Source organism: Coptis chinensis, chromosome 5 (genome assembly GCF_015680905.1).
Source record: "Coptis chinensis isolate HL-2020 chromosome 5, ASM1568090v1, whole genome shotgun sequence".
In the NCBI taxonomy this organism is placed as follows: Eukaryota; Viridiplantae; Streptophyta; class Magnoliopsida; order Ranunculales; family Ranunculaceae; genus Coptis; species Coptis chinensis.
In genome coordinates, this window is record NC_141460.1 from 88906134 (window position 1) to 88976280 (window position 70147).

At 35.7% G+C, this 70147-nt stretch overlaps 8 protein-coding genes and 2 pseudogenes across 14 annotated transcripts; 9 read left to right on the plus strand and 1 right to left on the minus strand.

Moving 5' to 3' along the window:
* The first annotated feature begins 8315 nt into the window (after positions 1–8315).
* Positions 8316–16283, plus strand: LOC147499838 (uncharacterized). Of its 4 annotated transcripts, none has more exons than XM_086561601.1 (9): positions 8316–8597; positions 8692–8763; positions 8845–8961; positions 11489–11526; positions 11614–11729; positions 12609–12754; positions 14317–14431; positions 14955–15232; positions 15957–16283. In XM_086561601.1, exons 1-7 carry the CDS (start codon positions 8541–8543, stop codon positions 14356–14358), a joined length of 588 nt encoding a protein of 195 aa, XP_086417727.1. In that variant the 5' UTR covers positions 8316–8540; the 3' UTR covers positions 14359–14431; positions 14955–15232; positions 15957–16283. The 4 variants fall into 4 exon arrangements, with proteins under 4 accessions (XP_086417727.1, XP_086417728.1, XP_086417726.1 ...); XM_086561602.1 differs by having other exon boundaries at positions 15990–16283; XM_086561600.1 differs by having other exon boundaries at positions 14955–16283.
* A 1939-nt stretch (positions 16284–18222) lies between these two features.
* Positions 18223–27373, minus strand: LOC147499839 (O-fucosyltransferase 20-like; annotated as a pseudogene). The gene is made up of 4 exons (XR_015197036.1): positions 27211–27373; positions 21097–21190; positions 20782–20969; positions 18223–20383 (listed from the first exon to the last, which is right to left on the minus strand). The product of XR_015197036.1 is annotated as an O-fucosyltransferase 20-like (transcript).
* Positions 27374–29192: 1819 nt separating this feature from the next.
* Positions 29193–31742, plus strand: LOC147499840 (acireductone dioxygenase 2-like). Its single transcript, XM_086561604.1, has 7 exons — positions 29193–29569; positions 29651–29762; positions 29828–29922; positions 30022–30136; positions 30241–30365; positions 31281–31351; positions 31452–31742. Exons 1-7 carry the CDS (start codon positions 29543–29545, stop codon positions 31516–31518), a joined length of 612 nt encoding a protein of 203 aa, XP_086417730.1. The 5' UTR covers positions 29193–29542; the 3' UTR covers positions 31519–31742.
* Positions 31743–31884: 142 nt separating this feature from the next.
* On the plus strand, positions 31885–35107 carry LOC147499841 (agamous-like MADS-box protein AGL80 pseudogene; annotated as a pseudogene). The gene has a single exon (XR_015196099.1). The product of XR_015196099.1 is annotated as an agamous-like MADS-box protein AGL80 pseudogene (transcript).
* A 2257-nt stretch (positions 35108–37364) lies between these two features.
* On the plus strand, positions 37365–38345 carry LOC147499842 (protein MAINTENANCE OF MERISTEMS-like). The gene is made up of 3 exons (XM_086563545.1): positions 37365–37557; positions 37758–37927; positions 38031–38345. Exons 1-3 carry the CDS (start codon positions 37365–37367, stop codon positions 38343–38345), a joined length of 678 nt encoding a protein of 225 aa, XP_086419671.1.
* A 3313-nt stretch (positions 38346–41658) lies between these two features.
* On the plus strand, positions 41659–45940 carry LOC147499843 (protein indeterminate-domain 12-like). Its single transcript, XM_086561605.1, has 3 exons — positions 41659–42370; positions 42460–42856; positions 44853–45940. The coding sequence occupies exons 1-3, from the start codon at positions 42199–42201 to the stop codon at positions 45670–45672; spliced, it is 1389 nt and encodes a 462-aa protein (XP_086417731.1). The 5' UTR covers positions 41659–42198; the 3' UTR covers positions 45673–45940.
* A 4302-nt stretch (positions 45941–50242) lies between these two features.
* LOC147499844 (perakine reductase-like) lies at positions 50243–54823 on the plus strand. Its single transcript, XM_086561608.1, has 7 exons — positions 50243–50597; positions 51879–52046; positions 52171–52374; positions 52520–52692; positions 53593–53689; positions 53798–53951; positions 54451–54823. The coding sequence occupies exons 1-7, from the start codon at positions 50538–50540 to the stop codon at positions 54645–54647; spliced, it is 1053 nt and encodes a 350-aa protein (XP_086417734.1). The 5' UTR covers positions 50243–50537; the 3' UTR covers positions 54648–54823.
* Positions 54802–57483, plus strand: LOC147499845 (Pentatricopeptide repeat (PPR) superfamily protein). 2 transcript variants are annotated; one of them, XM_086561607.1, is made up of 3 exons: positions 55221–55407; positions 55641–56894; positions 57012–57483. In XM_086561607.1, the coding sequence occupies exons 1-2, from the start codon at positions 55360–55362 to the stop codon at positions 56703–56705; spliced, it is 1113 nt and encodes a 370-aa protein (XP_086417733.1). In that variant the 5' UTR covers positions 55221–55359; the 3' UTR covers positions 56706–56894; positions 57012–57483. The 2 variants fall into 2 exon arrangements, with proteins under 2 accessions (XP_086417732.1, XP_086417733.1); XM_086561606.1 differs by having other exon boundaries at positions 54802–56894.
* A 400-nt stretch (positions 57484–57883) lies between these two features.
* On the plus strand, positions 57884–60447 carry LOC147499846 (emp24/gp25L/p24 family/GOLD family protein). The gene is made up of 4 exons (XM_086561609.1): positions 57884–58209; positions 59238–59424; positions 59537–59644; positions 60191–60447. Exons 1-4 carry the CDS (start codon positions 57985–57987, stop codon positions 60328–60330), a joined length of 660 nt encoding a protein of 219 aa, XP_086417735.1. The 5' UTR covers positions 57884–57984; the 3' UTR covers positions 60331–60447.
* Positions 60448–61344: 897 nt separating this feature from the next.
* Positions 61345–65177, plus strand: OTP86 (Tetratricopeptide repeat (TPR)-like superfamily protein). Its single transcript, XM_086561610.1, has one exon. It carries the CDS (start codon positions 61599–61601, stop codon positions 64515–64517), a length of 2919 nt encoding a protein of 972 aa, XP_086417736.1. The 5' UTR covers positions 61345–61598; the 3' UTR covers positions 64518–65177.
* Positions 65178–70147: the final 4970 nt, after the last annotated feature.

Below are 70147 nucleotides of genomic sequence, written 5' to 3' on the forward strand. Positions count from 1 at the left end.
ATTCTATGGAAGTCGTTGATTGAGAGCTGGTAGGAGTGATGACTTCAGCTTTGTGGGAGAGGTGGTAGATTTCTTAGCAGTGCTCCTACACGTCTGCGCTTTTCACGACCTGAAGTCTCGTTGATGGAGATGTTTGTAATCATGTTGATTACTTTTTTCTCATCGTGGTCGGAGGAGTGTTGTCTCCTGTTGTGCCTAGACCGACCTAGAGATTTAGATCGTTGGGTTGTTTTCCCTCTTTGACTAAGTCTTGCCTTGCTCCAACTCATACGTGTTTGTAGGTCATTCATGGCTTGCTATGACTCCTTAAAGTATGGTTCTTCTATGGCGATTAGCATTCAGCTTATACCTGAGGTCGCTTTCTGGCAGAACTCTTTCAGTTTTCCCTCTTCGACTAAGTCTTGGAGGTAGTGCTTGAGGCTCCAACACTCATCTGTGTCGTGGTGTTGGAGTTTGTGGAAGTGGCAGTATGAACGTCCTTGGATTGCTATGACTTTGTTGATGTTGGGCTTAAAGTATGGTTTAGCATATATCTTCTTCAGGAGATGGCTTGGCGTCCTGGAGAAGTTGGGGAATTCCTTTTTGGTGTATGAGGGCTTATGGGAGCTGGAGCCTTTGCTGTTGTTGTTGTTATTGTTGCCTAAGTAGTGATTGCTTTCTTTAGGTCCTCACTTGCCGCTTACTGTGAGGATCTCTTTGCCCTTGCGCTGGGCCATCCATTCTTCGTACTTGATGTACTTGTTGATTTTATGGTACAGGTCGTCTAAGCGTTCTAGCTTGTTACGCATTAGAGATCCTGCTAGGTCGGAGTCGTCTAAGAGGGCGTTGGTGAATGCAGAAGTTGCAAAGCTGTCTTTGAGGCCTGGCTCCATTTATAGGAGCTCCTTCTTGAAACGTCCTAGGAATGACGGGGATCGTCTCACCGTGTGAGCTTGCTTAAGTTGAAACAAGGAGTCCAGGTCGGCTTATTTTTTCCTGTTGTGGACGAACTCCACTGCGAACGACTCAACCAGCTTGTCAAAGTTGTTGATTGAATCGGGGGTGAGCGTGTAAAACCAGTCTAGTGCTCCGTCCTTCAAGTTGGTTGGAAAGAGTTTGCACTTCATGTAATCATAGTCTGGAGCGCTGTAGAGTGCGAGGATCTGGCTGAAACTAGCTACATGCTGGCCTGGACACAAGTTACCGTCATACAGCGGGAACTTTGTAGATATGAATTCTGAGGGGGTTGTTTGTCCCTGATTTCAATGGTGAAAGGTGATGATGCCTTGTATGACTGGAGCATCTTCTGAGCGATCTGGATTGCGCTTGCTTTGTCGTTGGACTTCTCCAATCTCTAGGCGAAGTCTTCAAGTCGTTGATTGGTGGTGGTGGTGAGGGTTGTGACGGCATTGTTCTCCACTGCGTCTGGAATGCCGTTGTTGGTGTTAGAAGTTGTTTGCTCACGCATTGTTTGGTTTTCTTGTTGGAGGCAATGAACGAATCTTGGAGAGTCTTCATTTGGTCTGCTAAGGCTTGTAGCTGTGCTTCCATGGTGGTTTTTTATGACCAGCTTTGTGGGCTTGAGAAAGTAGTTTGTGTGTTTTCTCAAGAAATGAACCGGCAGACGGCGCCAATGTAGAGGTTTGGTATTATTGGACTTACGACCTGAGGTTGGGATTGATAGGAAGTGGTTGCACTCTTTCTTGGGGATAAGAGTTGCATACGTATCAAGTTTCTCGGGCTAAACTTGAATCCAGCCTTACGTAGTTCATCTCTCTCTACTTATAGATGTTTGAGCTGACCTTCCTTATTTGCTCCAGGCAGTTGTCAAAGGTAGATCCACATTGTGTGCTATCTTGATGATTCGCCATTACTCCTGATGTTACAAAGTAAATGTCTCCTTGATTGGTGCGTTGACCGAACTCCCGGATTACCCTAGATGATTTCCTTCCATATATGACTGTAGCTGAGATTTGGGACGGCCTTAGTTTGGGTCGTTATGACTTGCTGGTAAAGTGGTATGAGCTGGTGGAGATACGACCTGGTGTGGACACGTGTGCCATAGTGACATGAGCGCAGAACGGAGGGTACTTACATACACTTACCACACTCTATTTTGGGGGATATAGAGTTTGATTTGCTTTATCAAGTGACACTCCATACTAACTACCCAAGATGCCCCAACATGTCACATGTGCAAACAACCAATTTTATTAATTTCGTATCACTACACTCTATTTGAATAAAGATGTGGGGTGTTGACAAGTTGAGAGTGATCCAAATATTTTAGCATAAGTGTCTAATGGGTCTAGATAAATTTCATTATAAAAACAATGATATAGAAATGATAAAGAGTGTGTGGGTTAGTATGGATAATTTTCAAAACTTCAATTAATATCATCTTTTAACTTGATGATATCACTTTGGACTCTGAATAAAGTGTATACATTGAAGATGCTTCTAATAGTGTGTCTTAAAGAAAAAAAAAATCTACGAGTCCTACCATAACATACTAGGAAAGTTCATCTTGTTAGTATTTTTCTATTTTTCTTCTTGATAACGAAATGTATTACACCTTTGATCTGCACAAGGTTTTAGACCCCGGCCATATGGCCAGGCTCTTGTTGAGAGTTTTTCTACTAGTGTTGCATCTCCTAGTGTTTGCCTGGGCAGTCTTGAACTCTTGTAATTGTTCAAGCTCGATCTTTGAGGCCAATGTCAATATTTGTATTTTTTTTTAATTTATTTATTTTCATAACAATCAAACTTCATACAATATCACAAACTTGCAAATACAGTTTTGAAGGAAATGCAATTCGAGTTTGTACTTGACAAAGTATTATGTAAAACGTTGTAAGCTCCAATAGAGTTCACATATTTAAATAAGATAGAATTGAAAATTTGAAGGCATCGCCATGACTTCAAGTATTCTTCAACCTACTGAAACCGAAGAATAATATGGCTCCATCCTTCACGATGCCATTAAAGTTTCAAGAATTTGACATTTGGACATAAGAAGCAAAACCGTTGTGCATCAATAATATGCTCGAGGGCATGGGTTCCCTTTCGCCATCTCGTGACCATAATTCCTCCATTGACATCCATCAGAAATCGGAAAATACATTGGTGCTTCACACATGCTCTAATGGAGACTTGGAACCTTCCTAATTGTGGCTTGATTGACCCTCTCTACAACACTCTAGGAAATGCATTTGGAAGTCAACCTTGTGTGATCCATGATAGTAAGCACACATGCCGGTATGTGGACATTAGTAATTAACCTATAGCTTCATTTCCTCTTGAAATAATAAAGCTTTTCATAATTGTATGTGCTCTGGCCACTTTTTTTTTAACACATTAGGAATTATGAAGAGATTAGGAAACTACTCATTCATCATGTTCAATCTCAATTCAAATTAGCCAAAATCGTGACCTTCAATAGGTACGATACAATAAATTTGTTGCATGTACAAATAGCTTTCTGCACATCATCTAAGCCATAGCTTTACAATCTGCACATCATGCAGGTTGTAGAATAGTATTTAGGATCTGCTTCAATCAATGTGCTCCAACAATACATTGCCCCTAAACTAATCGATCTAACAACCCATTAAGAGATCAAGTTCAAGGTTTGACCTTCCATCCCCCAAATAAATAATTAAATTATATTGAAATTTATTTCTTGTAAAACTTTTCCAAGTTAATTATATCAAAACTTCACGTGTCAAAAGCGTGCGAGAGACATTCAAAATTGACCATCATCAAATAAGGTCCCATATTTTGGTAAAAGCAATACATACACGCTAGAAAATTGAACAACCCTACTCAATAGTAGTTTAAATTTAGAAAGTTGATAGTAATAGTTCATAATCGATCTGCTAATGCACCTATAGAAGAATGTTGGCATTCTTTTGATTTCAATATTATTTCTTGGTTATAGGTAAGGGGAAATCCAGTTCACTGGCTGGGGGCAGATCAACTAACAAATATAGACGAAGAGATTTTTGCACCTGACAAAGTTTTCCTCCTATAATAACAATTACAGAATAATGCACATTGACAAAATGTTCACAAATAGGCTTAGGAGACTTGCAGAAAGTGCACTTTGACAAAATGTTTATTATTGTAGTTAAGAATTATTTTGTCTTCCAAAAGGGGTCTTGCATACACAACGATAATAATGTTAATCCTTAGGAATCATCATGCTGCAAGTCCTTTTAAAATAACTAGATAGCTAACTAGCACGTTTACACCATGTGCGATCAGTTGGTTTGGGCCGGACAGCACAAAAATACAACTTTCGGTCAATGGCAATTTGGTAATTGTTCATAAAATTGAGGGCAGTGTGATAAATCAAGGGACATTTTTACCCCTCCCTCACATATGTTATTACAAACCTCAGTTCTAATATAACCGTAATAATCGAAACTAGATATGGATATAATCGGAAACATCTACTGTTCACCGAATCATTCTCTTTAAAGTAGTTAGATTGGCCAAAATTGAAGAATTTAAGCAAATTATCATTATTAATACAACAATGGAAATAATAACATATCAAAAGTAACCTAAAAGTGATATGATTGTGGGTGAGCTCTCCTTGTCTGAACTAATTAAGGTATGTGGATTCTATACAATAGAGGTTCCATTCAGCTTACACTATTAACTTAAAAGTCATTTAAAACCGCTTGGGTAATGAACGTACTTGTAATAAGATATTTAATTTTAACTTGTTTAATTTGCTTCCTTGTTGTCTTTAAGCTTATCTTGAAACCTGTCATTGATAAGCAATAGGCTTAACCTCTGTATGTCATTTTGACGATTTATATAGCATCATAGCTACTGAATATGCTACTACTTTGTCAATATCATTATGAACAAATGTCCATTTATTTGTTCAATATATATAGGTACACTTTCCCGTGGTTCTCAAATAGAATAATCAATCTCGAAGTACCTTGTCATCGTCTCACATGCACCTGATGCACTCGTTTTTTGGGAGAAGCAATTTTACTGGTTGTTTGTAAAGGAGTACAATACAAAATTAAGGGTTATATCTTTCGGATTTAGTTGCATCAATAAGCCATTATGATGAGGATGGAATCTTTAGGTGTATCAAATTTATTAGTTGTTAACAACATACTGGATCAAGTTAAAGTAGAAAATATCTTCCGCCTTATGTGATATGCAGCGAGATTTGTTGAATACGTATAAAGGTGCTAATGGAAAGGATATGATATGAGCATGGTAGTGTGATCAATCAAGGGTAGTACACTTTGAGATGAGAGAAATATTCATAGTTTTATACTTCACATCCATAGTTCTATACTTCATATAAGGTGATCCATCACCAAATACTTTTTTAGTACGAAGAAAATAGAGTATATATAGGCGAATTAATGACATGAACTAATGTATAAAGATTTCTCAATTGGAGTTGGTCATATGGGATTTCCTTATGATGTAGAATTAAGCCGTAGATCTTTGTAGAGATTATTTCTTGTAATTAATTGTTAGTAAAAGAAACAGAGTTTATAGGAAACACTCTCCCTAATTATAGGAAACTTTTTAATTTCAAAATTAAGCCGTAGATCTTTGTAGAGATTATTTCTTGTAATTAATTGTTATTAAGAGAAAAAAAAGTTTATAGGAAACACTCTCCCTGATTATAGGAAACTTTTTAATTTCTAACTTGAGTTGAGTTAGAAATATATGACTCTCTTATGAGTGTTCCAATTGAATTAGGAAAGTGTTTAACGGGGAAATATCTATTTATTTTTAAGTGTCCACGTGGCAGAACTCTCTATCAAGAATGTGCCATCTAGGAAAGAGATTGTCCACCTCAGCTGTACTATGCAATTATATAGCGCTTGAGGGAATATTTTATTTGAAAAGATAGAGAGCCGGAATGGTGCCATGAAAACTATGGCAATATGGAAATAAAATGTTTGAATCGAAAGATATAGAAAGAAAACAGAGCTACGAACATTGCATTGCAAATCAATTTGAATAATATTTTTATGGCGTAGCACGGCTAATTAAACAACTGGACAAAATCTATACATAATAATTTCATATATATGGGTTTATCTATTGAATTGGACTATGGAATTGTAACAGATATTACAAACTAAAATTTAGTTGCTAAGTTAGAGCAAAAAAGCAAGATAGAGTACCTAGAAGGACTCTATGTGAAGATCCGAAAAACCAACCTTAGAAAATTTGCTGACAAAAAAAAAAAAAAAAAAAAAAAAAAAATAGTAACTACTGTGATTGACCTTATGGTGAAAAAGATGATGAGCAAGCAAAAAAGTTGAGCAAGTAACACACAAAATAAGTTGACCCCACTACTCCAGACAGGTCAAGATCTATGAGAGGAGATGAATTGGTATAAGAAGTGCTTCAACATGAAACCAATTAAGTACAGTAAGAAACCAAACAACATTCTTCAACTTAATATATAACAATGTAAGAAACCAAAGCAATAGCAGTCCTTCACATAAACGATATATTATAAATTTCCCAATGGAAAAGAAGAACTGAAAACTTACTGGTTTAGACCTTACCAAGGTCTTCTATATATAATGTGACTTTTGGATTGACACCATAAACTCACAGCCAACTCATTAAGTCCTAAATCACTAAGTTTGGTGGAATGACTGAGTTTATAGCATAGGAACGTTGAATATATTAGCTTAGAATTATATATAGCTTAGGAACGTTGAATGTTATGGATAAGGATACATTAGTGCATAATATCTAAACTATTTTAAAAATCACGACCTTTATCTACAGTCCCACAACAGTAAAATATTATTTTTTTATGTAACTCTAAAACACTTCCCCACTTTTTTCTCAAGACTATTTTGCCCCCATTAAAAAAGTTAAACTCCAACTATTACATTACTTTATAAATGAGTAAATATTCTAAATTTTGAGGATACAAATGCTTCAGTGCTCCCACCATTTTGTTTCTTTTTGAAGTCTTTAGAACACACGTGCATGAGCACGTGCCACATACTAGTTTTAGTTAATTAGTTAACCACTAAAGTGCCTGGACCACCTAACAACTTAGACCTCACTCCTGACTATGATTGTACTTAATATTGATAGTGGTAGTCACTATATTTCTAGGAACAACACCTACCGTTGGCTCTGTTTGGCAGCAACAAATTATACAGTATAAGGTGGTACCTAATCAAGTTTGGAGTATCCAATTCTAGTAGTTCATGTCCTAGAGATAATTAGTACTAAAGGTGTTTGGTTCTCACCTAGCTCATTCTCAAAATTTATCACACCCCAATTATATATCAACAAAAAACAGTCATAAACTTATCCAAAATAATCCGAATTGCTTCAAATGGAAAACTCAATACAATTAAATTTGGAAGGGCATAGTTGTTCAGCAAGATCAAATTTTAATTTTCAATGAAAACAACTCTATACATATTTCTATTTTCTTGAAAAGAAATTTACGAACAAAAATTACATCAACTTCTTTGATAGCAACACCAACAATTCTGAAAGCACCAAATTCAAGTAGGTTTGATATTGTATCTTCAAATTTGAAATAATTCCATCTTTTAAATCTCTTAAAATAAAAGACTTGGAGTAATCAAGAGATGTTGTGAGGAGGGAGATGTTCAATTTTGAAAAATCAATGATTTTATTGTGAGATGAAAATGGTGGTTTTGTTTAAGGGTTGACTTAGAAGAAAAAGAAGAAGAAGAAGTGGGCCTCCATAGATACCGTTATCAAGATATAGATTGAAATCCTAGTTTTCCCCATAGATACCGTTATCAAGGTTTTCTCATGATTTTAGGCCTCCACTATACATTAAGTTACACCCGCAAACCACTATACAGTAGTAATTGACACATTCATCACTCCAAAACAAAAACAATCTAAAAAACATCATTTGTTGGAAGAGGTAGGAAGAAAAGATGAGTTATTTGTTTGGTAGGTTGTGCAAACCAACAAAACAGGGTATGAAATTAGTCTGACGAGTGTCTTCTGTTTTGTCTATTCTATGCATAAAATGAATGGAAGGTGAGGTTTTTAGGGATATCGATATTTTAGAGTTAATAAAATCAAAGACTAGATGGACATTTTACACTGGAAGAAAAGGGCAAAGTGGGCTATAAATTTGGGTCCGAAACTAGAAATGAAGTCCTAAACTGGTATAAAACATTAGAAAGTTGTTTTTTTGGAAAGTTTTACCAGACCGCTTGATATAAATACATAAAAAAAATTACCCTCACGACACAAGCATAACAATAGTTCAAAACATTTGGATTCTGAACATGTTACTAGTGGTTCTTCTAAGAGGATGAGAGAAAGGAATGATAATTTAAAACAAAGACTAAAACTTTAATAATATTAGGATTACTGATGTGTTTTCTGTTTGTTGTATTACGAAATCCCCAGTTAGACAAAGAACGTGAGAAAAGAGATGACTCTGATGTCAAGGACAAATATCCAGATGATGGAAGAAGATTGTTATCCAAGGATGAAAGACACAAGGAAGATACACACATCAGTGGAACTTACTGATAAGCAGAATGGATATAGAAGGAGACTCAGCTGATGGTGATGTTTATAAGGATTTATCTACTGAGGTAGAATTATGGAGATATCTGTAGGTTTCTGTTGCTAAATTTGCGTTAGTTTACGTCATTCGTTTATGTTTTCCTTTTTTTTTTCCTAATGCAGGAGAATGGAAATATCCTTAATACAAATTTTACTGCTCCACTTTTCCCTGCAATAAAGGATTCTATTTTACAGGTACCACTTCTAGTATAGATAAGACGGTTGCCCCAATATACTTGACTGATTTCTTTTAATATATTGTTGTCGGCGATGTAGAAGATGAATTTGATCAAAGAAGAGGAACAAGAAGAAATTATTCAAGATACTGAGATGGAGAAAACAGTTACTGGATCTGAAGATCCTATGCTGTCCAGTGGTGATGATATGCCGCTGGTGAGTTTGGAATTTGCTATGTTTCTCCCCTTTCTGTTTGTATAATGCTGAGTTGGACTAGTGTATCTATCTCTGTTACCGTTGTTACCCAGATAGACCAGGATATGGACCCGACTTGACATTTACTCCGTACAGGAATTTTACAGTTAAAAATATGTAGAAAGGTGACCAGTAAAATGTTCTGTTAGTTTGAGCTTTCCAGTTACTACAGTTATTAGCATAAATAATACATGTATTATTCTCATATTTGTTTTAGACATTTAAATCTGGAATTCTGTGCTTGCTTGTGTACAAGCATAACATTCTTTTTCGTTTTTATACATTTTTGCAAAGAAGCTCATTTGATAGAGAAGATATGATTGAATGCCTAGATACATAATCATTTTAAATCTATTAATTCCAGCTGGAATGCATATTTTAAATCTATGTTACATGGACACCGCCTCGTACATTTGGTTCAAACACCAAAGCAAACACCAAATTCCAGCCGATTTGGTGTTTGGTGTTTGGTTTGGTATCCAAGAGGTCTCACCATTAAAGATGAAAAACACTAAATTTTCAAAATTTGGTGTTTAGTGCTCAAGAGGTCTCACCATTAAAAATGTTCTTAGTATACATGTTTCTATAAGAAAGCATCAATTCCAATTTAAAACTTTGTTGAGTGTTTTTGGATTTTATGGGTGTTTAAATGACAAGAAAAATAGGGTTTATCGAAGGCAAGTGTGAAACCTTGGTGGTAAAGTTCATAGGATGATTTCTTGTGTTATAGCTATGAGGGATGCACAGACACGGGGATACAGATACGACTTTTTTTGAATTTAGGATACGGGTAGGGCTAATATATATTATTATTATTTTCAATATTACTCAAAATATAACAGGCTTGAAAGATACTAGTCTTGAGCACGTGGCTACCTGTGTTTTTTTCTTTTTCTTTTTTTTTAATTGGTGGGGGCCCAAGTAGAGTTGGAAAAAAAAAACGGAAAAAATGGGAAAAATTGTTGGACAATGCCCGAAACAGCTCATTTGGCTGGCTTGAGCACGCCTCTTTTTAAATCTATTAATTCTAGTTGGAATATATATTTTAATCTATGTTATATGGACACGCCATATTTTGAAAAAAATTCCGTGTCAGATATGTATCCACGTGTCCGTGTCGAACACATATCAGACACATATTTTATGTGATTTACCTCAGCTTTTAATATTTCACCGTGTTAGACACTTCGTATCCGTGTCCGATATACGGACACACCAATTCAATGTAACTTAGATTTTAATTGATTATGTTAGATGAGCCTAGTAGCATGTGTTCCCAATTCCTTCGTTGAATCTGGTTGTAGCCTACTTCTAGAATAAAACCAATGAAGTAGGGGTGTCTCTTTTTTTCTTAAATTTTTCCAAATCCGACCGAAATTGGTCCGCTCACGGGTGTAGTTTTCATGGGCGATTTTCCGATTTTCGGTTCAAAATAAAAAAATCGGATCGGTTTGGATATAATTCTAAATCCGATCCGATCCGAAAATTCAAATTTCCGATATTATTGCCAATTTATTCATAAATATATATTTCTCTCATTATCCACTGAAGATCTCGATTCATTCGTTTTATAGTTTTACTTCCCAAAACAAAACAAAACATAACCTAGCCACTACTTCCCCCACGTGTTAGATATGAAAAAAGTCATTGAGTCATCTGATGACCGCACCAATCCAAAAGCCAAATTCCAATAGATAGAATATTATGTAAAAGACTTGGAGTCCAAGACCATAATCCATTATTTATGAAGACACTTCACGCCTTCAATTTCCACCGATAAAAAGATTGAAACATTACAAATACCCATATTCAATGTTATCACTTGTTTGAATGAAAATTTTAATTGATTATGTTAGATGAGCCTAATTGTAAAGCATTTTTGTTTACCAAGATCCCAGTTATTCCTTTCGTTGAAATATATTTTGAATCGATTTGGCTAGCATATTAGGTTCCGAAATTTTTTTGGAAAAATTCCGAAAGAGGTTAATCCGATCCGATCCGATCCGATCCGAAGTCACCCCTACAATGAAGTAATATTCTTTTGATTTGGCAACCTAAAACTAGGGATAAATGGCAAAAAAACAACCAGTTTTACCACCGCACATATCTTTCTCTCACTCCCTCTCAACTTCTTTTTTTTTTGGTAGCACTCACTGTTTCTCTGAAGGTGGAGACCTCGTATCTTTAAGTTTTCATACCCTATTAGGGTTTATGTTGGAGATTTCTTCAGGATCAACTATGGGGTTTTCACTTTTCGTATCCATGCTGTATCCCATATCGGTATCGTACCCTACCGATACAGGTGTAAGGCCAAAACAGCCGTATCATAGGTAGAGAGTAAGGGTATTTGAGTAATTGGTATTAAACTGTTGTTTATGGTTCTCTCCCTTCTCATCTTGAATATCTTGAATAGTTAATTCACGAGTTCATCTGGTTTTAATATATCAACAATGTGTCTGTTTAATGTTTGGAATATGGAATTGGGCAGGAAGGCCACAGAATCAAGATTTTGAATTTGGATAGGTGGTCTTCTTAACACCCTTTTCTTGTGTGACGATGAATGCTATATTTGCTGCATTTATTATTATGCTGACAATTTTCATTTTTGTTTAGGCTTACCACCTATACTTTGTTCCTAAAGGAGGAGAGGTATTGTCTGTGGCAATCTATTCATCGGATGTTGAAGCAGCCAAAGCTCCTATTGAATCAATTCATAGTGATAATTCAAGGTTGTTTTATATGCGAGTTTTTCCTCTTTTTCAGTCTATTATGTTTTGAGTTTTTCATTTTTTTTTCCTGGGACCCTTGGAAGCTATGTAACATGGGCTCACCATAAACATAATCTGTGTCGGACACATTTGTATGTGATATACCTCAACTTTTGATATTTTTCTGTGGCACACTTTTATCCGTGTCGAATTCGGACACATCTATCCGTGTTAATGTAACTTAGCTTAGAAGTTAGGTCTTTATTGGGTGTTTGTAGAGAAAGCTTAAATATAACTTCATCATGCAATTCCTTATTCGGTATTGGTCTATAGTTTACCTAACAGATAATCTATACTCTTAATGTGACATATGGACCTTAAAACTCACACTTATTATGTATAGCTATGCATGCCGTCTTTACATGGCAAACAGGTAGATATTGCTTTACGTGAATCCCCCAAGCTCTTAGGGACTTTTTTAAATGCCATGAATATCATTATTCTTGTCGTTAGTATTGTTGTATTGGTACCCTAAACAAATAAGAAGAATCTGTACAACTTTCAGTATGTCTGTGAAATCTTATGAAGTTAGGTGTTCAACTTTCTGTATGTCTGAGCTTCGTATCCGTCCGAAACGAACTTTTCAGATGAACTTTTCGTAATCTGGAGTGTCGATGTTACATAGTTCATCATGATTTTCTAGTATTGGAAACAATATGTTTTTATTATTATTACTTTTTTAGAGTCTGGTCTGGTGGTATTTTTTGGTTCTCTAGATGGAAGGTTTTGTTCGATTCCAGTTTGTTAGTATGTTATGTAATAGTTATTCAGATGTGTGTGTTATAGTTCCCGTTTCTAAATTGTTGACAACTGCTCACATTGTTTTCTTTTGTGTATCAGATGTTACTTCGCAGTTGTGGAGTGCGACTCCTGTACTACTGCAGATTACATCTACGAAACTTGTGATAACACCGGATGTGTTGGATTTGTATCTTATCCCTGATTCTGTCAAATTTGAACATCCTCCTCATGATGTTGTGAGAAAGGTATTTCTCCAAAACCTTCTGAATGTATTCGCCTTAAATAAAAAAAGAAAAAGAAAACCTTGATAGTGACAGTGTTGATTATCTTTTCGTTAAGGCTATAGAGAGCTCCAGTAGCAATTGTGTTAGACTAATCCCTGTTGTAAAAGTAGTGATAGTCTGATAGCAAATCACTGAGAAGTAAGCTAAATCTGGTGTGGGGTACTTGTTGATGTGGGTGGAGTAGGTAGTACTCTTTATAGCTGCTTGAGAGAAGAGAGTGGAGTGACATCTTGACTGTGGGTTAGTGGGTCTTCTACCGTCTTTCCATTTCGATTCTTATTTTTTTTTTTCCTTTTGGCACTGATATTTAATTTCCGATTACCAAATTCTACGAAAGTATTGGATAGTCGTTGAATACGGTGTTGATATTCCAGTTTTTTTCATCCCACTATGCTGAAAATATACCCATCTTAAATGTCCGGGGTATTTTAATATGCACTACATAAACCTGGCAAAAATATGGACGTTATTGAACCGTGAGGAAGTAAAAACTTGGTTTCTTGTTTTTTGTGCAAGGGTATACGATTAACATTGATGTGTTTAATTAGAATTTTGAAATATGTACTCTAGATAATCTATTGGGATTTTGAGAATTTATAGTTGGTTTGCTGAAAACAAAGTTGTTTTAGTCTATAATAGAGCTGTGAATAATAGAACTTTGTGTGTTTACAGAAAAGTTTTCCATGTGAAATTTTTGTATGAGATTGTTTGATTTCTGGTGTGAGAGTTTGCGTTCGTCACAAACTGTCGAAACCTACAATCGACATAGAATTGGTTAGATGAAAAGCAGGTCTGTGTTTGGGTGTGCCAAAAATAGGTTAAATCAAAACCAGGTCTATGTTTCACTTGCAGGGAAGAAGATGACCAGTGACAAGGTCAAAATATTTCGATGAAAGTGTTGTGGATTTAGGTTTTTTTTTTTTTTTTTTTTTTTTTAATTATATTTTAATGACTAATCCCAGTCTTGGGACTTAGAACAGGCATTCGGCTTTCATAAGGGAGAGGTTTTAGCAATTTATGTTATGCGGACGCCTGCCTTCTATTTGAGAAAATTTCTTGAAGGCGTCCGTTGGCATACTGGTCAAACCTTGGGGGTTGGTCCTAAGATTTGAGGGCTTGAGGAATTAAATTTCTAACTTGCTTTCATGTGACATAAATCACGAAAAAGATTTGTAACTTTTTTTTTTAAATAAAACAATAGGCACCCATATTTTCTAATATGCTCTCTAGTATCTGTAGTTTTCATCACCACAATATGTGGATAGAATGGGTATGTTCTTTCTAACAGTATTAAAAAACTTCGAGACAAAGTTGCTGTCTGCAGTGATTGAGTTTTTTGTGCTGGTAATTGGATTGCTTTGTTCTTCTAGAACTGGTGTAGGGTTTAGTGTTCTGGACAGGTTTCTTTCGGTTTCAAGTTGCAAATTTTTATATTTGTGCAGCTGTGTGATCTTTGGATCTTAGTGCAACATGAGTATTAGTGGCTGAATGTAATTTTCATATTCGTTATGCTTTTCTTGCAGGGCGCAAAAATTATGGACTATGAAACCACCACAGGAAATTGAAGACGAACCTTATTATTGGAATGGGATTGAGAGTGAATGTGCCGTTCTAAGCTTTAAAGTCAATCTTGACAAGGTTGGTAAATTTACTAATAATAGTTGCTATAGGACATCCATTTCCTAAATAATTGTGTTTCTGTTATACTTAGTCATGTGCTATAATTCTTCTTTACGGTAATCCAAAAAATAGATATCCCCTTGTTTTTTCCTGGTGCGAGAGATATCCATTATTTTTGGTAAGCCAGAGAATAGATATCTCTTTTTTTGTTCCTAGTGAGTGAGAGATCTCCGTTTTTCACAGTAAGCAACTAAAGTTTTTGTTTATCTCTAGTTTTAGAATCTCTAGTTTATGCATTCACTGTACACTTTATTACTAGTGTAGATCTTCCCGCGAAAAAAAAACATTTTTCGTATTCATCGATATGAAATTTTTCCAAATCTGAAATTTGTTATATGAGTGTCATTCATGCAAAATATTTGCACATCTTGTTCCTAACTGTAATACTTTTTGGTCGTTTTTATTCATTGATAATTATTTTTATCATATGAAGTTACATCTGTACTTATATTTCTGTGGTTTATATATATGCCTTTTGCAGCTGGATGGGTTGGATTTAGATGAGCATTTTGCTTCTAATGATGATGATGATCATGTTGTTGAAGATGGTGTCATACCGGGGGCAAAAATGGATAAATATTTTTCCCTATTACAAGTTGATGATGGTAGGAATGATGACAAAGACATGGAGGTGACAATTAGTATAGGGGGAAGAACCAAATGCATTAATGGAAAGAATAAGAATGATTGGTATGATCTGATTTGGGACAAATATGTTGAATGTCGTAAGGGGATAGAAGTACCAGCTGGAGACCATTTGTAAGCCTGTTTATATCTTATTTTTTTTATCTGGGCTACCACGAGGATATCCCTATAGGGATGAGTGTTTCGAGACCGTTGGATCTCGGATCCAACGGTCCGAAAATCAAAAACAAAAAGAAAGAGAGAGAATATGGGTTTGTTTTTTATTTTCGGACCGTTAGATCTCGGATCCAACGGTCTCGGCTGGCGTCCCTATAGGGATATCCTCGTGGTAGACGAACTCTTTTTTTTATCTAAATTCTTTTTGCTGTACTGTTCTTTCACTGTTAAAAATGTAAACTGCACTGATCAGGAGATCCAAGTTATGCTACTGCACATGCCTATAATTTAGGTCATAGAGTTATAGTGGAAAATGAGATCTATGGACCTACCATAAAACTTAAAAGAACAATATGTACTATACCTCTCTCTTTCCTACGCATGAATATGACCGGTGCCTGGGGCGTGGGTGATATTATATTTCATCTGGTAAAATCTCAATGTGGTCCAGTGTACCTTTGTATGAACAGACTGCCATTAGAGATTGCGTAAGCAATGCTTCCCTATTTCCACATTTCGACCCACCCAAAACCCCAAACCCTTTTCAAAAGTGATAGGGAAGTTAATTTTTTATGCATTTATTAAGGCTGTATGTGCAGTTTAATTGGTGAATGCCTAGGGTTTTTTTGCATTGTAGTTGGGCTACATGCCGTGCTTGATTAATTGTATATTTTTTTATAAGAGGGTATGAATGTTGCAAGCCTACTTCTTTCAGTTAGAAATTAGCACTAAGGCGGGGAGAAGGAGTTGGAGACGAAATCTTGGGCAAAGAGCAGTAGAAACAATAGTCATGGGAACACCTTTTACCAGCTGATGACTCCTTGTCACAGTTGAACTACTACTTGTGTAGACCGGATGATCACATCGTATAGATCTGATGTTAAATCTTACAAGTTCTGTGCCCGTTGTACGAATTATCACTAGCTTAAGGTGACTTCTACGCTCGGCGTTGAGTACTAAGGATTTGGTTTAATGAATAACATTTAATAATGCGATAGTATCTTTTATATATCTCTGCTCTTCTTCTTGCCATTTCTAAATATGTCTGCAGTATGATGTTGAGCATGTTCTTTAATTAGGACACTAGTTTTGAGCCCGTTCAACGAACAAGGGACCGTTTTCATAGAATTGATTTGATTTATTTTTAATAGTTTTTGAATTATTCTATATACAAGAATTCAAACACACTTGTAAACTAAAACAACTAAGAATAAGAAAATGCGGCCATTTGCTAAGCAATCCTATTGAATGAGATGTCTCCAAGATTCAGTTTACCTCATCAATAAAATTCATGTGATCAAAATTTCAATCTCAACCAATTATGAAAATTACATAGAGGACATAGGTTATGTAAGAACAATTGCTTAACTTACCAAATATAAGTTGAAGTAATAGGATTTTAACTGAAAACGAAGATTGAGAAAAATCTAACCATTAACAATGTTACAGTGAAGTGATATAGACATGTAAGTGTTGCATGTAATGACAACCAAAAGAAATATATTAAAAGCTAAAGAGAAATAGGGAATTGAGAAGGTGACTTCCCTGATTTATTGTAATATTTCTTATTTTTCTCCTGAATTTTCGTGAGTAAAATTTGATGTGGACACCCTTAGAGTAAATCCCTATTAAAGCCAGCCCAAGTTCAAGCAAAGACTACCACATAAAAAGTTGAATACCTACTAATGTACTAGAATGGCAAAAAAAAACAGAAGAAGAAAAGAATATATATATATATATATCCTATGAATATTATGCCCTGTTCAGGTCAAGCTCATGATGAATACTATTTCAAACATTAATAAATATGACTCTTTTGACGTGTCGATGGTCTTTAGTATTTGATTATATCTTAGATAGCCGTAAGTGATGTTGAATAGTTGAGATTGTGTTCTAAATTATCACTACAATCTGAAACAGAAAAGCTTACAATTAAGTGTTTGGGAAGAAACAAATGAATTTCGGTTGCCAAATGAAAAACTAAACTGCAAATAAATTTGAATTATCCATAAGTAATGCATATGTCATACTAATTAGAAAGTAAATTTTTGGATTTTTTAGTATTACCCCCTACTAGATGAGCCAATTAGGATTTCTCCTAACTAGATGGAGAAATTAGGGGGCCCTCCCCCTGAGTACACAAAAAAAAAAGTCAACTTGGTTGATCGTGTTTTTTTTTGTGTATATTCAGGGGGGGAGACCCTAATTTCCCCATCTAGTTGGGGGAAATCCTAATTAGCTCATCTAGTGGGGGTAATACAAGTTAACCCTAAAAATTTTTCCATCCTAATTCAATTTCAATCTATACTCGGATTCTCCTATAATAATCATCCCAGCCTAAAAGGTAATTTGATGCTCGAAAGTTGAATATGATGCATTGATGCCTTCACAGAAGGATTATATAGCCGCTAAATTATTAGTTGAACATGGTAATGATTGTATTGATAAATTCACCCAGTGAATTGCAGGGGAGAAATTTGAGGGGAGTATTCTTACAGCAAGTTAATAATTCAAAAGGAATTTTTAAACCAATGAAAACTATCTCATGCAACCAAACACATCGTTCATAAAATCAAACATTTGTAAGAATTATAAATTACGAATAATATTGTTTGCATACGAATCATATCTTTTTTTCTTCACGCTTCAATTAAGTTTTTTTAGCAGCCATGAAGCTACCATAGATTTTATCATCCAGATAATTTCATGAACTGTCAAAGACCAAAATTTTAGATTTTGGGCCTTGTCTTACCATTATTGATATGGTGTGTGACATGTTTAAAATGCATATAGCTAAGCACTAAAATGTAAATGCATCCAGTTTTTGATGCATTTATATCCAATTTCCAATTTTCCATTAATTATTCTTTGATGTTAGTTCGATGTATTTGAATCCAGTTTCCGATTACTCGTTAATTATTCTTTGAGATTAGTTCTTAGCATTTGAATCCAGTTTCTGATTTCTCGTTGATTATTATTTGAGGTTAGTTCGATGGAGTTGCACCCAATTTTCGATTTCCAGTTAATTATTCACTTAGGATAGTTCAATGCATTTGCATCTAGTTTCCGATTTCTCATTAATTCATTGAAGTTAGTTCAATGCATTTGCATCCATTTTCTGAATTCCTATTAATTAGGTTAGTTTAATGCAGTTGCATCTAGTTTTCGATTCCCGTTAATTATTTCTTTGAGGTTAGTTAACTCTGAAAAACTTATAATGCTCAATTTGTTCCATTAGCTAGAGATGCAAAACTCAACACAAATAAGCATACTGAGAATCCATTACATTAGTTGGTCGCTTGGTCAAACTCTTTCCAAGATTCATCCTATTGCAACAAGGAAACTTGAATTTGTAATTCTTTCTCTGATTCTTGTTTGGTTTGCTCGGAATCTAAGTGATTCTTTAAAAAGAAAATTGCATAAGGACTTTGGCCCATATTTTATGTTTGCACACTTAGTAATCTACTATCTATATACTAAAGTAGAGATCTCCAATGAAAGATTTTCTCTCTAGGTGGCACTCTAATATGAGAGTTAGTCTTTTCTAATAGCCTCTACAATGTCATGTAGACTTCTCTCTCAATTAAAACTCTTGACTTCTCTCTCAATTAAAACTCTACAAAAAATTTCAAAAATAGTCTAGACACTATGTTCTCTGCATTAATTCCAGCAAATTTGGAGGTCAACCATGGGAATAGACAAACAGTTGGTCCTCCCTGAAGTCTGAATAGTTCATCAAACACAGAAGTCATTGGTTACATTTTTTTTTTTAAGAGGCAATGTTTATGAGCTAGGAACTTTTTGATATAAACTTTTACATGGGAGAGTATGCATAAACGTCTATTGGGATCCTCAAAAATTGTTGACCTTAAATCTTCACCACTGGTAATGCATAACTGACGACAAAGAACTCATTAATTATTTGCATTGTTTCAATTATTAGTTTGTTTGCTTATTTAAATTTATACAAAATAAGAGTCAATTAAAGAAATTATACTATACATTCAAAAATAATCTAGACACTATATGTTCTTTGCATTAATTTTTGTTTAACATGTTATTGTTCCACTCAATCTGACATTACATGAATCACACATTATAAAAGTGATACTTCATAAGAGAGATTACATGAATCACACATTATAAAAATGATACTTGAGGAGAGAGATCGTGCAAATGAAGTAAATTGTTAGTAATGTTAGTAGTGTGGGTCACTGGGTTTAGCAGCTTATACTCATAGGAGACTTCCGTAAAAGAGCCATATAGCTTAAATCTTTTCCATCAAAAAGTGCTATACCAAAACCACAACCAGAAATAGATGCCTTACCTAGGACTACATAGGACACGTGATAGATTGATAAAGTACGCATTGGAACATAGAACACATTTGATCTTAATAATGTTTCAGTACATAAACAATGTTCGAATATTGCGATTTATATACGCATAATACCTAAAAGATCTTGGGCATATGCCCGAGTTCAAAATCTAGTATAAACATAAAATTAGATGCTTCTATATACAACTATATACATACTGGACGCTACAAAGAATGTAATATAATAATTGTGTAAAGAATGGAAAGAATATGAGCTGATGATTTCGTCTCCAATCCTGGCATAGATCCTGTGACACATGCACTTCAATAGATGGTGAAGTGTGTGTGCATGCACATCTTAGCATGTCTTCATAAATAAATTGCCTTCTGCAGTGGGTGTCCAAAGCCAGAATGCCTATGAGAAAAAGCGATGATGCATTTCCTCCTTCAAAGGGCAGTACAAATTCAAGGTTGCCATAGTCAGAGTTCTTATGAAGCAACATAGTGTACATCGTATATGTAGTAAAGAAACCTCTGTGATTTCAATTAGGACTCAGGACTGGTTTGAATCGTTGCACATGCACGCAGGAATAGGATACTTTGTAACATCCCTCCCAATCTTAGTGTTTCGAATCCGGGCTACCTAATGATTCATGGTGCAAGTCTCGATGATATTGTTGAACTCTGCTTCAGAAAGAGAGGAATTCATAAAATAAGGTAGCATCTCTCTTTTGTTTGGTGTTATATACTTCTTATGCATACTTCTTATGCCCTGCATAAGCCCTATGGCCCTGTGTAAATAAAAAAGTATAAGTTGTCAGTTAAAAGAACAAATTTGTGTCACTTGGTAAAAAAAGCTCAATAAAAACTATGTATATGTCAAGGAACCTTCTCAAGATATAGAAAAGAATACATATGATTAATCCAAAAGAGTCGGATTGAAATGTGGTGAAACTTGATTCTGTTTCTAATCTAAAGAGCCCCATTTAGGATATTTAAGTTAAGTATCACTCAATTTAAGTAGAACTTTGAGATTATGTGCTTTTTGGGGCATAATGTTTTTTAAGTACTTCTATTATTAACTGTAAAATTTTACTAGGTATCTTCCTCTTTAATGCTTATATTCAATTAACTCGAGTATAATAGTCTAGCAAGCAAAACCATGTGCTTCATCAAGATGGAACTATACCTGGATTGCGTGGCCCATATTTCCACCATGAGATGGCATGAACACATCATTGCTCTCAAAAACAATATAATCAAGGGCTTCCATAAGAGAGGCTCTGTTTCCAAATGGCTCCAATTCACCAGGGAAGGCAATGTCCTCCTGCCCAATAGATCTTTGCATGTCTTGGGGCACCAAGTGCTTTAAGTAGCCTAAAAATGTATAGCAAGACAAAGCATTTAAGTAGGCCGGTTAGCAGAAGAACAATATATATAGCTACTGGATTACTGACAGAGTAAGGGCTGAATATAGAAAATATAGAAATATTTCAAACTGTACCTCGTAACCTCGAAAGCATTCAAGGGGCAGAGCCCAGCAAGTTTCCTGTCATGATAACTCATGTTTGATCTTGCTGTTAGGATGGAAATAAAAACTTTGGAAAAACTTTGAAATCATGTTTAATTTTTATTGTTATTATAGGTGAATTATTTGAATTAAGTGTATGTTTAAACACACCATTTTACATCAATTTTTTTAAATTTGGTACTTATCAATAAGAAAGAGAACATGGAATATGACTTGCCAATGACTTCCACCTCCTAACAAAGCACTGAAAGCCCACAAATAAATGAACAGATTAGTACAGAGCACTTAAGTAGCTAATACAAAGGCGGACAATTATGACGAATCGGCATACTCCATTGAGTTCTAAGATACCAATTACATTTGGTGTCATGTGTGTTGTGTGCAAAACTTAATCTAGACATTCAAGGAAGCGAGATGTGGAATGGAGTTTTGTTTCTGCTCATCATCCTCAAAACAATTATTAGTGTGACCATTACTAATACCTTCCCAAGACCCTTCTAAGCGTAAAGGCGTAAAATTCAACTTCCAACAGTACTTATCAATAAAGAAATTCTCGTGCATCATAGTTACTAATTGGGGGTGTCGACTATATATCATCAGACATCAATGGGGTATTCCAATATTGTTTAGTGTCCAATAAAATGTTGAAGCTGTAAAAACAACCATAGTAAATATTAATCTTATTTTGAAAATTGAAGAACTCGAGAAACTGCAAAACTGGATAATCAATATACACCAACAACAGAAGTTTAAGAAAGATCAAAACAATAATGGGAAAGCTAAAAAAAGGGTGGGAAAGAAGATATACATAGATAAGCAATAAGTTACAGGAAAATCTCTTACGCCTTCTTTGGTCAGTACTTGGATCAACCACCAATTAATATACCGGTTTATTTAACACTAACTTAATGCACGAACTTGTAACTTGGATTGCTAGGAACAATTGTATTAGTCACTTGTCAGTATATACCTGGAATATTTATTTCATAACTATGGACTTGTGCATGCAAAGAACTATATTGACCACCCATTAGCGTAAGACCTAACAAACTAATGGCCTCTCATTTAATCAGATATGTAAATATGTAAATATTTCTTCGGTAGGTCCCTATTATCAAATGCAAGAACAATGAATTGATCCCTCTGTTAGTAGCCTATGAGAAAATTTAGGTATAGAGATCAACCCGTAATCCTTCAAACAAAAATTGATATGTACACATACCAAATAAAGTCAAAATAGAATTTACCTCTACATTTATTCCAGTGGCACAGAAGTAATCGGACTCTATATCAATAGTAGCTGTATTAAACGTTCCCGTCTCTCGCCCATCCAAAGCTCTATCTGAAGCTTTACTATGCCAAATATTAACCATTTTCAAATTAATAAAGAAGCATACCTAAGAGGACTAAAGAAGAGTAGACAAAGCAACACTATTTTCAATTTTGAACTATTTCTCAAAAGAACATCCGCTCAATAAGTTTGAACACAAATATAAGAAATTCTAGCTCGATCTACAACAATATGTCTTTAAACAGTGCTTAGTTACTAAGACCCACATATCATTACCGTCAAAGGTTGATCAGTTTTGATTTGATAGAGTTGAAAAACATGGATCTACATTCAACAGTTAAGGAAAAACAAACAGGAAAAGAACCAACTTAATTAATGCCAAAATTCAACTCAAGATTAAAAGAGCAAGACGTCCAAGGCTTATTTGATGATTATACTAATTAATGAACTTTGGCCAAGATGGTTTTACACTTTTCATCTCTGAATACAAAACTAATTAAAGGTGCATCGATCTATATAAATAGTCAATATCTGGTATGGCTATCATTCTAGCTAGACGATTAACTTCCAATACTTCAAAGATCATAGTGTCATAGAAAAGTGAGACATATAAAGGATCTGCTCTGGTGCGTGCATTGTTCCTCTATTTTCAACGTCATATTTTTAGCCTCGGGGTGATCAAGATTCTCAATTATAAACCCTAAAATCAATAGAGATAACTTACCATATTAATAACAGGAAGAGGAGATTGATTTTAGATCTCATAACTCCATCAGGAAGAGATAAGTCAAATGAGATTACAAAGATTTAGACATTCGGGGAGAAACAATGGGGAGAAGTCTTTCTGTTTCTAGAATTTAATTGAAAGAGAAGAAGTCAGATCCTCATCTCTCGCCAAAAGAAATAAGGAAGAAGTGGCTTTTGGGGTTAACTTTTTGGGTCTACGTAAACTTCCTTTTTTGCTCCTATTTTGTCATAATACCCCTACTGACATGGACAACCTCAATGAGCTTGAAATGGGACTGCTATTATATACACAATAGAGTTCCAAGAAAAATTGGAATGGCTGTGGAAAAAATGAACTTACCAGTGTCATCCCTCTGCACCTCCCGCTCCAACTGGACCTGCATTTAACCTAGCAGAGCCATCAGTGTTTATATTGGTGCAATGTTCTTCACTCTATGATGGGCTCACGTGTCTTAACCAAAGCCTGGATACGGTTACTCAAATTGTCTATTATTGATAATAGGCAGTTGATAGTTAGTAAATTGATTCTTAATTATCTATAGATGAATATAAACAACTAATGATCAACTATCTTATCAATATTATTCCTACTCTCAATTCATTATGCAATATATAAAGAGTCAGGATTTGTTCCACTCCTAAACTACCAAGACTAAATAGAATCCAATTAATCAAACACAAAGAAACAATGGTGATAGTAATATTATGTTGAGAATTTATACTACGAGATAATACTATCAATTGATCTTATACTAATATTAATTAAAGTAATTATTTATAGGTGAATCAAATATGGAGAAAGTTAGAGAGAGATTGAAATCCACTTTTAATTTCTTAACATGATAGCATAGATTTGTATAGAAAACCTTAGTCTAGATATTCTCACACAAGGTTAAAATATAAAGACTAGACCTTTAATGATCCCTAATTACTTTATACTATTTCTAGTCATAAACTAATTAGCATGAGAGAAAGCTTGTTCTCATTCTCATGGCAAACTCACTATTCTCTAGTTTAGGTTAAACTTTTCTTATCTCTAAGTCAAGAAAAACCTAAACTTAAAACCCTAACAACAAATCTATACTAACAAATCAAGTCCTCTCAAAGCTTCATTCAAACTCCCTATAATGGGAGTTTAGCTTTGATTCATGGGATTATCATGAACATAATAATAAATAGAATAAGACATCATGAAGAACTACTTTATTAACGATACTTGAATTGAATAAACTAAAGCTTTTATTAAAAGGTTCTAATGGAGGTTACAAACTAAACTAATTAACTAAACCTAACTTAAACTAAAGAGGGATAGAGAGAGAACCCTAATTTAAAACTAAACTAAAGAGAGGAGTAACCAAGTTTTGTTTAACCTTAAACCTCTTTATATAGGAGAGGGTTAGGGTTATAATTTCGTGCATGGGCTTTGGAGCCATATTTTGGGCCATGAAATCAAACCCAAAACCTAATTACATATGTCCAAAAAGGGTTTTTCTATGTGAAATTATTTCAATACCCTTTTTGTCTACTTTTACTACTCTGATTGGGTCAAGGATTAGACCATTAGAAAGCTCTTTCCGAGCTGGCCGTTTTGACATCTAATAGGCCCAATTCCAAGGTCTGAGTCCAAAGATACGGCCTGCGGAAGTTCTATTACCTTTTATGCTATTTTTCTACCCACGTTGACTTTGACTTTTCAGCTTTGACTAAGCTTTAAAAAAACTTTTTCTCCTTGAAACTTGGGCTTTAACCATATAACTTCTTAGCAACCAACTTTTGCTCCTTTCTCTTGCTAAAGTAGCATATTTCTTCACATATTTGACTACAAGACCTGAAATACACAAAAGCACGTAAATCAATACTAACTCTTATTTATTATACACATAATTGGTCTAAATGTAATATTATTAAGGGGTTAAAACTATAGTTTTTGGCTCTTATCAGCAGTCAATGGCCAAATTACAGGGGTCCATCCATCAGTCCATTTCCTTTAAGCATTGTATAGCACAGACTTATTTATATAGTTCATGCATGTTGGCCCTAACATGTATTATTCCTTTAGGCCTAGTGTAATTCTTTTATCTTTCTTTTCAATCTAATGCTTAGCTTACCTACCTAGCAAAAAATATATAGAAAATTACTCGTCATAAGAAGAAAAAAAAAGATAAGGAAAGCACAATATTATATGTATGAACACATTTTCGGACAATATATAATAGGTATAATAAAAACAGTTATTATTGAAAAATATATGCCTATTTAACTCATGCCAATACTTAAAAGAGCGGAACTCCAAGAGGATAAGCCATTTAACTATAGATTTTTACCTTTGTGAAGATTGAAGAGTATAGTTCACCTTGTTTAAATAATTGAATGGCATAGACTTACAACTCCTAATTGATTTGAAGGAATCTCCAAACTTACCCAAATCTACAAGAACACAAACAAAAATTTTAAATTCCTATTATTGATATAAGTCATTATCCAAGAACCCAAATGAAGCTTTAGGATTTAACTATCAAGATAACAATGGCGGCCTGATGAATGGAATTTGTCCATATATAAATCAAATTAAGCTTGCATCTTAGAATTTAAAACATTGTTTTCTATAATCATTATAAAGTGTACCAATTCAATCGAGTTATAAGTGTGTGTGTGTGTGTGTGTGCTCAATAACTGTTTAAAACAGATGGATGAAGCAAAAGTGAAGAAGACCAATAGAAGTAAAACTAACAAAGAAACTTCATTAGAAAAAACCTTAAAACAAAATTCTACTTATCGTAAGAAATTTTTGAGCTTGAAAGATATCAAAGAAAACTCAAATTATAGGTTACCTAAAACAAATGGCAGGACAAACATGAAACCACCTTGAGGAATTAACACAGTATCATGTTTATAACTTCACAGGTAATAATCACCCCATCGACTTCAGTTGCAACAACATTGACTATTAAAATCTGATGCAATAAGTTTTAAAACCATGCAAATGATTCCCAACACATTAACCACTCAGTAGCCACCGTTTTCATACAATCATGAATCACATACATACTGAGTAGCCTTGAAGATTGGGTCTAGGTCCACTTCATTCGTGGTGTGAAATTGAAAATCTTTGATTGAATCGATTCCAAAATCACAAAAACACAATATGAAAAAATAAATTACTAAAAAAAAAAACTCACAATGTTGAAGCAGAAGCGACGGTGAGTTGAATTGATGGTTGATATTCTCAACAAATTGCTTCATCTTTGATGAGTTTGAATTATTGATAAAATTGTGTAAATAAATCAGATATGTAGCAAGGTTGCTTGGTGGATAGAACATAGAAGCTATATATATAGTAATATATGAAAATAAAACTTCCTATATTTCTCTTTGTTGGAGCTTTGTAAGATGATGGGGTTTTGTCAATTTCAACAATAGAGTTTTGGGTTGAAGGCAACTGTTTTGGTTTTTTAAATCGTAGGGTTTTTTTGGGTTTCGAGACTTGGAGGGCCAGTTTTCTAGAGCAATTTTTTTCTCCTAAGTTTTCATAATACCCCTACTGATGTGGATAACCTTAATGAGGTCGAAAAGGCACTGCTATTATATAAAGACTGTTGATTAATGGTTAGAGCAACACACCATACAAAAAAAATGGAATAAATAATTGTAAACATAATATAATGAAAAAAAAAAAACCATCAATCTCAACTACGGTAAGTTATCCATTAGAGTATGAGCTATTGAAGTTTTTTTCCTATGAAAACAATGGAGTGCTTCACATGTCAATAAGGATTATAATCTGAAATGGGAACAGTGACATGTTTGTTAGCTATTCAAAGGCAAGCATACGTTGGAGACAAAATCGACTCGCGCTTTAAGATTTTAATTCAATACAACAATATACAGATATATAAACCATGAGAGTCGAATATAGTCATAGGCAAAGTACCTTATAACACCGCAAGGTATATAATCCATTTACTTAGGTTGTATTTCAATATAGCCCACTGTTCTGGAACGAAAAACCAAACCATGGATTTTACACACTACGGACTATGGCAACTCACTTCCTTCAGCATCATCAATCCTTAACTGAACATCCTTCTCACTCAAACTCCCATTCACATATTCATTTCCTAATCCATTACCAACACCAAAATCCTCTCCTTCCTCGTCATCCATAACAATGTTTATATCTATTCCATTTGTAAAATTCCAAAAGAAAGTCATCCTTATTCACTATCCTGTACACTACAAATAAACACTTCAATTTTTCCCACTCTATTGAAAAGAATGTCAATTACTTGTCTGCAAAAGAGATGAGATAAAAAAGTATACAAAATTTTGGCATGTATGAGCGATGAATCTAATACAGTTTCATCAAACTAATCGAAACGATGAATAATCAATCGAAAAACTAAAAATGGTTCAATTAAACAAAATTTCAAACTGAAAACAGATGGATCGGTTCCTAAATGAATGAAAAACACAAAAACCCCATTAACATGAATAACCAAACCCTAAAACATCAAAAAACCCTAAAACTCCAATAAAAAAACCTCATATAATCAATCAACTCAATCAAAATTTCAACAATTTGGATAATCAGGGCATTCAATGAAGCATCGAGGTTTGAAACAAATTACCTCGAGATACGAATAGACAATAAGCGAGAAAAAAAGTACGTTGTTAATTTAATGGGACTGCTATTATATAATAAGCTCTCGGGAAATTGACTAAGAGATGCAGTCTTGGCTCAGTCAATCAATCACTACTATTAAAAAAAAATCCATAATACCATAAAGAAAAATCCATGATACCTCATTGAGCTCTAAAACGATGCCGAAAATAGAGCAGAGCCGATCTTAAGTTGTTCTCTTGCCAACTAGTCTCTTCGCCACTTGTAGTGGGTGGGCGGGAAAAGACTGAGTGGGTAGCAAGGATTGGAGACTGATTAATCCTTCCATGGCCCAAGTTTGGCTAATACGAAAAATTGTGAATAATTGATTAGGAAAATTAAAAATACTTGCCTGACTTGACTTATACCGATTTAGGCTTTTCCGAGAGCGATTAATAGAGAAGGGGGCTACTGTTGGAGTTATCCCTCACATGAGGAGAGAAACCGAGCCGAGAGAAACAAGCGAATTCGCATCGCAAGTCGAGGCGTGATGGTGCGTTCGGATGAGAGATGAGCGCCATCCAAAGGTCCAAGAACATAGACCAATTCACGCCGGCTTCAGTCTTGGTAGCGACTTCGCGCTCAGAGGAAGCCCAGCGCCGAGGCATAATTTTTGTGGGCCTTGCTCACAAGACCGAAATTTGGTTTTGGAGATAAAACCAAAAATCAAGGTTTTGGAAAACCTAACCAAACAAGTCGAAGGATTGAAATCCGCACTAAAAACAAAGAGAGATAACCTTTCTGAGATACAACCCTCAGAAAAGAGATAAGAGTGATCTAGTAAGGTGAGAGACCTAAAGGAGAGATTGTAATCTTCCTTCCCACTTTATTAAGAACTCGCTCTTGTGGAAGTAGGCATCATTGGCGAACCACGGTAAATCTTTGTGTTGTGGTTTTGCTTTTCTTTAACTTTACATTATTATCATTTGTTAATAGTTGTTTAGCGAGTTGGGCATGTTAGTATAGGTTGTAGTTGATATTTGGATTTTGTCCGGAGTTGAATTGAGTTCATACAAGTTATCTGTGTAGTGGGGGAACCGATTGGTATTGGTATAATCCCCAACAGCTACCTGTGCACTTTTTGTATTTTTTGGGTTTAGTTTTTTTTTTTTTTTCTTTGTTGTTTCTTGTTTGTGAGTATTGGTTATTTCTTCCATTACGTAGGCTTCCGTGGATTAATCTTTGGATGGGTTTTAGAATAGAGAAATTTAGTGTTTTGTGTAGAAAGTTTGATTTTCTTTTTTTCTCTCCTTGTTCCCGTGAGTAATTTTTTCCTCTCCTGATTAGTAAAGTGGGTACTTAATACAGCCTCAAAGAGGTTGAAAAGAGAGTGCTATTATATATAAAAGGGACTGCGTTTTTAGAGTCTTTATCTTTGCTGAAATATAGTTGAAGCCCTTGCTAGTATGACTTAAACAGTTCATCAAAAGAAGGAGAAAATATCAAGAATATATGCACTGGATAATAATTATAAGAAGTTTGGTCGGGCATTTGACCGCATTTTTTATAAACAAATCTGTCAAAACAAATTTTATTCGTATTCTCAATTTCTTTTTGAGCGAGAGAGGATCTCGTTTACCAAATTCCAAACCAAAATGACAGAAATAACCTCACAGTCTCGACAAATTAATCTGGACTAAAAATTAGACATCATAATAAAGGACAGTATCGTCACTTACAAATCCTTCTTTCGCGTTTCTTCCAAGCTTTGCAAAATTATCATGGCAGCCATGGTTGTCTCTGGAAAGGTGAGCTTGTTTATAAAGTATAGTTATTTTAAATTAATCCAAAACAATATAGAACAGATTAGTTTTATTTTTTTTATGCAGGATACTCGGGAGGAAGTTATCCAAGCATGGTATATGGACGACAGTACTGAAGATCAGAGGCTCCCACATCATCGTGAGCCTAAGGAGTTTCTTTCCTTGGATCAACTCGCTGGTATGCATCTCTTTCCTAGTTGAATACTGATAAGAAAATTATATTAAATATGCAACATATTGCAGAGCTAGGTGTGCTCAGCTGGCGGTTAGATGCGGATAACTATGAAACTGATGAGGAATTGAACAAAATCCGTGTGGATCGTGGATATTCCTATGTGGTAATTTTTCCCTATTGGTGTTTATTATCTATGTATTACTGAAGGGTACTTGAATTTTTCCCTGCTAGCGTCACTTACACAGTTTGATCTTTTACCCAGGATATTATCGAGGTTTGCCCAGAAAAATTGCCTAACTATGAGGTGAAGATCAAAAACTTTTTCGAAGAGCATCTCCACACTGATGAGGAAATTCGCTACTGTGTTGCAGGAACTGGTAGGAGTAGTTCTGACTTACTGGTTTGATATTGAGGTGTTATTACGTGATACATGTACCAATTCTTTTGAGCTCTTCTCTGATTGCTATTTATTTTTGTGAAGGGTATTTTGATGTGAGGGATCGAGATGAACGCTGGATTCGTGTGTGGGTAAAGAAAGGAGGTATGATTGTGCTTCCGGCTGGAATTTATCACCGTTTTACTCTGGACACTGACAACTACATAAAGGTATTACATCTTTAACTTTTTGTTTTTCTATTATTCTACAAGAGATAATTAGAAATCATCTTTCCTGCTTGATAATGCAGAAGAGCAGATGAATTCAAATTGGTGGGTAAATGGGGAAACCCATGTATTGCTTATAGTAGTCTTCATACTTTGGGCCTTTTGTTTCTTATTAAGTTTTCCTCGTCTTTTCTTTCTTCTTCTGGCTATATCTGCCTAATTGGAAACTATGCTCTGCCTTTTTTTGTGTGTCTGCATTGTGAGATAATTCTATGCAAAATAGTTGTACATATTTGAACACACTTCTTCTAGCAAGTCCCTAATTGTTCAAAGATTTTGTCTTGAGGTGTTCTTCTTAGATCCTTGCATCAGTTTATCTTCTATTCTAAGCTCCCTGCTTGGTATTAAGATGAAAAAACAAAAACGCGCTAAAGAAAGAAAAGGTCTAAAACATAATTTAAGGTTTACGGATGTGCCGATATCAGGTGTTAGTGGCTACTTATTTGTTCATTCTATGGACTCTGACACATCAGAAGTTCTGTGGTACTCTAGGGTCTCTTTGCCCACTATAGCCCTGAGTACTAAATTTTTTGAAACTGACAAGCACTTTGAAGTTTTTACCTAAGAATAAAAGATAATAAGTGAGATGCATTTCTAGATATACACTTAGATTTGTGCCTAATGTCAGTAGTTGACAACTTCATGCGTTTATTTCCTTTTGTACCGTCTTTCAAATTTTCGAATGAAGTAAAGCACCAATCAGAGTGGGGTGTTTTTTCATGCTGAAGAACCAAAAACATCGAAATTTTATCTTTTGGTGGCATTTTGCTTATATTATCACCATTATGTTTCATCACATGCGCTCTTTATTGTTGGCTCTGTAAATATATGATTTGTTTCTGATGTGATATATCTCAGGCAATGCGGCTTTTTGTGGGTGAGCCAGTGTGGACTCCGTACAATCGTCCTCATGATCATCTTCCTGCAAGGTATTCTACTTCTTTCTTTCCTTTTATAGAAAAAAATTATATATTTATCTTCCTTCGTCTCGAAAGTTTTCATATCTTAAACAAAGGGTCTATCTTGCAGGAAAGAGTACATTGAGACTTTTGTGAAGAAAGAAGCATCCAACAATGCTGTTGGTGCTGCTGCATAAATTGTCAACCCTCTTCCTTGATATCCAGAAGCCATTGTGGCTATAATAAATGTATGTGTTCTGGACATGCGTCCTTTGATTTAAAATTAGCTTATATACAAACTAAATAATAATACTGTGGTATGTATATTCTACTGGTTTTCACTATTCAAGTGAAAGTACATGTTTGATCAGCATCCCTTGTTCTTGGAAGAAGCATCAATATGAGATATTACTCTTTTATATATGAGCATCTTTAACAACTTTTTACACATCTGCCTTCTCTGGTACTGTTGGGCCGGGCAACTCCACTATTTGTAGTATTTTGAAGTTAAACTGCCATCTTCAAAAATATCAGCTTAGGTAGGTAATCACTAGTTGAAGGAAACTTCGCGATTTGTTGTAAATTATTTACACAAGAACGAACACTCTTTATATGCATTTTGACATAATGATTATCTTAAAAATTTCAACATTATGTAATAATGATGTATGAGAACGTCAGTGCATAGTTCTTGGCAGTTAGGATGTGGCAAAAAAAATTATGAGTTATAATTATTTGTCATAACAAATTTATAGTATGAAACTATGAATGACAATCTTATTATTGCCAGTGTGAGTGGAATCCAAATACAACAAATCAAAATGCAGCTCTATATACCAAACGAGGAGTGGAATAAGAAAGAAATGAAAAATGAAATATAAAAACACTGAACAATTCTCTCAACGAGTGAAATGGAAGTCTCTATTGAAACAGAAAGTGAGGACCCAGTGCAAGTGTAACTGTTGGCCTAATTTACATTGACACGGATAGGTGTGTCCGTGTTGGACACGGATACGAAGTGTCTGACAAGACGAAATATAAAAAATTGAGGTATATCATATACAATAAGTGTCTGATATGTGTCCGACACGGATACGTATCTAACACGGAGTTTTTTTGAAACGTATCCGACACGGAGTTTTTTTGAAATATGGCATGTCCATGTTACATAGCTCCTGGCGAACATAACAATTCAAGGAAGATGGAAAAGGTTGGGGTGCTAGGATGGAGTTAATGAATTATACGTTCATACGAAACAAAACTCTGAATGAGTGAAATCAACATCTAAATCTATATTGAGAGAAATGCAGATCTCTTGTGTACCCAGTTTGGTGTAGAAATTAACCATCGATAATCTGTATGATTTCTGAATACAGCAGCTATAGGAGTGTCGAACTAGGAACTCTACAGTATACTTATCAAAAAAAACAAAAAAACACTATGAAAACTCTACAGTTTCACAGATTTGTTTCAATGCAACAAGTGATTTTGGTCTGTCAAATAAGGACGGCCTAATTCTTGTCGCCTGTCAGATCATTTAAACCAAGTAATATTAAGGGAAAAGAAATGTACACTCGACAATTATCTGTTGTCTGTTAAAAATGACACCCATTACGTATAGCACGACCTCAATCCTCATTGGTCCAATTTGCATGTGAATATTGCACATGCTAAAACGGCATGGACGATTAGCCGCAATGGTTTGCAGTTTTAGCTTAATTAGTGCTAAAAGGACTTAACACCTCTTTTAGCTGGTGAATTGACTTGCTATAGGCATAATTCACATTACGGAAATGGCACTTGACTAATTGTATTAGCTAGCATTTCCTCACTGATTTAGTAACGCTTCCTGCTGTTCCTCTTGCTGAAACACTAATGTTATTAAGGAGATTCTCAAAGTTCTCAATTCTCATGGATGCTACCAGCTTACGATTCTAAATGATTTGTTTGTCATTCTTTTTTTGGAACTCTTCTATGTAATCTCTCTCTGCCTACTTCTTACTATTTCTGTAGTTATTGAGTTTTATTACTATGACCAGAGACCAAATCATCTTAATTAATGTATCCTTAGTGTCCAACTTTTACCTTAAAAATACACATTGTGTTGTAATCCAACACAACAACATAAGAAAAACTTCATACTGTGAATCTTACTTGTGTTGCATTTGTCGTAAAGTCCAGTTTGTACATAAGTACAAAGAAGGCACCTTGCGGGTTTGCGGCGCATAAATGGCCTAAGTATTTACTGATCGTAACACGTAAATGATGTCGAAAAACTTGTGTTGAACGAATGAATGACAATACCTAATAAATTGAACCTAATCTTGCAAATATTTCTTCATCCACCTAATTAATTTCCATGACAAGGATGAGAACATAGAATAAATCATAGGAGATTATGTTTTACTCTGGCACAATCTTTTGATGATATGTGACTTTCATTATTCTTAAATGTCTGGCCTATGTATTCTTATCTGTTAGACTGTTACCTAACTGTATACAATCACAAATCATCTGGACTCTGGAGAACCAACATTCTTAGGAACTTTTGAATATGATTTAATTGATGATGAGTTGTCCCACTTAAAATCATTAAGTACCAAACCTAAAATGCCTCCTCTGTTAGTGATTTATAACATTAAAGACGAGATCTCAAAATTTAATAACATGATTCTTCATATTTGGAAAGTATCATGATTTGTAGATAGCACAATGCCATATATATCATTGACACTGTCATAGGATCTTCTGACATAATTCTTGCCATATTCAATTCTATTTGAACTCTATATATACCTTAAGCTAGTACAAGGGGACAGTGAGTACCACCACTATTCTATTATCATATCAATGGCTAGGAAGAAGGTAAAGCTTCAATGGATTGCAAATGACTCTGCTAGAAGAGCCACCTTCAAGAAAAGGAAGAAGGGATTGATGAAGAAAGTGAGTGAGCTTAGCACCTTATGTGGAGTTGAAGCTTGTGCTATCGTCTATGGGCCATATGATCCACAACCAGATGTTTGGCACTCTCCATCCGAGGTGCATCGTGTGCTCATGAGGTTCAAGAGCATGCCTGAGATGGAGCAAAGCAAGAAAATGATGAATCAAGAAGGGTTCCTCAGGCAAAGGGTTGTAAAACTGAATGAACAACTCAAAAGGCAACAAAGAGAGAACCGTGAACAAGAGATCACCCAACTAATGAACCAAGGCATGATGGGGAAGAGTCTGCATGACGTCAGTATGGAGGATTTGGGTGATTTGGGATGGTTGATCGAAGAGAAGTTGAAAGTCGTTCGTGCGAAGATGGAGGTTCAAAGGAAGGCAATGGCGGCTCCACAAATGAACATTGGCAATGAGCGAATGCAGGTTGTAGGTGGTGGTGGTGGTGGTGGTGTCGGTGGTGGTGTCGGTGTCGGTGGTGGTAATGGGGTTAATATGGATATGTCCATGGAGTCTCTTCAGAGGCAGCAGTCATGGTTTGTGGAAATGATGAACTCTGAACCTCAGGAGCAACGTCCTAACAATAACGCGTACTTTGGAGATGATTTGGTAACAACACATTATGGGGACGCTACTGCATGGCCTAAAAATTTCTTTTCTTAAGAGAATTTTACTGTTGCCTTTTTAATTTATCTGTTTATGATTCTTGATTTCTTGTTACTATGAATTTCAAGTTCTATGTTTCGGGCCATCTATGTTCTATGGCCTAACCTTTTCATCTTTTCTAGTTTCCATCCGTGCATGGTATGAACTATGTGAAGGGAATAAGATTTAAATATTTGGTCATTTTGTCTTCTGGCTAAAAAAGTTTTCCTAGTTTAAGCATTACTAATTTGGCCTCGTTGCCTCGTTGGGGGCTCATTTGGGTGAATCACCTATGTCAAATTGGCATCAATACTTCAATAGTAGTGTATAAGACTAGTCTATCTTCCCTATCCGTTCCAAGCTATCAATATGGCCCTCCCATCTTCTTCAGCCTAGTATGAAAATCACATTTAGGCTAACTACTTGAGAACCTTTAGGCGGATATGTATGTCTGTAGTAGAAGACAGAGGTTAGATCAATAGCTTAAAGCATGTTGATCTATCCCTCCAAAATGATTTTCCTCTTTTTTCTACGGAAATTTTATGTCGCATAGGACCCCAAGGTTTCATCACCAAAGGTCTAAACCATATTTGATACTGTTCCATTTTCCGAGTAGGGTCATATATAAATATATAATGAACTAATAATTTCACTGAAAATTTTTCATTTTTCATTTTTCTTTCTTTAATTTTTTGCCCCGTTGAGCATCATGTTATGTTAGTGATTAGATTAGATTGCGATTGTGGCTGCATATACCAAAGGGATGCGATATTTACAGCAAGATGTATATATTCCAATTAAAAGATCAAATTGTAATGACATATCTACCCTGTTATGATATATAATTGTCCTGTGTTCATAGTGAACTTATGTATGGAATTCGATACAATTTGAGAGTAAAATGGTCACTCTATCTATGTCTTGACTTTCGGCTTGGGTTTGGAATAAAAAAAAGCCAAAAGAGAAAGTAGAAGAGACCTTCATCCTAAATTCCATGGTGGGGTTAAGCTTGGGTACTTTCAATATGCACTAGATATGCAAGAGAATCATACCAAAAGAGTGTTAAAGATAACAACATTGCGAAATCAAATGAAGATCAGTAGATTACTAGTCATCCTTGTTACTCAACTTGGTTTATCTTTGTACAAGACAACAGTGAGACGAAGAAGGTATATACTATATAGGAGAAAAGCCTCCAAAATCCAAATAACAATTATGAGACGGGAGAAATTTGGAGTCAGTTGCGCAATCTTTTTCCTTCAATTTTTTTTTATATATATTTTTTAATTATAGGAAATTTTTCCTTCAATTAATTTTGTCCAAAACCATAGCTCATTTGGTCATTTGCAGCATATGCTACAGTGCTACACGGCTACACCATGTCTTTTTTCAACATTCATAAAAACCATAATTACACTCCTATTAAATTCCGTATCCCAATGAAACTAATAATTGAAAAGAAATAAACTTGTCACGGATTCATTGATTGTTGATAAAATATATACTTGAAGAACAAAACAATTTACATTTCTTCCATACACTTATGTAACTCGGAAGAGTATTTTTTTTTTTTTTTTTTGCTTTGTAAGAGTATTTTTTTGTTTTTTGATGGGTAAGTATGTTTCAAATGAGATCAGCAATTCTTTGAGCCCATATCTCTAGTATTATCATCCAAAAGTTTTACTGACTTTGCTAGTCAACACCTGCACTTTGTAAGAGCATCATCAACGCATTTCCATTTTGCGTTGTGACACATCATCGGTTTTGACAGTTCAAAATTTCTAAAAGGAAGGGAAGAACTAGCGATGTGTGGGTAAATATGAGTAAAAAAAATTGGACGGGACAAGTTGTCCCGTGCGAATCTAATTTTTTTTAAAACGGGTAAAGTTGTCCCGCCCCCTATTGACCCATTTTATTTAAAACGCGCAGACAAGGTTCCAGTAACATTTGCCCCGCAAGAACTCAGCAAGATAACTCAAAATCCAAACTTTCAATCACCTAATAAAAATTCGATTTTCAACCAAATTTGTTTTTGTTTTTTTGCAATGGATCAACGTTGTCGAGCTGGACGTAAGAAGACCGGAAAATGATTTCAATTTTCTACGGAGATTGAGTATTGTTGATCATCCGACGCTGGCTTCCGATCCACACGAGCATGTTTCGTGTTTATATAACACTGACGGAGTAAGTATGAGTTTATGAACGTTATTCAATTTATTTTGATTGAAAATCGTGTTTAGAATTTAACATATAATAACTGTTTGATTAAATGCCTCAACGTGTAGAAAATGAGTTCGACGAGATGGAGATGCGCAATGCCGAGTATTAAAGACTTCTGGAGTCATCTAGTGGAAAGAAGGGAGGAAATAGAGCACATAAGAGCCGAATTTTGGGAACACCTTTTGGTCTATTGATATCATGTACGAGCATTTGGATTGATAGTCCACTAATATTTGCAATGGTGGAACGATGGTGGCACACCACGCACACTTTTCACCTTCCATGTGGTGAGATTGGTATCACACCACTTGACTTTACAATGCTAACGGGTTTAAGTGTGGGCGAGAAGAAACCAGTTTTGTTTGATTCAAGTATCGAAGATGATTTTGAAAGGTTAAAGACTCTACTGCCTTCGTTGTTTGATTTTGAAGGTAGACTTGTTCCAGGGAATATGGATGGCAGATACATTTTGAACCTACACATCAGAGAAAAATTCATGCACTGATTGGATATTGAATATTGTTTAGAACATGAAGTTGACGCCCTATATTTGGACCCAAACTCTACAGAGGAGGATGAGTTTATCGATTTTTTTGTTATATTTTTTTGTGCCAAGTTGGTTTTACAACAGGAAAATCTGGGGTTCGGGATGGTTGGTTAACGTCTTTGGTAGACCTTGATAGCTTGAAAGATTTTGACTGGGGAGGTGCTTTCATGGCACATTTATATACAGGGCTTGATTTGTTTGTACAAATAAATCAAATGGGGAAGCAATGCAACGAAATTACTTGGATACTACAGGTAATTCAATAGGATTTAACTTTTAAGATATAAGCTTTTATTTTGTTAGTTAAATATTATATAATTTAAATTAATTAGATACACTTTCATTTGATTATTTCAGTACTGGTGGTATGAGTATTTGGCTTGCTTAAACCCTATACTGAGAGAGGATTGGGATAAGGACTTATGGCCTCGCCCACAGGGATGGACTGCAGACGGTCATGCTAGACTAAGGGATGAGGTCCATAATGATCTTCAAGCTGTTAGAATCCAAATAAAGACAAAAAATATGAGATCTATTGTTTGGAGTCTGTGGCAAGGTTCTCAATTTGAGAATATGCATATATGTCAGCATAATACTCTAATGTCGTTAAAAAGATTCATATTGCAAGCCCCTGATATACGTGCTTGGTTCCTTGGAGATATGATAGAGTGACTTTGCAAACCATTGGATATACATATATTCCTGCTCCCCCATCCACAGATATGCGTGCCATGGATGTTTCAGAGAATTTGATTGAACGGTATCGCGTTAAGAGTGCGTGGCCGTGTTTTACAGATTATGTTGATGTGAACTCTAATCTTGATTATGAGACTTATTGGCGGAAAGTTTCTAGGGGAAACCTATCTGCAGATCCACTGTATAGAGGTGCAAACATGGTTGTCGCAACTAGTCAGAGTTTTAGGCAAGACGTCCAATTCCCATAACCTGCAAGTTCCACAAGAACATCTGGAGTATATCATGGTTATACACCCCCACCTAGTGATCCATATGACCCATGGTCATACCACGTTGTTAGTTCTCAGGGAATGGAGACCACATTTCACTTGGAGCGTTCGATGTTTAATGAGGTATATTTATATTTCATTATGTTAATTTAAACATAATATGTATATTTAACTTAGATACAATATTGACACAATGCAGGAAACAGTACATGCTCGATTATCAAATGAAATGCAAATCAACCAGGGGGCTTCGAGCTAGTTTAATTGAGCACACTCAACAATATTATGGCTATTTAGACGAAGAACAAACGCAAAGATCAAACGCTGAGCGTAGGATGGCTGAGATGACAAACGAATTGGAAGCCTTGGTAATTTTATTATATGTTTTATATTTTCATTTTTTTTTATATATATCCAATTTTAAATTTTAATTGCATTATGTTGATGTTTCAGAGAATTGCTACTGATATCATGCAGCAAAATAGTGCTCCTAATAAGAGAGGGCGAAAACGGAGAGGGAGTGGCCAGAGCAGTCAGGGCAGTGCTCCATAGTGCTATATTTTGTAATAATTTAGTGATGTCATTGTTGTTGTTGTTGGTTGTTGTTGTTTTTTAGAATTTGAACAGGTTTTTGAAAATCTTAACAGGTTTAGGTATATGAATTATGTTAATTAAACAAATGAGGCTATGCCAAATTTTTTTTATGCATTAAATTAATTATTACATTATGTTAATTTAAATTCAAGACATACCATTAATTATTACTTAGAATCTATACATGTTTTTTATTATGTAGACAAAGAAATTCTCATGTGAACAATCAAGCCCATGTAAACGTGACTAATAATCCCATGGGCCTCCAAGCCAAAACTATATTGCATAATAAAGGAAAAATACACTAAAACAAAGGGATCAATTTATATCCGTTGGCATTATTCCCAAGGGAGATCAATTTATATCCGTTGGCATTTATTCCCAACGGATATATTTCTATCCGTTGAAATTTATTTATAACGGATATATTTCTATCTGTTGGGTCTTTGCATATATATTCAAAGTCATTTTCATTCCTCACTTCAGCTTCTCATTTTCATTCTCTAATCTTTCCCAACTTGAATTTTTATCTCAACTTCAACTATCAATATGGGCGAATCAAATATTGTCCATATTTCTACACCTGAGATTTGTCAGTGGTGTAAGAAAGTTGGTCATTACGCTACTTCATGTCCATACATTAACATCAAATGCCCAAAACATGAATGCAACGGCATGATGATAGTGGTCATAGCTAGCAATGATGATGGAACATTGGAAGACAAACTTCTAAAGTGTGATGTTAATGATTGTCCCTCAAATATCAACATCTATCATTCAAAAAAGGTTGACATATGTGTATGTCATTTTTGCAAGAAAGCAGTAGATTTCTGCCCTAGGTGTGGCTTGTGCGATCAATGCAATCCTTCAATGTGTGATGGAGAAACAAGTTGTACCTCTTAGAATTTAAGTGTAGGATATGTAATATTTGTATTTTGTTTAATTCCCTAGTGTATTGTCTTTAATTGTTTTGCATGTGTTTTTAATTCCGTAGAATTTTATAAAATGTTTTGTGTTTTTATTTCAAATTAAGTTGTAGTGTTTTTCATTTCTAGTTGAGTTGATTTGTTTTTAATTTCAACTTATAAATAAACACATTTTATTAAGAAAATATACTTTCATTAAAACAAAATACAATTTTATTTAAAGAAAAGCATACATGTAAACAATAAAAACATATTACAACATAAAATTTAAATAAATTAGTACGCTAAAACATAATCTAATACCACTCAAGTACACATTCAAGCCCAACGGTAAAAAGCCCAACGGTACAATTTTTGCAAATCCTCTCAAATCGTTCAGGCCCAACAGTACAAAAACCCAACGATACAATTTTTACAAATATTCTAAAATCGTTCAGGCCCAACAGTACAAAAAAAACCCATTTGTACTAAAGCCCAACGGTACAAAATTGAACCACTTGAATTTTTTATTAAAAAAAACAAAAAAATGTTGGACGGCTAAAGTAGTCCCGTCCCACTCTTCGACGGGTCAAGTTGTCCCATGCACACCATTTCTATTTTCTTCACCAATTTGGCTCTAGTTTTGACAATTCTTAAAATCAAAACAATAATTTGGCAACGCATTGGTGACGAAAATTGCTATAGAAATTGTCAACTGTCACATTGAAAATGAAATATCACAACGCGTTGATGATGCTCTAAGAGTATATTTAATCAGTATGTATAGAACTATACATATTAATATAATTTCGTGTGTAATACGCACAAATCTAAAATAAAATATATAAATATTTATATATAATAAATTCTGTTAAGCCATTTTATAAGATCATCATGATAGTAAGGAACCTAGCTTGAACTGATAAAAGATTGATAGTAATGCAATAAATCAAAAGATTATAGAATAAGTGTATGTGATTAGCATTTTGGAACTATATATAGATATATATAATGTAGGCCTTGAAAAAAGCAGCAGTCATTATACACTACACCAATTTGAATGTTTAACTATGTATTTAAATGTTCTACTTATTTATGTGATCAAGATAAAATGAGATAATAGTGGTTTAAAAGGAGGGATCGGAAGACAGGCAAAGACGTGATTATAACGCATCAGATAAGCGTCAATCAGTGTAGCAATCATGCTTGTTGTGGGTCAAATGAAAAGGTTGCGAATTGTGAGAGCATCATCATCTGATCTAGCCAGCCTTTACCACCCAAGCCTTTTTAAGCTTCTCTTAAGCCATTCTATAAATCAAGCTCTTCTTTTAACATAATTCCATTATTATGAAATAGAGCCCCTTTTTTCATGTTTGGGTGTCTTATATCAGTACCAAAGGAAAACGACAGAAAGTAGTGACATCATCATATTAAGAGCTCTTGGATGCTTTGCAGAATTTTCACTTTATTTTTATTTTCATATTTTTATTCTGTTTTGCCACCCCCTTATCCTTGTTCTGTGCTTCTGCCATATTATAATCATCATTTCTGTACTGATAAAACAAAATTTGTACACAATACCCAGATAGTGAAAACTTCAATCTTTCTTTGCTTAAAACTCATGATATAGTCGTTAAGAGAAACCCATCATCTGTTTTATGTCTAGTTGTTTTCCTAGTTTGAAAGTTTGAATGCATGGGTGGGCTAGATATAAGTTTGTGAGACCTCAGAGTTACTCAGACAAGCAAAACCAGGTGTAGACAGTGACTATGAGAATCATCTATCATCATCATCATCATCTCTTCACGAGATTTCTTTCTGCCTTCCATCAAATGATGCCTTTCTGTGTCTGAAAAACCTGTGCATCAGTGCATGTGTTGCCTTGTGTCACTTTGTATCTAGTGCGAAGATTCTATTTCCATTTCTCTTAGTTATTTCAGTGTTCTTGTTTCATTGTTGAGAGTTGAGACTTTGGAAGAAGAAAAAGAAATCCAAAAAACAAAAACATCAGACAAGGGTTTTGTTTCGTTTTGTTTATAGAAGTTGCCTACTTTAGTAGTTATGTTGTCTGCAATCATGTCTAATTCAACTTCTTTATCTGAAGAAGCTAGTGTATCTTCTGTTACTGGGGTTCAAGATTTTAGTAGTTTAAATATGATGTTCTCACCACCCCTTTGTCCTCAGCAACAACAGAAGCAGAACAAAAGGAAGAGAAATCTTCCTGGAAACCCAGGTATAATTTTTTGCTATACTAACTTATTTGGTTATGTTTTTGGACTTGTATCACTTTCTCACTTGTTTTCTTTCTTTTAATGATTTTAGACCCAGAGGCTGAAGTCATTGCTTTATCACCCAGATCACTCTTGGCAACAAATAGATTTGTGTGTGAGATCTGCAACAAGGGATTTCAAAGAGACCAAAACTTACAACTGCATAGAAGAGGGCATAACCTTCCTTGGAAGCTAAAGCAGAGAAGTGGTACAGAGATAAGGAAGAGAGTCTATGTATGTCCAGAATCTACATGTGTTCACCATAACCCTTCAAGAGCACTTGGTGATCTTACTGGTATCAAGAAACACTTTTGTAGAAAACATGGAGAGAAGAAATGGAAATGTGAGAAATGTTCAAAAAAATATGCAGTTCATTCAGATTGGAAAGCCCACTCAAAAACCTGTGGAACAAGGGAGTATAGATGTGACTGTGGAACCCTTTTCTCAAGGTAATTTGTTCTCTTATCTTCCCCTTTTTATGTTTTGTTAAAATGTTCTTTATGGTTCAGTCTGTCTATTGTTTCAATAATTCCTACTTTATGTTTCATTCATCTTCTTCACATTTTAGGGAACCTCATATCTGATTTTGAGGTTTTGATGTTTTAATGAAAGTTTGCAAGTGGGAATAAGTCTAGACTGATTAGACTCTAGTGTCCTTAACAAGGAGGTGGTCTTTGTTTTGTAAATCAGTTGCTTTTTGTTTTGGGGTTGTTCTTGCATAAAAGTGGTAAAAGCTTGCATGGAATAATCTGAAAACTTATTAAATGCCATTGACAGGTTGCATGCAGTACACCTAATTAAAGACAGGTGTCTGTTACTGGTGTGATTGGTTAGAGTAACTGAAGAAAGAAAATTTGTCTGGACCTTCCATGGCAAATTCTGAAGAATGATAAGACCAATGAAAACAAAATTCCAAACAGTTTGAACTTTCATTAGTACACAGTGACTTGATTTTTCATGTGACTCAGTCATAGGTTTTGTGAGTCTAGTGCCTTGGAAAATTCCATTGACATATATGCTCCTGTTTATAAAATCAAATGACAGTATCAACTATCATGTATGTTTAGGATCGGACTAATTATCAAGCACACTGATTAACTAAAAAAAAAATTATCAAACACACTAATGCTGTAATGCAGTCATAGTTTGGGATTTCGGAATTCCGGTAAATCCAAAAACCGAAATCCAGTAAATTTCAACCCTATAGAATTTGGAATTTCGATTATTTCGACACTATATTTAAAATTTCGATTTTTTGAAAACCGAAATTCCAAACGGAATTCCGTTTCGTTCGGAATCACGAACTATGAATGCAGTGGAAAAAATCTGAACTTATATTTTGATAGAGACTAGGAATATCTGAAATCTAACATTTGCATTGAGCTTATTATGCTTGGAGAGTTGGAGTTATTGGCAACTACCAACCTTTTTCTTATACTTTTTGGTAAATGTTAGCTTTGAATATCTGTTTCATACTGCATGCCATATTACCACATTCATGCAAGTCAGCAAGTGTCTCTTTTATTTTTCCTGTTTTTATTTACTGCTTTTCCATATATTGGTAATTGGTACTGAGCTATGGAAGTATGGAGAGAGAGTGTCTACAATCTCATGAGACATGATGATCAGTCTTGGCCACTAAAAAGCAAAGATTTTGAATAAACTTTTATTTTAAGGTCTCAATATCTATTGGGTTTTTGTGACTATGATTATAAAACCTGTTATTATTTATCACTGTGCATGTTACTACTATTTACTTGCAGAATCCTCTGAACCTGTAATCTATAAGACTAGAACTAATAACAAAAGTGGTAGAACTGCAAACATCTGAAATGAATAGTTGCCTTCATTTCATCACTAACATGCTTGTGGGTCATAATGACATACTATTCTTCATGCACAGACAGATTATGACCCTACATAGTTCATCTTCAAAAAAATTCAAAGACCATTATATAATAAGCTAAGACCAATGCAAGTTTTTGCATGCCAGATTTCACTCATTGGTATTGCAGACTAACACCCCCTCCCCCCCTCTCTCTCTTTCTCAATAAGCAACTTTGTCCCTGAAAGACATGGCATTATACTTTTATTTCATCAAGCTTTATGCCCACCAAAGGTCCACCCATTTTTCATGCATAGATTTTAGGCCTCTACTTTTCATCGCATGCCCTTGATATTTCCATTAGCAATTTTTTAGGCCACATATCAAGCATGACAAATTAATATCATTAAATTTCTCCTTGCATAACAAATATACAAATTAGAAACCTTATAGCAAAAGTATAATTTTCTGAGCTGTCTCTGATTTCTGAGTAGCAAATGCAAAATAACCTTTTTTCATGCATAGATAGTTAGATACACAAAACTCTGCTGTTCTCTCTAGTCTTTGTTTTATGTTCTCATTTAGTTTTCCATTTCTCTACTTTTATACCAAATGTGCAGGAAGGACAGCTTCATTACCCACAGAGCTTTCTGTGATGCTTTAGCTGAAGAAACTGCAAAAATTTCCACCTACCCATCAACAACAACAAACCCAATAGAGCGTCCTGTCTATATCCACCCACAAAACCCACCACCCCCTCTCTTTCCATTTCCACACCCACCAACTGAAGTTTCTATTTCTTCATGGGACCCACTTCATAACCACGACCCCACTTCCAACCCAATCAAGCTTGAATTTCATGATTTTCATCAACAACAAACGTCTGACCCCGCCTCAAATCAAATTCCAAACCACCAACAAGTGTCAAATATCAACTCTTTTTTCCAAGAACAACTTCAACAAAAAAATTTTGTCACTACACCCACTTTTCTCCAACCACACCCATACACCACTACTGCTTCCAACACCGGCACTGTAACTAATTTATCAGCAACTGCACTCCTGCAAAAGGCTGCAAATGTTGGTGTTGCTCCCATTTCTAGCCCTACACAAGCTCAATCAGTGGGTCACATGACATCTTTTGTGTCCCAATTTCAAATGGCTGATTCTGGCTCAGGGAATCATATGGTTGGTGCAAGTATATCACCAGGGTGTCTAGCACCACATTCAGGACATTTTGCCACGTGGAAAAAAAGAGACCGTTTGACTAGAGATTTTCTTGGTTTGACTGGAGAGTGTGGTGGTGATGCTAATGTTGGAGACCTCTTGTCCTTCACTAGGACTGTTGATTTTCCATCCTATGATCGCGACCGTTCATTTTTGAGACCTCCTGATTTTGGTTTTGCTGACTCAGCTACAGACACTTGGGGTGATTGTTGAGGATTGCAAGTTTGCAAGTAGCTATGTTTTGGGAACACCGAATGTCTACAATGCCACTTGTTTTTTTTGGACTATGACGAAGGTGTCCTTAGGAGTTAGGACTATCAGCGTGAAGTTTTCATCTCACTTGTCACTAGATTATACTTTTGAGAAAAATGACAACGATACTAAAATCTGTTTGTTTTGTTTTGAAAACCGTCAACTTGAGAGAATTTGAAGTTCTATTTTATGTTTTTCTTTTAATGAGTACAGTAATTGTTTACTTTAATTTTAGGTGATAACTAATATTTTCTCATCTCTATAAGTTTGTGCTTATAGAGTGTTACTTCACTACTTAAGTCCTTTCATATTGCAGTGCACTTGAGCTAGAAGCTATGATAAGGGAAAAAGACTTATTTCAGTTTTATCTTAACTACTGAAATACTACATTAATTGTTCAAGAAATTGTTCCTAAATGTCTAGACATTAGACACAATTTTTTCCTATGGCATTGATAATTAAACTCTAGATTCACTGTTGAAATATGATAATATGCTAATTAAAATTTCAATATTCCAGTTATTCAGAGAGAAGGAAAACAATAGGACTTAATCTAGCTTCAAAAACATACATTTGAAGAAGAGAGAAGACAAGAACTAAAAGCAGAGATAAGATTCCTGAAACTTTGGTAGGTTAATAGGGCCAAGAATAAGAAGGGAAAGAGCAGCAGAAGGAAGCTTTTGGTTTGTCTCTTAGTGAAGGGGAATGATAAAAAGAACAGGCTTTTTCAGTAGGCAAATGGTATACATGGTACCTTAACCTGCAACTACACTATGCCTATACTTTCTAAAAGCTTTGCATATCCCAATAATACCCACTTCGACCTTTCTGGAATCATATTGCTCTTCGCTTTAATAATTTTCCCTCTAGGCCTGGGAATATGGATATTCAAAATAGAAAGATATCTCTATCTTTTTTTTTGCTCTTCCAAGTTTCAGCCGTTCAGCTGATTTTCAATCTTTTTTTTGTATTATTGTTTCTAAAAGCTCATTGTACAAAAGATTGTTTATGAGCAAAACTAGTTTTCACTACTTCAATCTGTAAGTTCAAGTAATTTCTACAAAACTGTTGGTAATTGTAGCCATAGTTCGTGATTCCGAAAGAAACTTCGGAATTCCGAATATATAGTTGAAATATCTGAAATTCTGAAATCATCTAAAATTCCGAATGTAATAGGAATCGAAATTTAATGAATTTCGATTTTTATATTTGTCGGAATTCCAAAATTCCGAACTATGATTGTAGGTTACACAGTTCATCGGACATGTTTTTTAATCAAAATGATCTATTCATAATAAAGCACATCATACTTGAAAATTGTGAGGGAGTAATATTCACATCTAATAAATATCAGGCACGTGTCCAATATAAACAGAAATATCCTACCGACCTCATGTCTTCGTCTTCCGAGCTCACTTCATAAGCGACTCGCCTCATGTAGGTGATCTACTTCGGCTCGTACTACAAGCAACAACACCAGGGCCGGCTCTGAACTTTGAGGGGCCCAAGGCAAGTTTTTTAAAATAAGTCTATATTATTGAGAAAAAAATAAGTCTTTTACACGAGGGGACGTGGGCCAATGTTTGAATGGACTGGACTGTACATAATTTGATTGGACTAAACAACCTTGAGTCATTTACGTGTGGTCTAGTGGATATAAAATTATATTGGGAGGCCCAAAATTTAACCAACAAGCTGGAGGCCCCTAGGGCGCCTTAGTTGGCTCGCCTCTCGTCGGGCCCCCCGACGACACTATCGCCCGATCTAAGATGTTCGTCCTACGAGCTCGCTCCAAGGTGACACAGATCGAACGGACGAAGTCACGCAGAATGCTTCATCTCATGACATCATCCCTTATCTAGATGCAATCATTACCAGGGCCATATTTATACAGCCCATTACCGCAATATACGAACTACTACAACCACTCCCCATCATTACTGGGTTCCTACCAACACCAACCCTACACGCATCCCTAATCTCCACCACACATCTGTACTAATCGGTACACATGTTGCGCAGATCTACATGCTCTATAACTATAAATACCACCTGCATGAACTACGCCAAACCTAATTCTACTCTCACCCCAGAAGTGAAAGCTAGATACGTAGGCAATTTGCTCCGAACAAACTCAGTCTTTCCAATCTACTAACCCCTTCTCTTCCACCTTAATCACATCTATAAAGCCCACACTTTTACAAAAATCTAGTCATTCTGAAGTTATAGCCCTTCTGAAGTTATAGCCCTATGTGAGTACAGTAATGCATATTAGAGCAAGTCCAATGGGGGGGCTATATGAATTGCTAAAGGCAAATAAAACAATCCAACCACAAAAATGTCATTCCAATGAGGCAGCTAAAAGGGTCTTAAATTTAGAAGAAATAAAAAACTCAGCCAAAGTTAAGACCTTCCCTAGCAGCTGCTATAATAAGTTCGAGAGAAGGACGACATAGTTTCTACCGTTCGTGTGTTAAATTTCGACGGACGGCAAAAACTGTGCCGTCAGTCCAAAAAAAATTCAACTTAAATTACAAAATAATGGATGAATGGCAGAAATTATGCCGTCCATATCATTTAGCACTTCAAAATAGAAAATGCGATTGGATTGGTTTTTTGATTTTGGGGTGCCAAATTTGGCTGGGCAAGCTAAAAAGCCTATGTAGCACCTTTTAGCAGACCAATTTAACAACTCTCCATTGGACTTGCTCTTATACATTTTCATTTGAGCACAAGTCTGAAAAAATCAATTTAGATTCTAATAGCTGATAGGGGAGCTATTCTAATAGCTACAAAGATTCAATGGAAAAAAAGACTCAAAGTTTTTGACAGGAGAGTTTAAACCCTACTTCTTTTGTTAACTCTAACACTACACTTTGGAATATAAACACTATACCATAGTACATGTGCTTCCACATCAACTAGTAATAATAATAATATATCATTTTTGCAACAACATCAGAGTAATCTCTCTATCATGTCGGATATTGTAAATATTATGTTTGATGCTGCTTTTAATAAGAAATCTCTATCAGGAGCTGCTACTGCTATGGCTTGGAATGAAGAAGAAAATTTAGTTACTGCTGCAGTGAGGAGATTCTCAGCAAAGTCAGCAGAGGAGAGTGAAATTCTTACAGCTGAGGTAGTAGTGCAGCTGGCAAAACACTTAAGAGGAGAAAAATTTATTTTTGAAGGTGACAACATCAATGTTATCAACAGTTTAAGATTCCAAGAGATCAGTATTGCTTGGTATTTACAAAGTATTATTAAAACAATTATCATAATTATTGCCAGTAAATTTAATTTTTCATGTTTTCAATGGTTAAGAAGATGTTTTAATGGTGAAGCTCATAATCTAGCTAAGTGGGCTTATAGATCGTTTGACAAGAATACTCTATCAAAATGTTGCTTAGACTTTCATTGGACCCCTGAGACTCTATAATATATATACATGTGTGTGGTTTAGCTAGTAGCGAAAAAAAGAAGAAAAAATCAATTTAGAGAAGATCCTATTACAGAATACAGAGTCACAAAATCCTTCTAAGCACTATCTGACCACCTCATTCAAACTACAGATACCTATCGTCACCAGACTATTAGAATTTCAGAGTAAATTTAGTGAGACAAGCAACGATGGATGGGACCTTTGCACAGAAATCAAAGAAGTTCCACCAGCAGAAAGAGGACAGAGCCTTGTGTTTAAAGTGTTCCCTTAGCATCTTTTACTAATCGTTGACATTTTCTTCCCATTGCTTTCTTTTCGATTTCTCACTTTTTCTTTTCAAAACAAACCCAGAAACATATAACATTGACATTGGAGCACTGGACAGCTTTTCCTCACGCTTACTATAGTTTCTACTATTTCTGTTTCTCCTTCAAAAGTTGTATTTCCATCTCTATTTCCAAGTTTGTTTTAAGGAATGGGATAGTAGGAGTAGCTGATGCCACAGTTAAAATCAAAAGTGTATGATCCTTCATCGTAGAACTATATGGTAGTTGTTTTATATTTCAGACGCTGGGCATAGTATTTAGATTGGGCTTGTATAAATACAAGTGTGCATGAGTATGAACAACAAAGAAATATGAAACAACTTACAATAATGTTCAAATTACTAAGGCTTAGAAGTTAGAGGGCACCTTGTCGGAAAACCATGCTTTAGCCAGGGACACTTTCTTGTTCAAGTTCCAGGAATGCAGTCAGTATCCAGTAGGCAAACGGATGTTCAATCTGACTCCCTCGAACAAAATATGTCATTGTGTGTAGTTAAACAAATTGCTTAATTTCACAATATGCCCTTCGTTACTACTTGACTTGAAGGTCTGCCAACAACGGAAAAACGTTCTCATTTGGTCATGAACGGCTAAACCCACAGCCTAATGATTAAGGCCCAAGATTCTAACCAGATGGCCCATGATAGTCGTAAGGCCCGTTAATGAGCCCTCATGAACCTTGAAAACGTAAGCCATGATTTCATCCATGGGGAACAGACTTATAATTTTATAAATAAGAGAAGCATCTAAAACGTAAGCCGTGGTTTCATCCATGACTCTTCATTCAAAGTCCAAATTGTTTAATGTGACACTACGTCTAAAACTAATATGCTAATCGAACGGCCTAGATTAATGCACGCACTTACATTGGTCACTATATATACGCAACATCAGTTCCACTTAACACTTAACTTTCCAGTAATTGTGGATATTTGGTTCCAACGTATAAGTACTTTTTTGGCATCTTATTGTTGTTGCCACTTCTGCTTCTTAAATATATAATAAGCCACTGAGAATTTTAATCTGTAAGCAGATATAAGAGAAAGAAAGAGAGAATGGCTGAAGAACAAAAATTCCAAATTCCAAAAGTGAAGTTGGGAAGTCAAGGATTAGAGGTAATTAGTAAACCACATTTTGATTCTTTGAATGCCCATTTATATCATAGCATGCATTTGTGTTTTAGTTCTTGCTAGTATGTTTCTTATACGTTGTCAAGTGAATATGAACATAACAGACTCATTTTACAATTTGAGTATACACTTAAAAGTAATGCAGAGTTTGATAGATGAGCTAGATCAATTATGACTTATGTGTATGACCATATAGAGACAAAAGATTATAGAATTGGATCACTCAATTAGACTTTGTAGAATCCCATTGACTGTGTGCTTTTAAAACAGTAAAACGTAGAGAGTTGGATTTGGTTTTATGTTCAATACAACCAAATCAGTTTGGTATGGAAGTGGTGTATTATACTATAATGGTATGTACACTTCTAGGCTACTACATACGGTTTATGTTTGAAGTTGTGTGGAACATTTAGTCTAGTATTGAAACCAGCAATTGTTTGTCTCATCTACTGCTGGGCTACAGTTGGTTGTCTAGAACCTCAACAAATGGATGTTAATAATGTGTTCCTGCACAATTCGTCTGAGGGAGATAACATGTAATAGCCTTAAACAAGTACATCGGACGTGCTTTTAACAAATTAGTGCCTTTTTTTCTTAAAGCCAGTATCTCATGCAATGCCCTCCTTTCCCAATTGTGCAACCTTAAATTGATATGTATACATGTGTAATGTATTTGTATATGTAATCATCGCACTATTACCACTTCTCTTGTTTTGTATGTTGAGAATACTTTTTAAAATTATAGGCATGTTGGCGGCACTTTAACCTTAAATCGATATGTATGTTGACAGCACTTTAACCTTAGTATCAATCTTAGGCCTACAAGTTGCAATGAAGGACTCTGTCCTCTTTTATGGCTATTGAATTCCAGAAATCAAACGACGTCAACAATCTACTTGCTTGAGTCTACACCACTACACGAGTGATCCACAGTCCACACAACTTACTACAAATGTGGTAGTTGGTTAGAACTTGTTTCCACAATGTGACCTATATACTATTTAACCCTAGAAGTTTGTGGGCACTCTTCATCATAATTCCTTCTTAGTTGTATATGTAAACTCATCCTGTCAATGATGTTCTATGAAGGATTACTATCGTGTTGTCGAACACCTTTGTGTTTGTTGAAGAAACAGTCAAATTTGTTCTCCATTTTCACACAAAGTACTGTTTACTTGCCTATTCAGATGCACATTGGGCTGGATTTCCCGTATATAATGTCTTGAACTTTATGTTCAGTTCTAACTGCTATTCATTGTTTTATAGGTGTCAAAGTTTGGTTTTGGGTGCATGGGCCTAACTGGAGCCTACAATGATCCTGTCTCTGACGATGTTGGCATTACAATAATTAAGGATGCTTTCCATAAAGGTGTTACATTCTTTGATACATCAGATGTTTATGGACCCAATACTAATGAAGCGCTGATCGGAAAGGTATAGTTGCTCAACATTTGATCACGGATACTTTGGTTCATTTCGTTGTGTGTCTATCAATTTAGGTTTTATTAGTAGAATTGGTATAATTAATGTCATTCTCTTTACAATGTAAAACTGGCAGGCATTAAAGCAGCTACCTAGAGAAAAAATCCAACTAGCCACAAAATTCGGAATCGTACGAATAGAACCTACTCAAGTTGTAGTTAAAGGTACCCCTGATTATGTGCGTGATTGTTGCGAAGCTAGCCTCAAGCGTCTAGACGTGGATTACATTGATCTTTATTATCAGCACAGGGTGGACACATCAACACCCATTGAGGACACTGTAAGTACCTCCATCACATCATGAATTTTTGTTTAAGGATGATCCTGAAGTTTCTGTCACTGGCTCATTAATGTACAGAGTTTACGCTAGTTCTTCCCTTGTGAATATTACTTTTATAAGAACTGAATAATTTCTTCGAAGGCAGATGCGTGAACTTAAGAAATTGGTGGAAGAAGGAAAAATAAAGTACATTGGGCTATCTGAAGCCAGTCCAGACACAATAAGGAGGGCACATGCAGTTCACCCCATCAGTGCTCTACAAATGGAGTGGTCGCTCTGGACTCGCGACATAGAAGAAGAGATTGTACCTCTTTGCAGGTATGTCCAAAAGCTGTTGCTGAGTTTTGTTCAACTCTTATACCTTATTTATTAAGGCATTTTCATTCAACTATCAGAATAATTATCTTGTACTTTGTCCTGAATTTACGATTTTAATTATTAAAGAGGTAATTACTTGGAGTGTATTTATTTTCATTTGAAGTGATGTTACATAATATCCAAATCTCTGTGTCATTTCGTTGCACGGTGATGAATCAATTATTTATATCTTTTCAAAATTTTACTTTAAAAAAAAAATAAATTCATAAAGAACTTGTCCAAAGGTGCTCTTACTTATATGATCTGGGTTTTTTCTACTTGATCTGCAAATTGAAGCGCTGAGTCCTTGCACATTTAACTAGGACACCTAAAAGTTGTTGATATCTGAAACTGTTATGATGTGTGTGAATCATTTCTTTAAGGAATCTAAAGATACTGACATGTCCACATACGTAATATGTGTGTTTGCTTTATTCAGATTTGTTCCATAAATATTGTCAATTTTTTTTTTATACTAACTAGAATTACTAGAAATAGTATTACGTGCCATATCTTGGATTTGATTATAGTGGCTGTCAATTTTGAGATCACAAATGTCATATGCAATTCAACAAAATTGTGCATGGAGGTTGTATTGTTTCAATCATTTGCATAAATTACAGAAGTCGAAGACAGGGTCATGCAACTTTTGGTATTGGGTGTGTATTGGGATGATTATGTGTGTGTTCTAACATGTGTGGACCATCAAAAAGTTAATATTTTCTTAGAGTGGTGGATAGTGCAAGTCATTTTGTCTTGAAGTTTTGGCATATCTTTCTTTTCAACACAAACTATCCAACTTGGTTTTTGTTTTTGCCATCTTCTAGCGTCTTGATGCTAAGTGTTTTTCTTAACGTGAAGGGAACTTGGGATTGGCTTAGTGCCGTACAGTCCTCTTGGTCGTGGATTTTTTGCTGGAAAGGCTGTTGTGGAGAGTTTGCAAGCAAATAGTTTCTTGGTATGAACGTTAATTCTGGTCAGATCTTGTGCGCTACCCTTGTAGTTCATAGGTTTGGTATTCATGTGAAGGTTAGTGGACTAATTACCTCTGTATGTTCTTCATTAGGTATCACATCCTAGATTCACTGGAGAAAACTTTGACAAAAACAAGATCCTGTATTCTCGGATTGCAAACTTAGCTGCAAAATATGGATGCACTCCTGCTCAACTAGCTCTAGCGTGGGTTCTCCATCAAGGAGATGACGTTGTTCCTATCCCTGGTGAGTAACTATTTTTGTTTGTCTGATGCTCCTCATCAACCTTACTTTGTGCATTATACCCCTGTAGAAGTAAAGATGAAATTTTTTGAGAAAACTAAGGTCTTTTCCTTTTGATACTCAAACATATGATATCAACATTGTTGAGATGTTTGCCATGTATGAAGCCTTGCAGTATAGTATAAATGTTCATGGGCCTCTCCACTTATCACCAATTGGTTTTAAGTTGGATGATCACAATGTTTAAGATGGTATTAGAGCAGCCTATTGTTAATACTATCTCAATTTTTTTGAAAGGATCAACGGTTGAATTCTACTGGAGAACGTTATGGTAAATTATAATTACGATGATACATATGAAAATGCAATTTAATTTTAGGAGATGCATCATAGTTAAGCTTTGCAAATTTATTATATAAATTACCCCTGAATTCCAGAAATCCTTCTGAATCGTATTATGAATGATGTAACAAATAACTAGTTAGTTTTTTTCTTTTAAAAGGTACAACTAAGATAAAGAATCTGGATGATAACATTGGATCCTTCAAAGTGAAGCTCACTGAGGCAGATTTGAAGGAGATTTCTGAAGCAGTACCAGCCGATGAGGTGGCGGGACAGAGAATTCACAATAATCTGCACAGCTGTTCATGGAAGTTTGCAAATACTCCGTCTGCAAAAGATTTCAAGATCAGAACCTAGATATTTATATATTTAGCTTCTGTACTTGAACGTTACATTACAAGTTAATCAAGGTTTACATTCATGTCTATGTCGAATACACAAATAGGTTTTACATATACCTAAAGCTTGTATTTGAATAAACACCTAAAGCTGTCACCACTTTGTTTTGCTAATGGAAGTAAAAGTTTAGCTTATCTTAGTTGCATTTGGTTGATTATTCTTCTTTTATCATTTAAATTTTTTTGCATTCTACGAAAGGAGGCTCATTTTGTCAGGTCCCAAAAGTGACAACTCTGATAATTCCAGATGAAACCTCAGAAGCCAATTTTCACACACCCAACAATTCTCCTTTTACAAAAATGCAAAACACTAACGAGCTTAAAACAAATCCATGCAACCATGATCACAACAACACTTATTCACCACACCTATCCTTTAAGCAAACTTCTCCACGTTTCCTCCACACTCTCCTTAACTTACACACTCACTATCTTCAACCAAATTTCAAACCCATCCATTTTTCTCTACAACACTCTGATTTCTTCATTCACTAACAACCCACACCACACTCACATTGCTTTCTCACTTTATTCTCAAATACTTACTCATAACTCACTTAAACCCACTTGTTTCACATACCCATCTTTGTTAAAAGCTTCTTGTTCTCACCCGTGGTTATACTATGGCAAACCCCTTCATACCCATATCTTGAAATTTCTTGTACCAAGTTATGACCACTTTGTTCAAGCTTCATTGCTTAATTTTTACTCAAAATGTGGTATGTTGGATGTGTCTAGATATCTGTTTGATCAAATTACTGAACCAGATTTAGCTACTTGGAATACCATATTGTCTGCTTATGCTAAGAGTAGTACTAGTAATGAGGATAATAGTTTGTCTATTGAGACATTGTTTTTATTCAATGAGATGCAAGTGTCTTTAACTAGGCCTAATGAGAAAACACTTGTGGCTTTAATTGGCGCTTGTGCTAATTTGGGAGTTTTTAATCAGGGGACATGGGCTCATGCATACATATTGAGGAACAATCTTGAATTGAATCGTTTCGTTGCGACGGCTTTGATTGAATTTTATGCAAAATGTGGGTGTCTAAATTTAGCTAAACAAGTATTTGAGCGAGCAGTTAGGAAGGATACGTTGTGTTACAATGCAATGATTGGTGGATTCGCGATTCATGGTCAGAGTCGAGGGGCACTTGATGTTTTTGATAGAATGAGATGTGATGGAGTAAGGCCTGACGATATAACATTGTTGGTGGTGATGTACGCGTGCGCGCATGCTGGATTGGTTAAGGATGGTCGTAGAATCTTTAACACCATGGAGGATGAATATGGGATTGAGCCGAAACTTGAGCATTATGGTTGCCTCGTTGACCTTTTAGGTCGAGCGGGGAAACTTGAGGAGGCGAAAGAAGCAATTCGGGACATGCCTATGGAGCCTAATGCAGTGGTATGGAGGTCTTTGCTAGGGGCATCCAGGGTGCATGGGAATTTAGAGTTAGGACAGCTTGCTCTTAAAAACTTGATAGAACTAGAGCCAGAGACAAGTGGGAACTATGTTCTATTATCAAACATGTATGCCAGCGTTAATAAATGGGATGATGTGGAAAAAGTAAGGGAAGTGATGAAAGATCAGGGAGTTAACAAAGCACCAGGTTCTAGCTTCGTTGAGATTGGTGGAGCAATACATGAGTTTATATTGGGAGACAAAACACACCCACATTCAAAAGAGATTTACATGAAGCTTGAAGAAATGAATAGGAAGTTACACACATATGGCCACAATGCAAGTATAAAAGAAGTGTTGTTTGACATAGAAGAGGAAGAGAAAGAGGATGCCCTCACTTATCACAGTGAAAAGCTTGCAATTGCCTTTGCTCTTATTGCATCCAATTCAAGTGTTCCTATTAGAATTATAAAGAACCTTCGTGTATGTTATGATTGTCATGCAAGTACTAAGCTTATCTCTAAGATATATGAAAGGGAAATAATTGTTAGAGATCGAAATAGGTTCCATCATTTTAGGGATGGAAAATGTTCTTGTTTAGATTATTGGTAACAAATATCGTATTAATGCTTCTATGTTTTCTTTCTTATTACCCTTCAAGATACCTATTAGGTTGTGAGTGTAGGTTAAGGAATGGCAAAGACACATCTAATGATGAATTCATCAGCTCTTCGATAGACCTTGATATAGAAGAATGTGATATGCCCATTCAGAAGCTTGACGCAGTCCGTTCTTGTAAAGGTCAGATCCCTTGGAGCTTTCTAACGATATAATATTGGATGTTGGTTTTCCCTTAAGATTATTTTGGCCAATGTTGCTACCTTTTTTTCTGATAAAATGTTATATGACTGAATTCAGGATCTCATGGTGTCTCATCCAGTCTTTCATCCGATTCCTCATCAAATAGATGTTCCGCAACAAGGAGGATTGGAAAGGGGTGGAGGCGGCGTGATTATTTGCAGCAGAGATCTCGTCAAGAGTGTTTGAACACCATTAGGAACTGAAGAAGTGAGGATCACCAACATATGAATGTGGATTCAAAATGCAAAAAGTGCAAGCTACTTGATGTTTCCTTTGAATCTCTAAGTGAGTTGGGTTCAGTTGAAGATGAAATACACAAATACGCCTTCTGTTAGAGATTTCAAGATCAGAACCTAGGTGTTTTTTTTTTTTTTTTTACTGAACAATACCAATAAACGCATGTTTACCTTTGCAAAAAGGTATTTACATGTTAGCTGAAGCTTGTATCTGAATGAAGCACCTAAAACGATACTTGAGTACTTCAACTTATCTGCAGATGTATTTGGTTAAATAGCACAATCTTTTTATACTCTTTGCCTCCTGCACAAGGAGGTTGAATTCGTTTGTATTCCAAATAGGCCTATTGGGCACTGTTGCAACAGGAAAATGCACTCTGTAGTTTGCTATTGGATTAAACAAGTGTAATATAAAAAATAATTACCTGTTAATTGCAATTTGCAAGTGAAAACCAAACGTGTTCAAACTTCAAACCTATGCTGAAGTTCCGCTAACCATTTATCCATGTATTCATTGGGGCATTGGGCAATGGACACTGTCAGCATGAGTTCGTCAGAGACTTGAGAGTACGTAAAGATTCGGACGATGGGCATACTGATCGAAATTCCGTTTTTTACCCCTGTGAAATTTCAACCTTTTTGAGATTTTGAACGAAGCAATGGTAACTCACACAGTAGTAAAACTGTAAAACCAGTCAGCCAAAGTGTACTTTTTTTTATAAAAAATTAAACTGATCGAACCCAAACGTAATCTTAAAACTGAGGAACAAATCTAAAAAAGAGTTTGGAATCGAATGGAGAGAAGAAAGAGAATGAGATCTGAAACGAAGCTATGTATAATTCTCGGAATATTCATGACTTTGTTTCTACGAAATATATCGGCACTTTCTATTACCGTTAATGATGTGGAGTGCGTTTCTGAATACGTTCTCTATGAAGGTGATAATATTTCTGGCAATTTCGTTGTTGTCGATCATGATATCTTTTGGAGCTCTGATCACCCCGGCATCGACTTCACTGTACGTATCTCTTCTTTTTTCTTTTTTCTTCTGTTTATTATGGTGACTTGATTGATTTTAATGGGATTTTATTGATTTGGGTATTGGAATTTTGTTCAAGTTTGTATCTTTAGTGATAATTGGTTGTTATAGACTTATAGCTATCAAGGTAATGAATTTTGTTTTAGTTATTTGGGTAATTTGTAGGACTTAGGTGTGCTAAATTTCGACTATATTTACTTGCTTTTAACCTTGAAGAGTAGTAGGGAACTTGGAGGTTCAGATGTCTTAAATTCTCATTGGGAGAGATGGCGTGAGAATGCTCTGAAGTTCTTCTTGTTGGGTCAATTGATGCAACACTTAGGTTTGAATTGTTTCTACAATAGCTTCCCCTCATGTAGTTGTCGTATGTCTTAGACGCGTTTGGATTTGAACAGGATTGAAGGAGATATGGTGTAGAGATTAATTTTTGATAGGTCATGTTTTTTATAGCTGGTAATGATAGGAATTGGTGAAGTTGTATATGTGATTATAAGATTCAAATTATTCTTAGAGTGGATTTAAGGATTGTTCGAGTCTTCAGTGTTTTATGTCATTTTTCTCCTCCCTTTGTGCCTGTTTAAAACATGTTTGAGGAAGTTTCTTCTTTTTTCTTTATTCTCCCTTTTTTAGGTTAGCACTCATTTTGTTGTAGTTGTTTTTTGGAAGTCCTTAGATATATCACTTACTGATTGTTGTGCAGTGTACTAGGAGCCATAATTCGTGGTCTGTTTGTTCATGCACTTTTATTAGTTTATACTTTATAGTTGCTGTGTTACCAAATTTTCTTCTGACATGTCTTCAAGTGATTCTCAAAGTTTCAAAGAAAGAAAAGAAAAGAAAATTTGAAGATGGAAAGTAAAAATCACAAAGAATGATAAACATAATTGAAAAGGATGGAATATCTTGGATCCTCTCTTTTCAACCAACCAGCCAATGTTTTTTTTATTTGTCAGATAACAAGCAACTACATACTGCACTGTTTTTTATATCCGTTGGACTTCCTGCAGGTGTCATCTCCTGGAGGTAATGCGGTACACTCTTTGAAGGGAACATCTGGAGACAAGTTTCAATTCAAGGCCCCACGAAGTGGAATGTACAAATTTTGCTTCCATAATCCTTATGCAACACCAGAAACTGTATCTTTCTACATACACGTCGGTCATATCCCAAACGAGCATGACCTTGCTAAAGATGGTAAGTTCAAGTTTGATTGCAACTAGCTATTCATATGCCAAAAATATTTCTTTTTATCAGAATATGAATGTAGTAGTGTTTTATGCTAACCTCTGTATGGTTTCTGTTACAGAACATTTGAACCCTATAAATGTGAAGATTGCTGAGCTCCGAGAGGCATTGGAATCTGTTACAGCGGAGCAAACGTACCTTAGAGCGCGTGATTCTCGACATCGTCATAGTAAGTTTCTCTTACTATTCATTTTGGCATCCACTAGCAATTTCTGTTGAATCACTATTTTCTTACATTTTTATGGAGTCCAAACCTGTTGATTTATCATTTTCTCGACTAAGCAGTAAACCTTTCAACAAGTCGGGCGAATGAGTTAACTACAACCTACAATTTTGGTTGTTTAGTTCAACTCAGTGATGATATATAGGTTCTACCGGGGAATGTGCGACTGGTTTTCCTTTTAAGTTTTCTGTTAGTGTTGAATTTTTAGCTTTTTCTTTATGGAACCTGCCATAGGCTTGTAATCATCTGTATGTATAATTGCTTGTTTGAATAGATGATAGAATATTTAGTAGTTTAGGTTTTTAGATTGAAGTTACGGGGCCCATAAGAACATATCAAGCCAGACCCTTCGATAGCTATGGTGCCATGTGTACCAAATCAGGTTCGTGCCCCTCGGCACTCGGTTGGATGTCTCCTTGAACTGATTTCTTGATGTCTTCCTGCCCTATTTATTAGCTAACTGCTGAATCTTTGTACTCTTATTTTTGGCAGCAAACGAGAGCACTCGAAAGCGGTTACACTTGTACACAGTATTGGAGTACCTTGTATTGGTAGCCGCCAGTTCACTTCAAATAATATATATCCGTCGCCTGTTTAGCAACACAGTTTCATACAACAGGGTTGGGATATAGAAGAGTCCTATCACTGTCTCGGCTTGTTTAATTTATATTGGGTCAGTTTGTAGAATTTTCTCTTGAATCTGAAAATATCTGTTTTATTTATTTAATAAGACATTTTTCTGGTCGAAATGTTGTTTCTCAACTCAATTATTCTTCCACTTCAAGTTATTTCCACTTTGTATTCATATATTAGCAAGGTAGGAGCATAATAAGCCTCCATCATTGTTTTGATGTAGAGGCAAATTCCATTGGTTGATATTTGCAAAACTTTGAGGCAAACTCCATGGCATCATAACTCCAGTAGAAAATATAAGTGTAGGTGGAACTTTATTTTACTGTAAAAAATCCATTACGAATGAACAATTAATTTCAGAAAGAATGGGAAATTGCCTAGTTCAAGTGCCACCTCTTTGGCTCTTTCAACCTAGAAGCCGCTACTCAGTTTTTACATTTGACTGACAGACCAATATACTGCTTTTCTGCTTCCATATCTCCTAATATTCAAATGGTCGCCGATATTTTCTTTTTTCCAAATGGTATTGGATGTGATTAATGAATCGGTGATTTTAATTTGCAATATCAAAAGGCTATATATCTACTTTCCTACTGAGAATGTTATAAACTGTAATAATCACTGTTCTAAAAATCGGTCTAATAAAGCCGATCGTTTTTAAAATCGTGAACCCAAAGCTAGGGCTATATAGGCGGCCTCTAGGCGTCCAAATTTTTTTTTTTTTTTTTTTTTTTTTTTTTTTTTTTTTTTTAAATGATTAAATGTCGAAAAATAAAGGCCATAGGCAAGATTTAAATGAGTTTAAAATACCCCTAATGTAAATTATGTCACTATAACAAAAATATGTTTTTATATGAAGTCAATTTCTTCAACTATTACACATTTTGTAATAAGTATTTTTTTGTTTGTGTTTATTTTTGAATTATGGTAAATGATTTTCTTTATTTTTTGTAATATGTGTATATTACTATATATATTAGGAAAAAAACTCGGCTAGAAAAATAAAGCATCAAAGTGTGCTATATGGGCTGCTAAATGCCATACAGCACCCCCAACACACAAAATATTCATTCCAATAGGGCTGCTAGGTGGGTTCTAAATTTGGTGCTAACTCGGCTAGAAAACTATGTCTACCAAGGAAAACAAATTTGAGTGGGCTTAATTTTTCTTAACCAATGTGCCGAACTTTGCAGGTTGTATATATATATATATATATATATAAGTATATAACCACATTTTTTGCGTTGTCTACGAATAACTGATTAATATGCGCTTATTATTATTATTATTACACTCTTATCGCGTGCACACACTTGAGCTTCCATGCACCAAGAGAAAAATGAGCATGGCTCTGCAACACTACTACTACTACCACTGCACCCAATCCTTACTTCACCCCAAAGTCATAAACCCTCCTAAAACCCCATCACTTCAACTCCCTCAAATTTCATCTTTCAAAGAGCTTTGTAAGCAAGGAAAACTTAAAGAAGCTTTTTCCACATTTCAAACTTTTTTCACTAATGAAACCGCAACTCAATTTCCTTCTAATGAAGTTTACTCATCCATTTTAGAGCTTTGTGCTAGTAAGAAAGCATTAGCTGAAGGTAAACAAGTTCATGCTCATTTACTTACATGTAATTTAAGTTTAGATTCTGTGTTTATGAATACTAAACTTGTGTTTATGTATGGGAAGTGTGGGGCATTATTAGATTCTAAGAGTTTGTTTGATGAAATGTCTGAAAGGACTATTTTTACATGGAATGCTATGATCGGTGCTTTTGTTTCTAATGGGGAGCCTTTGGGGGCAGTTGAGTTGTTTAAGGAAATGCGGGTTTTGGATGTTCTTGTTGATGCTGTCACTTTTCCTTCTGTATTGAAAGCTTGTGGTGTGTTGAAAGATCTTGATTATGGGAGGGAGGTTCATGGTTTAGCCGTTAAAAGTGGGTTTGTGTGGAATGTGTTTGTTGTTAATTCACTTGTGGCTATGTATGCTAAGTGTGATGATTTTAATGGAGCTAGAGTGTTATTTGATAGAATGACTGAAAAGGGAGATGTTGTGTCGTGGAATTCGATGATATCAGCTTATTCATCCAATGGGAAATCTCTTGAGGCCTTGAGGCTTTTCCGAGAAATGCAGTTGGATGGTGTTTCCATGAACTCCTACACTGTAGTCGGTGTTCTTCAAGCATGTCAGGAACCATGTTTCTTAAGATTGGGTATGGAGATGCATGCTGCACTTTTGAAGTCTTGTCGTGAAGTTGAAGTATATGAAACTAATGCATTGGTTGTAATGTACTCAAGATGTGGTAACGTGAGTGACGCATTAAGAATGTTTCGTGAAATGAATGAGAAAGATAATGTGTCTTGGAATTCAATGCTTTCAGGTTTTGTGCAAAACGAGCTCTACTCAGAAGCTGTTGGCTTTTTCCGTGAAGTGCTTGACATGGGTTGTAAAATTGACCTGGTTTCAGTAATAAGTATTGTTTCTGCATCCGGTAGATTAGGGAATCTGTTAAACGGAATGGAAGCTCATGCTTGTGCAGTAAAACTTGGTTTTGATTCTGATTTACAGGTGGGAAACACACTATTAGATATGTATGCTAAATGTCATCGTGTACATTATATGGTCCAGGTTTTCGATAAGATGCCCGAAAAAGACATGATATCCTGGACAACAATTATAGCTGGCAATGCTCAAAATGGTGGTTACTTAAAGGCATTGGAATTGTTTCATGAAGTACAAGAGGAAGGGATGAAGGTGGATGCTATGATGATTGGGAGCACTCTCCTTGCATCTAGCGGCTTGAGGTGTGTTTCCCATATCAAGCAAATCCATAGTTACCTAATGAGACAATGTCTGTTTGATCTTGTGCTAGAAAATACGCTTGTAGATACGTATGGAGAATGTGGAGAGATAGACTATGCATCTCAAATGTTTGATAGGATAGAGAATAAAGATGTTGTAACATGGACAAGCATGATATCTTGTTACATTCATAATGGGTTCGCAAACGAGGCCCTTGAACTTTTCTATGGCATGGGTAAGGCAGGTATTGAACCTGATTTAATAGCACTGGTGAGTGTACTCTCAGCCTGTGCAAGCTTATCTGCATTAAAGAAAGGAAAAGAGATCCATGCATATCTCATAAGGAAGTGCTTCAGTTTGGAAGGGACTGTAGTGAGTTCTCTCGTTGATATGTATGCACATTGCGGACGCGTAGATAACTCGTACAGAATATTCAGTCTTGTTCAGTATAAAGACCTGGTATTGTGGACTACCATGATCAATGCAAGTGGAATGCATGGTCAGGGCAAGGAAGCCATCACTTTCTTTAACAAGATGATGGAGGCAGGTCTCACACCTGATCATATAACCTATTTAGCGCTTCTCCATGCATGTAGTCATTCAGGATTGATAGAGGAAGGAAAAAGGTATCTTGAAATTATGAAAACTGACTACAATTTAGAACCATGGCCAGAGCACTATGCCTGTCTGGTTGATCTTCTTGGACGTGCTAAATGCCTAAATGAAGCATATGATTTTGTAAATAAAATGCCAATTGAACCGACTGCTGCAATTTGGTGTGCCCTCCTTGGAGCGTGCCGCGTGCACTCAGATAATTCTCTGGGAGAAAATGTTGCTAGGAAGCTCCTCGAGTTGGAACCACAAAATCCAGGAAATTATGTTCTTGCATCAAATGTGTTTGCTTCTAATGGGAAGTGGAAAGATGTGGATGATGTGAGAATGAGAATGAAGACAAGGGGACTGAGGAAAAATCCTGCATGTAGTTGGATTGAGGTTGCAAATAAGGTGCATACTTTCATGGTAAGGGACAAGTCGCATCCACAATCAGAAGAGGTCTACTCAACATTGACTCAGATAACTGAGAGGTTAGAGAGAGAAGGTTATGTGGCTGAGACAAAGTTTGTTTTGCACAATGTACAGGAAGAAGAAAAGAAAAAGATGCTATATGGGCATAGCGAGAGACTAGCCATTGCATTCGGTCTGATTGGGACTTCCTCAGGTACACCAATTCAAATCACAAAGAACCTTCGGGTATGCGGTGACTGCCATGTTTTCACCAAGCTTGTCTCGAAATTCTTTGAGCGAAAGATTATAGTGAGAGATGCCAACAGGTTCCATCATTTTGAGGGTGGTGTCTGTTCCTGTGGGGATTTTTGGTGATGAATGGCAGCTGCATCCAAATAGTGGAAACTGGGTGTTGTTTTGGAAATGGTACATGTATACAGCTCAGTCAAGACTTACTGTTAAATCTTAATCTTGGTTGCTTGAACCCAGAATGCTACAGGTCAAGTTGGCACCGGCTCTGGCTATATGACAGAGGGTTCTGCAAGATGTTATGTTTGACCTGCCTGGGATTTAGCCAATGCTCTTTCGGATAAGATTTGAAGATTGAGGCTGGAAAGGAAGAAGTCAAAAGGGTGCCTGTGTGGCCGTCTTCCTTTTGCTTGGCGGAGATTAGAGCGAAAAACTAAGAGGAGAGCAGCTCGCCTGAGGCGTTGGGATCAAGTTCCTAGGTCTCCCAACCCTGGGCACTTGAAAATGCATTTTGAGGATTTGGGCAAGGACCAACAATCAACAATCAGCATTAGGAATCGGAGCTGTAAAAAGAATTCATATTTAGTGGCGATCAATATAACTCATGAATAACAAGTGACTCCAGATTGCTTTTTTGTTGTTTTGGTGAAACCTTATTGACTGATGAGTATGGAGAGCAAAATCCTGCCAATGGATGCATCATTTTTCTTGATCATTGTGATGTTTTCCCTTGTACATTTGTTGTACCATTATAAAATTATAATATAGCTGTTTGCGTTTCTATGATGTTTCTTCTCTTTTATAATATAGTGAAATTTATTCAATCACTGAATGCTATCTGCCTTATATATGATATCTTAGTATTCAAGATTCCAAAAAACAAAAGTTTTTTGTGAAACTTCCCTTAAATAAACTATCGATACATTTGCAAGTATGCATGTTTCCTCATGGTCCCTCAGCAGTACATCTCACTACAGAAAATTCTAAGCCGGTTGTTAAAGGACTGCTCTAGCAATGGACTTGCCAGCATTTCACGATATAAGATTACTCGGTATTGATTAGTGCAATGTCCTCTCCCTTGCGTTTCAAAGGATCAGACTTCTCTGACTGCACATAGCAAAATAAAGCAAAACTATAAAGTGGAGTGTGAAGTGTCTCAAAAATAATGGAGAATGACAAATTAGTAAAAAGCAAAAGTAGGGGTATATAATCTAAAAGTGAAGGAGTGAGAAGGCAGCCATTGCATTTAGGGTCCAAACCATTTGGTTTGTAGGAGTAGAGAATGCACTTAGACTTGATCTAGTGTCATGTAGGATTTATTTTCTTGTCTAGTTTTTCAATTAAGTCATTTACTTTCTTGTTTTTCAATTCAATCTGGTTCTTGCTTTTTACATTTCAATCAATCTTATTTCTTTTTGTTATCTCTTCAATCAATCATTTCCTTATATTTGCTTTCAAGTTTATGTCTTGTCAATGTTCAAAACTACTTTAGTTTTCAATATTCTTCATTACTTAGAACCAAAACTTGTCCTAAATAAGATCTTAGAGCATTTCTAGGTGGTGGTAGCATACTCTTCATATTTGAAGAATGCTACTACAGAAACTGGTCGCAAATTTCGACCGCAAAATTCATTGTAGACCCCACCTGCGCGACATTATTAGTATCGGTGCTTGCAGCATTACCATTGTCGACGACAAATGATATCGGGCGCCCGATCTACTAATGTCGCGTGCTATGCTTAATAAAATGTCACGCGACAGTCGGACTTTTGTCATTTCACAACTTTTTTTTCAACTTACTCTAGTTCTAGTTCTAGTAAAAAAATGAATTCCGACGACGAATACGTCTATAATAACCAAACACGATGGAGTGGTGACGGTGAGAAAGAAGAAAATAGTGGTAATAGTGCATACGTTTGAAACAATCCCATTGGTGATCTAGATGATGAACCAAACACTGAGGCTGACGATCCATTGCTGTTTCAGTATCAGCAAGTCGACTTTGAATTTCCTACTGATACTATTGATTTCAGCCATCTTAGGCCAGTGTCATTGAGGTTTCATGATATGCATGTTTCAAGAGTTGTTCTTGAACAACAGGTATGTATTTTAATTTCATATATTAGTCGTAGTAGTAGTTAATTTTAGTTGTTATAAATACGTACATTTTTATTTTTATTTTTATTTTTTTAATTTTAGTTTCATTTTGCGTACATCAGAAATGTGTTATGTATCGGGTTCGGTGCACTCCACATGCGGTTAAGACGTGGTGGGATGATATTAAGAAAGTTGGTGCACTTGACCATGTTAGAGATGCAATTTTAGCGACTCCCTTTAGCCATCTAGTTGACATACCTTATAGTAAGACTGACATTCAGGGAGTTATTGCTGGTTTAGTTGAGAGATGGTGGGATAGTACACATACTTTTCACTTCTCTCAGGGAGAGTTGGGCTTCACTCCACTAGATTTTACCATGATTTTTGGTTTGAGTATAGGATTAGGTAATCCATTGAGATGTAGCACTAAATTCCAGAGTTGTGCCCAAATGATGAGTTTTTTCCCTTGTCTGACCGAGGAGTCATATGACAATGCTGGTGTTAGGATTTCTGGTATCAAGGCTGCAGACATTACACCGTTGCATACTGATTTAGGATTGCAGTTTTTGATAAATTATTTGTCACTTGATTCTGATGATGGTCAAGCACATGCTGATGAGTATGTAAGAGCTTTACGTATGTATTTGATGGCCTTCTTTTTTTTCCTTCCGCCATTCCACGATTAACTTGGGGTATCTAGCCAACTTTGAGCACTTGCATGAGTTAGGCGGTATTGATTTTGGTGGAGCCATATACTGTCATTTGTTGCGTTGTAAAGATTGGGCTTCTCGGCAGACTGGTGTTGTTAGTAGTCCCCAAATGGGAGGGTTTGTCATTCTCTTAGAGGTATGGTTTTATGAGTATTTTCGTGTTGCAAATCCTATCCTCACAGAGTATACCGATGAGAGGCCTAGGCTCAGGGCTTGGCACGGACCTCGTAGAGCTCGTCTGACCAGTGAGATCAGTCATAACATAACTTCTGTCCGAACCCAGATCGAGCTTAGCACACAGGCTTCTATTGTTTGGAGGCCTTGGAGGACATCTCGTGCACATCGGGCGCCGAATGATCAGAGATACGCATTGATGATTTCTCATAGGAGGATGGTATTCACTTGTGGGAGTGATATGGAGTGGTATTTAGGGGATAGATGTTACAGACAGCTCACACCATGCTTTGGTATCTCCCCTGATCCGCCTACCCATGTATCAGAGGCTAAGGATATGACCTTAGAGCAAGTCATCGAGAGAAACGTGTATTGGACTTGGCTACAGGCTTCTGACCTAGTTACATTGCAAACTTATGAGCAGTACTATCGTTATTGGTTTAGGGTATCTATTGGTCATTTGCTCCTAGCTGTGGGTCGTACAGGCAACATTCATACGGTTAGCAATTTGGGTGTCAGATGTGAATTCCAGATTGGCCACCGGCCACAAAATGACGCTTCAAAGATGGACCATACACACATTTGTTCCAGCCGGATCCCCTCACCGAGTGGCCTTGGGTTTTCAGGTTTGAGTGATCCGAGTGGCGGGACGATTTACCGACCCATTTCTTCTATTGATGACACTTTCGCCGCATGCTAGAGAGCCTGAACAACTTGGACATCTACCTCTGGTAATTATTTTTTTTTGGTTTTGGTTTATTTTATTTTTGTTTATTATAAAAATGTCATAAATTATTAATGAATAATTATTTCAGGATGAGCTACGCATGAGATATGAGACATGCATTCGTGTAAATGATGGCTTGCGCTCCTCGATATTCGCCTATAGTGCTGAGAGAGAGAGACTTCTTTCCCAGGCTCATGTGGATTATGACGATTTGCAACGCCAGGTTGATGAGTTACAGGCTCAAATTGATCACACAAGGGTTAGTTCATCACAGCATGGCCAGTCGGAGAGTTCAGCACAAGGACAGTCGAGGAGGAGTTCATGGCAGAGGAGGCGTATGTAGGAAGTGATGACTTGATGATTTATAATATTATTTGGTGTATGATGATTATTATTATGTTGTGTGATTTAGAATTGTTCATTTGATCATTTTGATAAGTTCTAATTTACTTCCTTTGACTTAGCAAATGAATTGCAATTTTTATTAATAGAACGACAACTAATACATGATTGCAAATACATAAAATAAAAATAAAAAAAATAAAATACAACTATTACATACTACTAGAGTTACTCTAGTTATCAAGCCAGTCATCATTTTCTTCATCATTGGCTTCTTCGTTGTTGGAAGCTTCATTTGTACTACTTGATCCAGCCCTCTTTTCATATTTAGCTACAATTGCATCTTGTTTTAGCTCTAAAACCCTTCGCAAACGAGGATTGACTTTGTCAAGTGACATTGCCAACAACCTAGTCTCATTTTCCTCCTCTCTAACACGGAGTTTTTCTTGCTTCAAAAAGAACTTTTTTTGTGTTTTCTCTTGCTTCAATTTCATCATAGTTTGAAATTGCTTATTTAGAATCTCTTCTTTATTTCTTCGACTTACTTTAAAAGCTTCAAGAAAATCATCCATATTTTTAGCAGTGGATGCAACATTACCCTCGACAGTAAAAGCAACTTTCTTGTTCTTCTCAATACTTTGCTCTGCTTCCTACCGACAGACCTCTCCAAAAAACCTTCGGTACTGTTAGGATCGTATTCCGAGTACAGTGAAGGTGAAGGGGTAGAGTAAGGCGTTGAAAGGGTTGGGGTTGAGGGTGAAGAATCAAAACCTTCAACATCTCCGGATCTTGCTTTCTTCTTTGGTCTTGGAGCAAGTTTACGTTACATGAAATCGAAGTTCTTTGCCACTTTGGCGTATTTTGGACTAGATTATAACAATCTTGCCATATCAATGGTTTCCCAGTAGTAGCCGCATAAGTTGTTGCCGTGTCTGAAAGCTACGTTTATTAAAAAAAAAAATCAATATCAAGTAGTATATAAAATGAAGTATAAACGAATCTTACAATGTCTTCACATCCCCACCCGCTTGGAGGTTGTTCTTCAAGCTTTCTTAGTATAGCATGATATTTGTTGAAGAACGGTAAAATAATCGACCAACGTTGTGAGACTCCTTTCCACTTACGGTTGCGGTCAAAACCTTGAATTTGATTCATCTTAGCCATAATTCGTTCCCAATAAACTTTTCCCGATTGATCATTACCTATTATAGGATCTTCTCCAATCTCAATCCACACTTTAGTAAGAGCAATATTTTCTTCATTTGTCAAACTTGGACCCCTTCCTTGTTTTGGTTGTGACATTGAGAGTGTTGTGTGTGAAAATGAAGAAGGAGATGAGTGTAGATATATGGATGTAGAAATCCGGCCGTTTTTTTCCCATTGGAGCACGCGACATTAGGAGTGGTGCGCAACAGTGCAACTGGCGCGCGTGGTGCTGGTCAAAGTCAAAAAAGTTGTGGGGCAACATTTGCAATGACACGTGACATTACTAATGTCGCGCCGCATCCGCATCCAAATTGCCAAATTTGCGAACAAGAATGCGAACAAACAGGTGATGCAACCACGAATGCGACCACCTAGAGATGGTATTTTGGGAAATTCCGACGCATTCCTTCAAATTTGAAGGATGCGACCATGAATACGTCCACCTAGAGATGCTCTTACCTTCCTTTCTTCAACTCCCAACCATTCAAACTCTAAACAAT

What these genes read in the sequence shown, in the direction of transcription:
- LOC147499838 (XM_086561600.1), top strand. Translation starts at nt 8,541, where the DNA reads ATGGATATAGAAGGAGACTCAGCTGATGGTGATGTTTATAAGGATTTA. An exon ending in ATAAGGATTTATCTACTGAG is followed by an intron (nt 8,598 to 8,691) that starts GTAGAATTATGG and finishes TTCCTAATGCAG; the next exon opens with GAGAATGGAAATATCCTTAA. An exon ending in ATTTTGAATTTGGATAGGTG is followed by an intron (nt 11,527 to 11,613) that starts GTCTTCTTAACA and finishes ATTTTTGTTTAG; the next exon opens with GCTTACCACCTATACTTTGT.
- LOC147499840 (XM_086561604.1), top strand. Translation starts at nt 29,543, where the DNA reads ATGGCAGCCATGGTTGTCTCTGGAAAG. An exon ending in TTCCTTGGATCAACTCGCTG is followed by an intron (nt 29,763 to 29,827) that starts GTATGCATCTCT and finishes AACATATTGCAG; the next exon opens with AGCTAGGTGTGCTCAGCTGG. An exon ending in CTACTGTGTTGCAGGAACTG is followed by an intron (nt 30,137 to 30,240) that starts GTAGGAGTAGTT and finishes ATTTTTGTGAAG; the next exon opens with GGTATTTTGATGTGAGGGAT.
- LOC147499842 (XM_086563545.1), top strand. Translation starts at nt 37,365, where the DNA reads ATGGTGGAACGATGGTGGCACACCACGCACACTTTTCACCTTCCATGT. An exon ending in TTCGTTGTTTGATTTTGAAG is followed by an intron (nt 37,558 to 37,757) that starts GTAGACTTGTTC and finishes GTTTTACAACAG; the next exon opens with GAAAATCTGGGGTTCGGGAT. An exon ending in AAATTACTTGGATACTACAG is followed by an intron (nt 37,928 to 38,030) that starts GTAATTCAATAG and finishes TGATTATTTCAG; the next exon opens with TACTGGTGGTATGAGTATTT.
- LOC147499843 (XM_086561605.1), top strand. Translation starts at nt 42,199, where the DNA reads ATGTTGTCTGCAATCATGTCTAATTCAACTTCTTTATCTGAAGAAGCT. An exon ending in AAATCTTCCTGGAAACCCAG is followed by an intron (nt 42,371 to 42,459) that starts GTATAATTTTTT and finishes TAATGATTTTAG; the next exon opens with ACCCAGAGGCTGAAGTCATT. An exon ending in TGTGGAACCCTTTTCTCAAG is followed by an intron (nt 42,857 to 44,852) that starts GTAATTTGTTCT and finishes CCAAATGTGCAG; the next exon opens with GAAGGACAGCTTCATTACCC.
- LOC147499844 (XM_086561608.1), top strand. Translation starts at nt 50,538, where the DNA reads ATGGCTGAAGAACAAAAATTCCAAATTCCAAAAGTGAAGTTGGGAAGT. An exon ending in TGGGAAGTCAAGGATTAGAG is followed by an intron (nt 50,598 to 51,878) that starts GTAATTAGTAAA and finishes ATTGTTTTATAG; the next exon opens with GTGTCAAAGTTTGGTTTTGG. An exon ending in ATGAAGCGCTGATCGGAAAG is followed by an intron (nt 52,047 to 52,170) that starts GTATAGTTGCTC and finishes TAAAACTGGCAG; the next exon opens with GCATTAAAGCAGCTACCTAG.
- LOC147499845 (XM_086561606.1), top strand. Translation starts at nt 54,936, where the DNA reads ATGAAACCTCAGAAGCCAATTTTCACACACCCAACAATTCTCCTTTTA.
- LOC147499846 (XM_086561609.1), top strand. Translation starts at nt 57,985, where the DNA reads ATGGAGAGAAGAAAGAGAATGAGATCTGAAACGAAGCTATGTATAATT. An exon ending in ACCCCGGCATCGACTTCACT is followed by an intron (nt 58,210 to 59,237) that starts GTACGTATCTCT and finishes GACTTCCTGCAG; the next exon opens with GTGTCATCTCCTGGAGGTAA. An exon ending in TGATTCTCGACATCGTCATA is followed by an intron (nt 59,645 to 60,190) that starts GTAAGTTTCTCT and finishes TATTTTTGGCAG; the next exon opens with CAAACGAGAGCACTCGAAAG.
- OTP86 (XM_086561610.1), top strand. Translation starts at nt 61,599, where the DNA reads ATGCGCTTATTATTATTATTATTACACTCTTATCGCGTGCACACACTT.